Genomic DNA, 72,089 nt, shown 5'->3' on the forward strand with positions numbered 1-72,089 from the left:
TTTAATATTTTTTAAAGATTACATTTATTCAATATATATTCATTTATAATGTATTTATATATATATATACATTTCATCTATATTTTGTTATGATATCAAAAAAATAAAATATAATTATTCTTTATACTACTTTAGATTAAAGAAATATAATTTTAAATATATTATTAAATTTACTATATACCTTATTAATTTAATGTAATATTTTACAACATTTATGGATTTTTTATATTGTCATTTAATTTTTATTTAGAATTGTTTTTACAAATCCATAGTTGATAAAAATTTGATAGTAATATTTTTCTTACAAGTTTTATATTTCAATATAATATGACATGTATTGAAAAAAAATTAAGTTTTTACAAAATAGAGAAAAATTAATCTTTAATTTTTTCAAATTGTTTTTTTTTTTTTTTTTTTTTTTTTTAATTCATTTGCAAAAGCATTAGAAGTTATTGTTCTTTTTAATTAATGATGTTTATTGAAATCAATTACTAAGATTTAATTCTTATATCAAATAATATTTCTATTTACTTCATGGAATTATAAATAAAACAAGATAAGATAGAATATATAAATAATTAATAAAAAATCTTTATATTAAATTATTACTATTTTTTAAATAAAAAACTATTATATATTATATTGATATCCAACAAAGACTATTTATGAGATAAGTTTGCATTTAGATCTTTAGGCATAAAAATAAGCACCTTTGGCAAAAGTAGAATTTAATTATAGATTAAAAAGTGATAATTGAGAAGAAACTTTTAGAAAATTATAAGGATATTAGATATATTTGAATTGGATTTAACATAATTTTTTGAAGATTAATTGAAGTCAATATTAATTATTTTTAATAATTAAATTAGGATATATATTTTAAAGTATTAATTGAATTTTATATTATATCTTTAATTGGTTTTTTAAAAGTTAGTATCTATAGGTATATAAAGGGAGTTTTATAAATTTAAGCTTATTTTTTATTTAAATTTTAAAAAATTAGAATTAAAGTATAATAAGGTGCTAGTATTTGGTAGTTTGAGGATTAAAAACTATGTCAATTTTATGTAAAGACTTAGTCAATCTATTTTTTATACCACAAAGGAAGAATTTAAGAGTGCAAGTAAATAGAAAAAATTCTAAACTTTATTCAATGTCTAAATCACTATATTCAAGTAAAATCTTATATATATATATGGATATATATATATATATATATATATATATAAACTTTTAAAAATACTTACAAGACTTGACTTGATAAGAATGTCAATTCAAGGGAGCTTTTCTATCTAAATTCTTAAATCATAGTTGACACTAATAAGAATAAGTAAAATAAAATACTAATTGGATGAAAATCTATTATATTAAAATAGACTACATCAATTTGACATGATTTGGTACTCAATGCCACATCACATGAAAATTGTTATATAAATAAAGATTATCATACACAATAGATGAAGTGTAAGAAACTATTATTAAATATGTAATTAAAAAAAATAAGAATGTATAACAAATACATTATTAAGTATCTTTTTTAATAGATTACAAGTCTTACCAATTAGCAAGGACAACAACACACATATAGTTGGAGATAAATGCCACAATGATGTTGTTCTATGAAATATATACAACTAGGCCAATGTCATGGTAAATAAATCATAAAAATATGTGAAAAACATAGAAGAAAGAGTTATCAACCTTTATCAATAGATGAATCAAAAATAGTGTTGTCAAATATGCCACATGCCATCGACATTGGCATTGGTTATACATTAGCAACATCTTTTTTCTTACTGAATATACAACAATAAAGACCATCTAATAAAATTGCTAATTTAAAATGTATAGAAGCATTAAAAAGAAGAAAAAAAAAATAATTCTTTAAATGCTTCCATTACTTCTAAATATCCTTATTTCAAGTAATAAAATATCATTAGACTATACATCTTTGACACAAAGAATTAATGCTTTGCCATTACATCAAGCATCATAGGCACTTCACATTGCAAATACACATAGTTTCTTTTAGATAAATATAATTGTATTAGATATGTGTTGTAAAATTAAACTTAATTTGATAGTTAATTAAAAAAATTATTAAAATTCAAGTGAAATGAGATTTTTAAAATTATATTTCAAAGATCATTAAAGATTTTTAAAATTTTGAGTTATTTGTTGGTTGGATTAAAATACTTTTTTGTGATTTAATAATTGATATATTTAACATTTAAGTATATTTTTAGGATAATTGAATGGTAAAAAAAGAAGTTTTTAAAGCTAAAAAATTGATATCAAGGTTAAAAATAATAATAATATCCAACAACTAAGTAAATTAGGAAAATTTTTTTTCAATATTTTAGTTTGATTTTCTTAAAATTTATGTTTTTTTTGCTAATTAATAAATTGAAAGGTCTAATTTTTTGAATTAAGATCAATAATTATATTAAGAATTATTGAGGTTTTAAATTTACTACAAAGTTTATTTAAGATTTGATGAGAATTTTTTAGATATTTTTAAAGATTTGGTGAATATTTTATTAAGTTTTTTAGAATTTTATAAATATTTTATTAATATTTATTTAAATTAATTAAGATTTGGTTATAAATTTTTAAAGATTTATTTATTATTTCTTTAGGATGTCATTATAATTTCTTTACAAAATCTTTAATATTTCTTTGATAATTTTTAAAATTAATAAGGATTATTCAAGATTTGATTAGGATTTTAAAAAAATATTTAAGATTTATTTAAAATTGATTAGAATTTAATAATATTTTTTTAGGATTTTTTTATAATTTTTCTAAAGTTTTTAAAGAATAATTAATATAATTAGAGGCTTACTTAGATAATTTAAGATTGCCAATAAGGTGTTTTTAAACATGTTATGCATTATTTTTGAATTAAAAATCTAATTTCAAGGTAAGATCAAATCTTCTTACAACTAGATGTGTTATAATAGGGTATAGATAAGATAATTATATAGATAGTTAGAACCATGGAAGTTTCTAGAATTGAGATTAGGTTAGTGGACCAAGAAGGATCTACTATAGAACATTCTAGAAAGAGTTTAGGGTGGTTATTTAGATGGAACCTACCATAGAACATTCTTAAAAAAAAGCTTAAGATAGTTATCTAGGTAGGATCTATCACCTAAGAATATTCTAGAGGGTTTAGGGAGATAGAACAAGGCATAAATAATACTGGCTAGGGCCTTTTGGAATAGTTGATCAGCTATGGCTTTAAACCCTTTCTCTTAGTAAAGTTTGGTTTTGCATCTTTTTGTTCAGTTCTATTCTGTTTTGTTTCTATTACTCAATTTTTCTTTCATGTCCTATTCTAATTAGTTCTGTTCAATTTTGTTCTAGTCTCTTTTGTCTCATTTTGTGATGAAGTTTTATGTTGCTATGGAATAGAAGGATCTTGGATTTTTGAGATAATCTAGTCTTGTTTTATTGGTATCAAAGTCAATGTTAGACTGTTTACTCTTGGTAGTGTGTCAATAGTCATGATTTAGTCTAAGGTTAGTTGTTGTGGTCACACAAGGTATTATATTGAGGCTACCACGAGCTGCTCTTAAAAAATCAATTGGAAAGTGAAAAGATATTACAATAGTAGAATCAAGGAGAGATTTAATAGAAATCATAATATAGAAGATATGGCAGAGCAATCCCAAATAGAGGCTCAAGTACAACACCTCTTAAGCCAAATAGCTACTTTACAAGGGCAAATAAAAGCCTTGATGACAAGAGAGTCGACATCTGCTAGATTGAAATTGAGTAATTTTAGTACATACTCTGGAACTTCAAGACAAGAAGATGTATGTTAATAGCTCTTCAATATGCGACAATATCTCCAGCTATCCATGGAAAATATCACTAAAGGAATTATATATACAGCGAGCTATTTGAGAGATGCAGTAACCATTTGGTGGTGACTATTAAAGTCTTAATAAGCAGACTGTTAAAAATGTATATCTACTTTCATACATAGATGATCTTTTTGTCCAACTTCAAGATGTAACCATTTTTAGTAAATTGGATCTTTGGAGTGGCTATTAACAAACATCTATTACAAGAAAGGATGTAGAAAAGACAACATTTTGTATATGCTGCGGATATTTTGAATGGCTGGTTTTACCTTTTGGCTTCAACAATGCTCCAGCCTCTCTTGTGGGTGACACGAATAGATTGTTTTGAGATCTTTTGGACAAATATGTAGTTGTCTTCATTGATAATATTCTTGTATATAGTAAAATCTTTGAAGAGCATGAGCAATATCTATGAGAGGTAATATTGCAAGATAATTACTTCCATTACAAGAAATCAAAATATAAACTTTAGAAGTAAAAAGTCATCTTTTTGAGGCATATGGTGTCCTCCAAAGGCATACATATGGATCAAGATAAGGTAAAAGCATGAGAAGATTGGCCAACCCCCAAGGATGCTTCTAAAATTTGCTCATTTTTAGGCCTTGCTTGATACTATCGTTATTTTGTTTGACAATTTGTTCACATTGTTGCCTCATTGACAAACTTATTGGAAAAAAATACACTATTTGAATAGAAATTAGAGCAGCAAAATACCTTTAATAAGTTGAAGGAGGCACTCATTATTGCTCCAATATTACAACTATATGATCCTAATATCCATTGTATGCTTCACATTGATGCTTCCGACTTTGTTATTGGAGTAGTCCTTCAACAAGACTTTAATAAGGGCCTTCAATCTATGGCATATGAATCATGCAAGCTCTAAAGGATACATCTCAATTACTCTATACATGATTGAGAGAAATTAGTGATTATATATGCCACAAAGGTGTGATGATACTATGTATTGAAGAAGCATGTGATTGTTCAAACTGACCATCGATCCTTGTTACATAATTTGCATCTAAAAAATATGAAATCTCAATATCATAGTTGAAAAGAATAGTTGTAGTATTTTGATATCCACCTTGAGTATAAGCAAGGGCGACAACATATTGTGCCAGACAGTTTATTATGAAGACCAGACTTGAAGAAAAAATCAAAAGACAAGGCACAAGTCACTACCATTAGTAGTATCATTTCAGATCTAATCAAAGAAGTAGAATAGAAGGAAGCTAAGTAATGAGATATTTATTTTAAGATTGTTAGCAATCAATTGAAGGTGGATAATATACAATATCAAAATTATATTCTTAATAATGGCTTTTTCTATTTCAAGAAGCAAATTTATATACCAGACAGTACTAAATTCTGGGTGTACTTGTAGAAGCAAAACTTCCTAAATTTGGTTGTAAGATTTGCAACTAGGAATAGATTTGTAATTCTATCAAGTATAGCATCTATATTTTTTTCTTCCATTTTAAACAACTTAACAAATCCACAAGTCAAATTAGAAGAGGATAGTCTACAACCTTTATTATCAAATAAAAATTTCCACAAAGAAGGATAATCTGCTCTCTTTAAGGAAAAAAAAAATGATGTTAGAAAATTAAATAGTTTGTTTAAAGGTGAATAATCTACAACCTTAAAAATACAACAATAGAAGTGAGATAATCTACTCACTTCTAAAACAAGATAAGAACAAAAAATTAGCATTCTTGTCAAATTATCAAAGATATGAATCTTAAAAAATTAAAATGTCAATATACTCTTATGACACTCAAAAAAACTAAAAAATCACTCAAAGATGATATTGTATTAAACTAGAATAATTATTGCTAAAGACAAAAAGACTAGAAAGTCTTGAAACAAGACTAAGGACTAAAAAAGCATTGACAAGAGTGAAGAAGGCTTCACTCTTGCCTCCATATATACTCTTAAGTAAGAAATATATAGCAATATCCTATAGGACCTCCAAAACGTGTTGACTTTATAAGACATGTATCTTAATTTATAAGGTAAGTTTTTTATATATACTCCACATAATTAGCTTATTTTTGGTTGTGCCTTTATTATTGTATATAATTCAAATAAATAATTTTTCAAATCTTTTGCCATAAGATTATCAATTTTAAAAAGTTAAAAACATCAACTTATAGATGATAATGATAATTAGTAAAAAAAGGTGTTTTTTTTTAAAAGAATATACTATATTATTATAACCAAAATTTACTAATAATAAAAGAATTATCCAATCATCTTATTGGTAGTTAATGATACACCTCAAATACTACTCCAAAACTTGATTTATATGCTCTATTTATCCATTGGTTTGAAAAAGAAAAGAAAAAGTTAACTTTATATCTATCTTTAAAATCTTGAAAAGGATTTTTTTAAATCTTGATACAAATTGCTTCTTCCTATTTGATATAATATCCTTGAATAATCCATGATAGCAATAAATGTTGTTAAAATAATATTTAGTTATATCTTTATCAGTGATAAATTTTGTATATGGTATAAAATATGTGATCTAGATAAAACAATCTACTATCAAAAATATAGAACCATATAAAATTAAAACTAAAAGATATATAAATCATTAAATTAACTCATTACTTGTTTTAAAACAAAAGTATGTATTAAGAGTGTCAAATTACAATTATTAAGTGAAGGTGAATTTAGAAGATTTTAGATGAAGAAAAATTAGTATTAATATAGAAAATTAGTAATTATAGTAAATTTGATGATATGTATGGATAAAAATATATTTTTAATTCAATGGTGGTATAAATTTTATCAAAAATATATTTATTAAATAATTATAAAGACTTCTAATTTTAAAATCGGATTTAAATTTAGAAGGCCTTATGAACCATAAATCTTGATTAGATTAATGAAATCTCAATAGTAGAGATGTGGCTATCACTTTTAGGACTTCAAAAACTTATATAAAAGGATTGGAGAGCCAAACCCTCTCACTTCTCCTTCTTTTTGTTGATGGGTGAAGCTATGCCAATTTTTTCCTAGATTTTGTAAGTAGCATGGTTATTCCATTTTTTTTCTCTTAGTTTTAAGAATCAGGTTTTTTGATTTTGAATAGAAGTAATACTTGTTATACTTTTTTAGACATAATAACATTAGAACTTAGAATTTTTATGAGGAAAAAACCTCTAATTTAGAAAAAGATGATATACTACCTTTATAGTTTGGTAGTTCTATTTTGGAAGTTTCTATTTCAATACTCACAGGCTGTAAAGTAAAAAAAATTATTTTTCTAGAAATTTGATAAAGTGTAGTTTATAAAAAGCTAAGAATCAATCATATTGAAATTGGAATATGGTAGGAATGTTGATTCTTATGAAGAAGATCTGTTGCATCCAAATTCAAGCAACTAAATGAAAGTATAACTTTGGAAGAAAAAATCAAAAAGATTCAACTAGCCCAAAGATTCAAATTTTGAAAGAAAGTATTTTTTAGAGATAAAATTTTAATAAGCTTATATTTGCTAAAGGGCGATCAAAGACCAAGTCATGGTATTAAATTTGATAGAAGAAAGTCTATTGTCTTATAGAATTGAAACATCAACTTTGAAGGACAATATTAGAATCACATAATCAAATTTTCAGGAAATTTTTTTAAAATAGACGAATTTTCAAGTCTTCTTTCTAATAAGACTAGTTGGATTCAATTTGAAGCTTGCAATCAACTGTAATATATTAAATTGTGAAGATGAGTGTAGTAATAGGTTTAGAAGTACCAACTACCTTTGGTTCTTACTTGGATCATATTGTTAGTCTATTAGTTAATTATTATAGATAAATCATATAAATAGAAATTAATGATGAAATTAAATTTTATTAAATAAAAAATTGTGTAGATGAAATTGGATCAAATTGGATAAATTTTGATAAATGAAAATTTATTTTAAGTAGATAAATTTTTATTTATAGATAAAAAAAAAAAAAAACTTAGATGAATTTTTGAATTTTAATGATCATTAATATTAAAAAAGAATTAAAATAAAAATGATATAAATTTTTTCTTTGAATATGTGGTCTTTTGAAATATATTATTATCCCTCAAAATAGACTAGATTAATCTTAAATTTGAACCTAGAAGTCTCATAAGATTTAAAAGAATTATTCTTAATATCATAAATAAGAGGCTTAGAAGACAAACTCAATTGAATTTGTTTAAGAAAGGTTGAATCATCAGTCAATGTTGATTTCATTACTCAAAGAAGTAAATGCTTTGCCTTTAAAAAAATTGCTCTTTTTTGATGAAAAGTTATATTTTTTTAGATACGAAATAAAAATATTTTAATAAAATCTTTAAAAAATCTTATTATTTTTTAGATGAATAAGTGATCTTGAAATCAAATCTTGATAAAAACATGTACCAATAGACTTGGCAATAATTCAAAATATGTATTGATATGAAGTACTTGAAGTTCTTGTGATCTGTATACAAAGTGATTGGATTAGAAGTACCTTCTAGATAATGATGCTATTCTTAAAATAAATCTATGATTGTAAGAAGCTCTTTATCATAGATCTTATAGTTAATCTTTACTGCAAATAAATCTTAGAATAAAAAGATATAAGATAGAGCTTATTATTTGCTCTCATTTGTAACAACACTACATCCATAGCAAAGTTTGATGTGTATATTTCCATAAAAAAATACTTTAGAACACTCGATGCAAGATTGGTGTAGAAATAAATAATGACTTCAAGTCTTCAAAAGATGTTTTAGCTTCTTTATCTCACTTAAGTTTAACTTTATATATTAGATGCGTAAAAAAAAATTGTAACTTGAAAAAAAAAAAAAAAATGATAAAGATTTGATAATAATTAATAAATTTTAAAAAACAATATATGTCTCTAATTTTTTTTGGAATCTTCCAATTCATAATAGTTTGAATTTTCTTAAGATCTATCATAAGGCTATCATTTGAAATGATATATCCTAAGTCAACTTGAATAATACAAAATATATACTTATCTATCTTAGCACATAATCATGCATCTTTAAGTTTTTGTAGCACTTGACAAAGATGTAATTCATGCTCTTCTATATTTTTAGAATAGATTAAAATATTGTCTAAATAATAGACAACAAAATCATCAAAAAATTTACAAAAGACATCATTCATTAAATATTAAAATATAATTAATATATTTATGAGTTCAAAAAGTATGTCATTAAATTCAAAATGCTTATATTTGATTAAAAATAAAATCTTCTATTCATCTCCTTTTTTTATGCATACTAGGTTGTGTATTCTTCATAGATCTATTTTTTAACAAAGACTTTATCTATAAAATAAGTTGACGCTCTTAAATCTTACAAAGCAAAGTCTTTGTGATTTTTTTGTCCCAAAAAAACTTCTATTATAAAACAAGGTAAAGGATCTTAGGAAAGAAAATGATCTTTATTAGATATTACATAAGTTTTCAACTACACAATTCTTATTGTATTTGGAGAAACTTGTTTTCTGAAACATTATCCTCTTTAGCAACCATGCTCTTCATTTTGTAGTTACATTACTTCTTTAAAAAATGTTAAGCAATGTATTTAGGTTCTCCATAATAAAAGCAAAAATCTTCTTAATAATATCTAGTTTTTTTTTCCTCAATAAAAGCTTGAAATGTACCATGTTAATTTGCATAGATTTTAATCTTGATGAATAAGTTTCTATAAGCTTAGATGCTATTTCTATAGCTTGATTTATACCTCTCCAATCAAAAATAATTTTGGCATTTTTTAAAGAGTTAATTATTATATACAATAATTGAGCAATAAATTCCTATCATGAGCCTATTTTTGGCACCATCAATAATAAATCTTTGATGTTATTTTTTAATTCATATCAAAATTGATTGATAAGGATTTTATCATTTCAATCTATACTTAAGCAAGATTTTGAAATTTTATAGCATATATAGTCGTTAAATGTGATCTTCATTATAAAAATATAGATTTGAACTTTTCTATTCTTTTTTTATCACTTTCTCTAAAAGTGGCTATAAACACTTCTAAGAATGAATTCAAATTATAGAAAAGACATGAATCTTTTTTCATCAGAGGTGCAAATCAAAAGCAAGCATTCTCAGAAAGTAGAAAAAATATGAATCTACTTTGAATAAATCTATCAAGATATTAAAAAGGATACAACCTTAGATAGAACTTTACTTGTTGTAGAAATCTTCAAAATTTTGATCTTATTCCATCAAACTTCTTTGCCATACTTATCCTTGCATCTCTCATACTTGAAATGAGAAGAATTTTTGGATTTAGTTGTGAGCTTGATTTACTTATTTTTCTTAATTATGCAATTTTTTGGCATGGACTTTAAACTTTGTAATTGACATCTTCGATAAGTGTCAAAATACTACCTCCATGATTGACATTGGAGATACGTAACATATCCACCTTCAAAGTATTGATAAGCTTATATAGATCTATAATAGTTGCAAATCTATTTTCACTTCTACCAAGAATAGTATCTATAATTTTTCTTTCCATAGACAACTGAAACAAATCTAAATTCAAATTAAATATAGTAATCCACAACCTCTATTAAACATTTCTAAGAATGAATCCAAATTGATATTAGAGGTTGTAAAAGTTTCTACAAAGAGGGATAGTCTACTCTCTTTAACACAACAAATCAATATTAGAAAACTAAAAGTGAGTTTAAACGAGGATAGTCCACAACCTTTAAAATAAAAAAATAGAAGTGGAATGATCTACTCATTTTTAATACAAAATAAGGACAAAAAGTTAGCATTCTTGTCAAATTATCAAGGACTAAATCTCAAAAAATTGCAAAAATTAATACGCTCTTATACCACTCAAAAAGATTGGAGAATCATTTAAAGATAGTATAATATTAAACTAGAATGGCTATTGTCAAAGACAAGAAGACTAAAAAGTCTTGAAAATAAGAATAAAGACTAAAAAGGCATTGATAAGAGTGAAGAAGGCTTCACTCTTACCTCTATATATACTATCCAACTAGAAACTATGTAGTGACATCCTATAGAACTTCCAACACATATCCAATTTGCAAGACATGTATCTTAACTTATAAAACAAATTTCCAATATATATGCCATATAGTTAGTTTATACCATAAGCTATCCAAATAAATAACGTATGACTAACTTATTCGCCATGTTTCTAACCTATCAATCAACTATAAATATATATAAAGTCAAATACATATCTGATAATATCAAATCTACTTATATTTATCTTTTATCTACTACTTCTTATATAATTAAATATGCATATCTATGACAATGGAGATTATATAAGAAAGAAATCAATATAAATATTATAGAAGAAGTTTCACTAGAAGTAGAAGACTTGAGAAGGATTTCAATCCAAGGGAGCTTTACAAAAGACAACCTTAAAAAACTTGTATATAGAGACTACAAGGCTCTCTACAATCAGACTTAAACAATCGGCTTTTCTTAGATTGATTTCTTATTAAGTGATTACAAGTCACTTCCATATAATAGAGAAGGATAATAAGGTGAGATGGATCTTAATTAATGAATTTAATAGATGTAAAAAATTCTAATAAGAGTGCAAATTTTTACAATTCACTAACAAAAGAATGAACCTCATAAGTCAAAACAAACTTATGAAACTTACTAAAAAAATAAAGGCAATTACTAGAAAAGTAAGAAGGAAGTAGTATCATTTCTCAAAACAAAAAATAAATAAATAAATAAAACTAAAACTAAAAAGACATGGTATTAGATAGAAGAAAAAAAATTAAAATTAATATTACATAGTTGTTAGTGTAGATTTAATGTTATTGTAAAAATATTAGAAATGAAATTGCTAAAGTGCAAGTAAAATTCTCTAAGTAAAAATATAAAAAATAAAAATGAATTAAGACTTTTTAAAGGATTCCAAGTATCAATGAGGACATTGATTCTCCAAAGTGGAGAAGGATGTGAGGATCAATAGTGACTATCAATTTGCAAAAAAAACAAAAAAAATCATTAACTTTGGCTCTCTACCAAATCCATAAGGCAAGTTGAAGTAGAAGGGATCACAAATGAAATAGGGCTAGGATTCCACCCTTCCAAAATCCTATGTTCTAAAGGGCACCCCTCACTAACATTCAGGGCCTAGCAAAAGAGGTATGTTGGCGCAGGGATGTCACGAGGTGCAGGCCATTGAGAAAAAGTTGTGATGCAACTTGGAGGAGTGAACCCCAAGTGATTGTTGAGAATAACTTACACTTTTGTGTGGGGTGTTTTCAGGTGAAGGGAAAGGTTAGATATTGATGTATTTCAATTTCATTTCCGGTGCTTAGCCATCGTATGCAGCTGAGGTGCAGATACAAGTTAAATAACGATTGCAACATGATTCCATGCTGCTGTATTCTAATGTTTACGTGATAAACCCAATCATGGCAAACAATATGAAGATCAAACAACTTCTTTTAAACATGACGCTAATCAACATACTATTCACGCGCAACACTGCACAAGATTTTCTAATAAATGCTTGTTAGTATCCTATACAAATCGGAATTCCACGACGAATAATGGATACACAGTATGCAGTTGCTCAAGTTTACCAAATATCTGCATTGACTTCACCGACCTGAGTCTTGAGCCGGACCCTGGCTCAAAAGCGGCGTCGGAGTGGGCAGGCCAGGAGACACACATGTGAGCCCTGATTCTTCTTATCGATCAGTCCTATTTCTGAAGCCATTCCAGACGAAGGAGGCATCTTCACGCTCGGCGACGGACACTGTTGCTTCTGGGTACCCATAAAATTCTCGCTTTTCCACCAGATAGTGTTGACTACCTCTACCGCTCTGACTGACCGATCTTCAATTGTCATGAAAGTTGACGACCTCGCTGCCACAGACGCATGCATCGTCGAGAACCTATTTATCCGGTTCAACAAATAAAAAGGGGCTGGACTATTCGTCAGCAAATTTGTCGAAGTCTTGTGCGAATGTGTTTATTCCCTAACGATATGTTTAGTAGGCTGATGAAGCGGAAAGGAGATTGTTGCTTCAGCTAATTTTAGGTGAAATGTGCTTCTCATCTCTTCGTTTTCTTCGCTCCCTCTTTCCTTTCTTTCTCTCACCGACTTCGCGTTTTATAATAACTTTGTGCTCTTTCTATTTATAGTAAAGTGTTGAAAACACGGATAAATTGTGCATTTTATCCAAAGTATTTTTTTTAAAAAAATATCCCTATTCTTTCGAATTACATAATTTTTACATGAATGAAAAGAATATTAGAGAGTTTTACATTTTTGTAATGAATTGCTTACCTTCTACTTAAGGGATGGAGTTGCTGTTAAAACCACTTGATTTGATTATGTGGTACTAGATATTTAATCCTTTTTTGTAAATTATGACTACGAATTGTTTTCTTAATTTCATGTGTTAAAAAATTAAGTATTTGATGCAGAAAAATGCTTTGATACTTTAAAAACACATATCTTACTACAAAAGATACTCAATTGGTAAAATTTGAATTCATGACCGAAAAAGAAAAAAATACAAATAAAAATAATAATAATAATAATCAAGAAGAAGGTAAATAATGAAATTAAACTGGTTTGTAAAAGTCACACAAGACCTTTGGATAAAACAGATGGAAGTGTTTTCTTTCAAAATATTAGTAGAGGAAGATCAACATTTTTTGTAAAAAATTAAGTAAAAGAAAGGAACTTCAATCAATGTGACTGATATTTTCTTAAAGTGAGCTTTTTTTAAAAGGATACCATCACGATACAAAATTGAAAAAAGATCACAACTAATTATATAAAACTCATAAAATTTAACATGTTACTATTCTAGTCATTTTAATTTAATTTATCAAATAACAGAACATATATTATTTATCATAATTATAATATTTATGAATTAAGTATTAACACCTGGCAAGTTAAAGAATAGAACTTTGAATTTGAAGAAAAATTACAAATAGAATGATATTTTAAAATATAAAGTTAATTAAAGTTAAAAAGTTGGCTTTCTTGAATTTTCTTATATTTTACCAAAAAAATTGATACATTACAAAAAATTTAAGTAATATGTTTGAATTCTGTGTATATATGTATATATATATATATATATACACAAACATGTATACATATTCAGTACATTAGTATTTTGTGATCTCTTTGAATATTCGAATCTCTTAAAATGGTGTTTATCATGTTAACTCAATTTATTTTTTAGATAAATTTGTGACACTATTTTTAAAAACTGTTCAACCTCAAATATGTGATTAAATTTATAAGTTGATAATTTAGAGCATCCATAAAAGCAAAAGAAGTTTTTGATGTGAAAAAACAATCAATCTACAAATATTTCGTGCATTATCTGAAAAATCTAATTTGAATGTAAGAAAGTTAGAAAAAAAAAAAAAAAAAAAAAAAAAAACTATGTAAATAATAATGCCATATGTAATGTATCAGTGGCATTGGTATAATTGTGGTGGAAATGGTACATAAAATAATTGTATTACTGAGTATCAGTGTCTTAGCATAATCTTGGATGTGTGGTACTAAGAATTTTTTAAGTACTGAAATAATATTAACATTTAAACAAACTCGTTAATAAAACAGGAGAAACTCTATTACTACAATGATCTCATTGATTTATATATTTATTTCACAAGAATAACTAAAAACTTCAACCATGTTTTTATTTGAACTTCAGTACTACTAAAACTGTATTTCCTTCTTTGAAATAAAAGTAAAACACAAACAATTCCATACAATAGATTCAAGAAAAAAATTAACTATTACAAAGAGAAATACTTCAACATTTATCAGTTTTAAATAATATCCAATTAAAATATTGATTAGGAAACAAAGACATTTTTTCAAAATGAAAAAAAAAAAAATGTCTATATATATATATATATATATATATATATATAATTTTTGTGCTAAACCTTCACATAGAATACTGGTGTTACTGTTTGATAAACATAACGTGGTCATTTGGTCTACTCAAACATTAAAAGTGATTTAATTTTAGATCATGCTTATAACATAAAAAATTATTCAATCTAGCACATGTCATGACCTACATCAAATCTCTAATGTAATTAGTGTATAAACCTCACCATATTCAGATATAGGGAACCAAACTAACAAGAGTTGAACAATCATTCAATTCAAATGAATGCCTATTGTTTTTATATGTTTTATGCTTAATTGTGATTTTTTTATTTTTATTTTTTTTTTCCAATGCATGCTTTTGATTTTGAAACCAACCATTGGTCGGAATTAGGTTTGGTTTACATGTTGAAGTTGGGTTGAAGAGAATCTTCAGCTAAAACATTGATAAAAATTCCGTTTTTGCACAAAATTATGTGAAAACACCTGAAATCCTCTTGATTTCTATTTCATTACACAGAGATATATATATTTTTTTATTTTTTAACACACTTGCAGGGCAGATATGCTAAAATGATTAAGTTACTGGAAATGGGTCTGCTATCTTAAATAAATAATAAACCCTACATACAGACCTGCTCATCACACTTGAGCATTTGATTCCTTCCCTGCGGTTGCAGAAACCCTCCTGACCTTGAAAACTGCATCCAACCAACCCACATTAGAGCGCAGAACACTACAGAAATCACAAAAACGGACTTCGTGCGGCAGCAACAGCCCAACAACCAATTGCGTCTACTTCGATCCCCGTTGGTTCTGAATGCTTCTTCCCCCGCCTTCGCCAACTGCCAGTTTCGTAAACTGCGCCTGGAAGCTCGTAATATTTATCGAGGTTGTGAGCATTATGGCATGCTGTTAAGGTGGAATTGGTCTCGCACTTCTCTGAGGGTGTGAACGACGTTTTGGAAGCGGCTCGTGAGGTGGAGGAGGGACTGAAAATATCGTTCTTATTGTTTGGGGATTGACAGAGCACGCCAATTCGTTTGAGCGCGTCAATACTTTGTCGAGGAGGGAGAACTTTGCGGGAAAGGTCGGAGTAAGTTACATACGCAGCTTGTAAGAAGAGTATGCACCTTTTTTGCTCGTTGCAACACCTCACTGGCTGGGATTTCACTGTTGGTTCGTTGGCACGACGCGAACCTTCGGGGATTTGGCTGTAGATGAAGGTACTACAGGGGTGCGTTTCATATTCTAAGCGAAAAACAGGTTGCGTTGTAGTTTGTGCCGTTTCGAGAATCGTAGTTTTCAACAGGGAAAGGTGCATTTAGTTGAGGTAGTACTTTTTCAGCACCCTGTTTATTGGACTTGTATCTAGCTTCGAGGATGGTGGAGTGTTCTCAGTGCAATGTTTTTTTCAGAAGAGCCTGTAGCGGTACAAAATGTTTGCAAGTAAGAGCACTGTGAGCAGGTGAAATTGTTTCTAGTAAGTATTGGTCGCTTGTAAATCGGAACGAGCAGTTCGAGATAGGATACAAGTCGAAGATGTCTTCGAAGACGTTACAGTATTTTCGCAATCGGTCCGGCAGAGAGCCGTAAGCAGAGCGCAGACCACGTCGTCATTTGAACCTCTGTATCTCAGATCGAGGGTTACAAAATCTTCTTCAAAGTTCAGCACGGTAAGGAATAGGTGACTAGCATTTGCGAGTTCAGCCAAAACTTGCTGTTCGTGACATGAAGGAACTCCCAGCAGATATGAGCTGCAGTAGAGCTTTCCTCAAAGTCTCGCGCAATCGAATTTACAGAAAAGTAGAATACCTTGCTGGCTTGAAAGAAAACAAACTGCTGCAATCGATCGAGCTTCTTGGATCAGCCCCTCTTGCGATTTTGAAGGAGTGCTGAATATCCAAACGATCATCATGTCTCTCGAGGAGGAAAGAGACGAGCAGAAGTTGTCAAGCCACGAGAACGGAGTGCATCACACGGTCATTCTCGGCTGGAGCAACAAGATGGCCTCGCTGCTGCGACAGCTGGCCGTTGCCAACGAAAGTTTGGGCGGTGGGAAGATCACAGTCGTAGCTGCCAGGGAGCTAGAGCAAATGCAGCTGGCGCACAAGCTTCATAATACGGACATGTTGGGGACGACTGTGACTTACATCTGCGGCAGTTGCCTTAATACTCAAATTCTTCGCGAGGCGTCAATCGACACAGCCAGCGCTGTAATCGTGCTCGCTGAAAGCCAGGACGCGGAGGAGAGTGACCAGCTCGCGGTGATTATCGTCAGAAAAATCTTGAAAGTAGTGGATGCAGAAAGTTTCAAGGGCCACATTGTCGTAGAGGTGATGGACGTCGAGAATGAGCCCTGGATAAAGAAAGCTGGCGGGGATTTGGTGGAGACTGTGGTGCCCAAGGACGTGATCACTCGTCTAATGATCCAATGCGCTCGCCAGCCTGGCCTCGCACAGGTGTGGAAAGATATCCTAGGGTTTGACAAGGCGGAGTTTTACATCAAGCGGTGGCCGGAGCTTGACGGGATGCGGTTTATTGATACTCTCATCAGTTTCCCGGATGCCATCCCTTGCGGAATCAAAGTTGCTAGCCGGAGCAAGATAGTGCTGAACCCGGACGACGAATATATCCTCGCGGAAGGCGATGAGGTGCTCGTCATTGCCGATGACGACGAGTCATACGCTCCGTCCACTTCCCTCCCGGACGTCCATCTCCGCAATCCTCGCAAGTCCATGGAGTACCTAATCACAGCAAAGGCGGTTAAGAAGCTTCTCATCTGCGGATGGCAGCGCGACATGGAAGACATTGTTCTAATTCTGGATCAGACACTCGGAACAGGCTCTGAGGTTTGGATCTTAAGCGAGGTGCCGGAGTTGGAGCGGGAGAGGCGCCTGAAGGAACATGGCGTCACGGTCGAAACTCTTGTCAATGTGAAATTGAACCACTGCACAGGAAAAGCTACTGACAAGAAGGACCTCGATGAGCTCCCTCTCGAAACATTCGATTCCATTCTCCTTGTAGCAGACGGAGATACGTCCTTCTTCGACGGGGAACAAGGTCCTTTATCGACGTTGATAATGATCAAAAGCATCCAGGCAAAGAGGCTGCCTTACTGGGAAGCCAGGGCAGTGCAAATACGGCCAGCAGGGAATGACAAGAGCAGCTGGATCGACGAGCTCCAGCAGTGCTCCGCACAATCGATTATCGTTAGCGACGTGCTGAACGCGGAAACGAAAAAAGCCATCGACCAGACGGACGTGGAGTACGACATCGAAATCTCGGATGAGATGGTAAGTATGGCGCTGGCCATGGTGGCAGAAGACAGACGCATCAGCGGCGTGCTCGACGAGCTCTTTGCCGAGGAAGGCAATGAAATGTTCATTAGGCCCGCAGAGCTCTACCTGAACGAGGATGCGGAGGAGCTCACCTTCTATGACATCATGGTTCGAGCTCGGCTGCGCAAGGAGATTGTCATCGGCTATCATCGGAAATTCGAGGAGGAGCCCGTGATCAATCCTGCCAACAAGGCGGCCCGGAAGCAATGGCACTGGGATGATAGCTTCATTGTCCTGATCGAGCGCTACTGATTCGAAATCATTCCAAGTTCGATTAGAATTCCTCCTCGCCTGCCACGAAAGCTTCCCCACTTCTCAAAACATCTTACCAGTGACTCTACTGTACCTCTTCCGCATTTTGGTTGGATTACTTCAGAGAGCATTGAGAGAACCGAGATCTCACCTCTGTGAGATAAAAAAAACAATTGAACAGCCGCTGTAGACATTTCCAATTTTGTAGTCTGTGAGAACATGCACCTTGTTATTGTTGAGACTCTGCTTACAGAATCATTTTCAATCTTGCGTGTTGTGTGTTAGAATTGTAAATAGATGGAAGTATATGTTATGAAGCATCTTAGCGTAAGGATACGTTTCCCACATGTGAGGGCCTCGGTATTCTGAGTCCGAATGTGTCTACTGCTCGTAGTAATCTAGTACGATACACGCTTGGCCTCACCGTGGGATACTCGGTTTTCGTGCCATCATCCGTGGCTTAAGCTGGGATCGTCAACCTTGACATAAGTGACATAAATGAAATGCTGCTCACATGAGAACAGCATTTTTTTTGTAAAATCTCGTTAAACCTCTCTGTTCTCCACATCACGCATATGAATTGATTCCGTTGGACTTGTCTCGATACACGAACAAGAATCATACAAGTGATTCACTATGACTTGTGTTCCTACACTCTTCATATAATCGTTTTGTTTTTTTCCTTCGGCTTACTGTTCTCATCTCACTCACTACCCTTCATCTATGACTATTTTTGTTGGTGCCTCTTGTCACACCCTTTCAATGTTGTCTCTTCGACATAGTCACAATCTTCCTGTCTTCGGTTCTGTTTTCCCTTCGGATCCAATCGCACCTCCTGATCGCGAAAGTAAGACAGGCCATTCTCGCGTTGCGGTAAACAAAATTTTGGAACCGAAAACTCAGTCTTAGCAGAGGTGCACCATTCAGCCTAACGGTTTCGCGACATTGCAGTAATAAATTCAGTGCACGATGAGCACGTCTGTAGCCATGGCCATGGGCAGAGTGCTCTGCTTTTCGGAGGTGAAGAATGAAAGCACATCAACAAGAGGGAACAAGTCACACGATTCTCCATTTTCCTGAAGACTAGGTCGATTGTTTCATATCGCAGCCCTGTGAACCCGAAACCATCACCATGAATTTGCTCACACTGTCAAGTATGACCTCGACATGCTGCTGCCCCGATTTTGTTCGGTGCAATGTCGCCAGCAGCCCTTCGATTTCATCCATCGCAAATCCTTTCTATGGACGACCTCATTTAGGCACCATGAGCATGCGAACCTCATCCAGCAACAAAAACAAATTGCTCAAATCACTGGTATCTGCGAGCACCACTCTAAGCTTCAGCCCTTTTCTCGGTGGCCAGTCCAGTTTGCATCTGGCTCCTCGTCACAGGAATGAGGCTCTTGTGAAGCTCACACCTGCTTCGAGAATCGTTGCGCAAGCTTCAGGGAGAGGCGCGGCCGGTGCCAATCCTCCTGAGAATACACCCAATCTCAAGGTCGATGAAGAAAAGGCCGCCAAACAAAATGCAGCAGATGCAAGCAAATTAAACATTGGGATGAAGTTTGCCGTATGGTGGAGTCTCAATGTAGTATTCAATATTTACAACAAGAAGGTGTTGAATGTGTATCCCTTCCCTTGGTTGACGTCCACTCTTTCCCTGGCAGCTGGTTCCGGGATTATGCTCATCTCATGGGCTTTGAAGATCTTGAAGGCGCCTGAAGTGGACTTCGAGTTCTGGAGGAGCCTCGCACCGGTAAAACTCAATCTCTCAATCACGCTATCTCGTGTGGAGTGTTTGTAACACCCTCCTTAATTATTCTGTTTGCAGCAGATCAGTCTGTTGGAATGGCAAAATCCAATAACTACTGGGCTGGTGTGTGTAATGCAGGTAGCGCTAGCTCATACGATTGGGCATGTAGCAGCGACAATAAGTATGTCGAAGGTGGCGGTATCCTTCACCCATATCATCAAAAGCTCGGAGCCTGCATTCAGTGTGATCATCCAGAGAATAGTATTTGGGGATAAGTTTCCGTATCAAGTGTATCTCTCGCTGCTGCCAATCATAGGGGGTTGCGCCTTGGCAGCGGCGACAGAGCTGAACTTCAACATGACAGGTTTCCCCTCAGCCAAGACCCTGTACTGTTTCCGTGCCTTCATGCGGAGCTGGTGCTGCTCATTGAGAATCATATCCTTAGCTTGCAAGTTCCTGAAGTACCTGCCTGGAATGAATAATGTCTGTTCGTGCTGGTGGACAGGATTTACGGGGGCCATGATTTCGAACATTTTTTTTGTATTTCGCAATATTTTCTCGAAGAAGGGGATGTCCAAGAGTAAGAAAATGGGAGGGATGAACTACTACGCTTGCCTCAGCATGATGAGCCTGGTATTCTTGACACCCTTCGCAATCGCCGTTGAGGGCCCAAGAGCTTGGACGGCTGGCTGGCAGGCTGCCACACTCGCCCACGGCGACCAAGTATTCTGGTGAAGCCCCCCTCCAGGAACACCTTGCAGAACACCTTTGTGTCTTTACTTCTGAGGGTTGCAGGATATCGCGGTGTTGCTGCGGGTTTACATGAGCGAATATTACGAATGACGGTATTTAAGCAAGTTGATAAGAAAATGGTTGTGCGATGCAGGTGGGTAGTGGCACAGAGTGTGTTCTACCACTTATACAACCAAGTGTCATACATGTCATTGGACAAAATCTCCCCACTCACATTCAGCGTTGGCAACACGATGAAGCGCGTAACCGTTATTGTGTCCTCAATCATCATGTTCAACACAAAGGTCTCGCCCATCAACGCCGTTGGTGCTGCAATCGCAGTTTTTGGAACCTTTTTATACTCCCAGGTAGACTTAAGGGATCCAAAATCAGGTCAAAATGCATGGAACTATTTCTACAAGATTCACCAAATTTCTACTCTAGAAATGTACCCAGCAGCTATAATGATCCTTAAGCCCAAATCTCCTTCATTCATCCACATTGTCCTTGTCAATGCTCTGTAGTGAGGTATGGGGAGATTTTAACAATGAATTGCTTGTTTCGTGGTGTGCAGTGCGCGCAATAAGCTCCACTTACAAACAACTCCGATGGTGAAGAATTGTTCTGATAACAAGGACTCAATTCTTAGAAGAGAGTTGGCATCACTGGGACGGTGTTTTGGACCCACTGTTGGGATTCTATAGGGAATTTCTAGCCAGCGGTAGCATCGTCATACAGACATGATCTACAACGTCCTTCATCACGTTATAGGAACTGTCGATGCACGTAGACCAGGATCTGCGTGTTTGTTACTTGCTCCCATCGTTTCATTCAGAATTTTTGAGGCACTCTCTGAGGTGGGATTTTATTTTTTTTTATTTTTTATTTATTATTTTTATCTGCAAGCTCTATTTCTGTTTGGAATTTTGTGCGCAGGTTGTTTACACTTCACAAGAATGTATCATTCTATCACTCTATAACAGACCCAAAAAGAAAAGGTTTAACAGGATTTCTAAGTTTAACAGGATTTCGAACCATGTAAAAAAATCTTTCATTCTAAAGCCAAGAAAATTTTGAACACTCGATTCCAAAGAATATTGTTTTTGCTGCATAATGACGTTTTATCAAGTTAATAATAATAATAATAATAATGTGTGATTCAAATTGAGTTTAGTTTAGTTTAGTTTATTTTGAATGGCAATATAATTTTGTATTTAAAACTATATATTATGCCATATGGAAAAAATATTTTAAAAATGCTTCAAATCCTAAAATATTTGTCACATGTTCATATATTTTTTACTATATGTGAATTTATCATAGCTTATTTTGTTTAAAATTAGATAATTTTCTTAATTTAGTTATTGTGAATGAGATTAAGTGCTTAAAATTAAATATACAGTCCTTGTGATCATTAAAACTCAATAAAAAAAAAATACATATTTTTAAAATGAGAGGAAGACAAAGGAGAAAAATCACAAATTTACGATGGTAAAGATAAATTAATAAATTTAGTTTAAATATTTTATTAAAAAAATATTTTTTACATTTTTCAGTTATTCACAATATACTTAAAATACCAAAATAAAAGACAATGAAAAGAATCTTAAATGATACAACTTCAAACTCTATTACAAGATTAAACTTGATGTTATTAAAGAGGTTCTTTTTGATGTGTATGATTAATACAACCATTTTCTAAGATATTTTTAATGACATTTACAAAAAATGGTTTAAATTAAAAATCATTCCAAATAATTATTTTAAATTATTATAACCAATGAAATAGCTAAAACATTTCAGCTACATATAAAAACCAAAAAATATTACATATTAAAAATAAATAAATAAAGTATTACAGTTTAGTTTTAATAATATCTAAAATTATAGAATGAAAATCTCAACATTGAAATTCTAATAAATCAAACATAAATTCTATTATTGACATCATTTTTAAAACATATAAAGTATTTTTTTAGGATATTAAATTTTAAAATATTTTAAATATTCATATTTTCTTATAATATTAACTTGTAAATATATATATATATATATACACATACATAACACCACCAAACTAATAGAGATAATACAAACATAAAATAATAGTTAACAACATTATACTTTAATATATTATAGAAAATAATAATAATAATAATAATAATAAACCAATAAAAATATTTATATGAGTAAATATTTGATAATATAAAACTTTTAAAATTTTAAATATTATATTATTTTACAAGGTATAATATATCCTTCTTATAAGCTTTATTCCAAGGCATAATAGTCAATTAATTAAGTAGCATAAGGAATATTCTTAATATTTTTTATTTTTAATTTTTTTGTACATAAAAGACTTTATTTTTTAAATATGTTAGTGTAGACTTAAAAATACAAAAATAATCTAAAATTCCAACATCCTAATCATAAGATAGATTTTGAAGAATACTTATAAGCATCACTAACAACTCTTACTTAGTATCTATCTTTTTTATCATAGATTTTCAATTCTACCACTAGGATTCCAAAATTCCATCTTATGGTTTTTTCTATTCTTTCTCTAAAGAGATTTTTTTTCACCTAAAATCTATTCTTACCTCTTAATACAACATTAATATTATTTGATTGGTGTTTTAGTTTTAAATCTTAGTTTTAGTTTTAGTTTCAGCTTTTTTTTAATTTTTAATTTTTTTTCAAACAATAGAAACCTTTGCCAATGATTCCATGTAGTTTTAAAGGATCTAATACAATTATTTCTAAATCTTAAAACCGTTTTTCAAGTTCTTCTAAAGAATGCATGCGGTCTATAAATTATACAATTGCAATATACTTTTGCACAAGAATTGTTTTGGCCTTCAATACATCTACATTAATTAATCTCTCTAGCACCTATTTTAAGAAAAAAATCCAAAGTAACAAGTATAGCCTACATGAAAGTTCTCACCTAGTTTTGCCTTTATTTGGTGTAGATGCACTTCTTGTCTCTATTCTCACAATAATATCATTATTCAAAAATACACTTCCTTGTTAGATTCTATCTTGTCATTGTTTGCATTGTGGCTAGCTTGTCTCTAAGTCCACCATTAGAAAGACATACTCTATACAAAGTCATTGTATTTATTCTAATTATATTTGGTCCTAAACCACTAAATTTAATAACCTTTTCTTCTTCTTTTTCTTCTTATTCTTTTATTTTTGTCCTCTTTTTCTAATAAGCCTATTCCTAATCCCTAGCTAATGCTAAGAATATTTAACATTTGAATCCACTAATCAACATAGTTATAATTATGCCTAAATTTAAAACTCATTGAACTTGTTGTCAAATGTTGTAAAACTCATTGAACTTGTTGTCAAATGTTGTAAAACTCATTGAACTTGTTGTCAAATGTTGTAAAACTCATTGAACTATCATAAATCTTGGTGTTGTGCTATTCTCTTCCACTTTAACTCTGACTTTGTTGCACCAATGTTCCCAAATTTTGACTATTTATTTATTTATTTCTTTATTTATTTAACCAAACCGGTGTGAAGGGCCGGAGGGGGGGCTATTTCCGAACTATAGACACAGGAACAGGTGAGGCCTCTTGACATCGACGACCGTTCCACCCACTTCCGTCCCTATTCCGGATGAAACCGTCTTCGGAACCGTTCTCCTTGTTTAAATCCCCCCCCCCCCCCCCTGTTTCCTTTGAAAACCAAACGTTTACTGCAGCTCCATCGTGAGCTACACACAGCGTGGATCTCTCTGTCTTGAGCGAGCGACTGTTGTTGTTGTTGTTGTTGTAATATTATGTGTGTTTGTGTTTAAGTTGCTCCGCGAATTCCATGACAAAATGGCGTTGAGGGATGAAGTCGTCCGTTGCATGGGGAACCGGCTCACCTGTGTCGCGCTTGCAGAGAAGTGCGCTTGAAAGGGTGCGCAGAGTGTGGAGCCAGTTGTTTCGCTGTTCCGGTTCAGAGGTGTTTGAGAAGCCGGTGACTGTTCGGGCTCTCCGAAGGGATTGAGCTTTGACGTCAAGAAGAGTTCAGTGCTGGTCCATATTCTGGTGTCTGGAGAGTAATCCGAGAATTTTTCCCTGTTGAACTGCGAGGATCTGACCAAGCACCATGAGCTTGCCTTGGTCAAGGCCATGGTGAGTGTGTGTATCTTGGTCGTTCTGTCTCCGAGGCTTTTTTTTGTTTTTGCAACCGAAGCAACGTTGCAGACTCTTGTGAGGCGTGCGCAACTCTGGCAGTGTGGAAAGGCAGTACGGAGTACTTGTTGAAAAATTGTGGACACATCAATAGCCTATGGAATAATCTTCCATCCTACTGTCCTTCAGTCATTTGCGAACTATCGCTGAGTCTTATTGTTTGAGGTCCTCATGGAATCTGCATCATTAGTGACACCAACAGACTGTCCTTGGACTTGCATTATCATTCTGCTTTTTATGGTAAACCTCCTAAACCCCCTTCTTCATGTGTTGATTGGCGCTAGCGTCTGTACTTCATGAATGTGCTTTACATTGGTTTGCTTTATTTTTCACGTGCTTCTGGTGAAGTTGTTTGGAATTTAGTATCATAGCTTTTTTTTGTTTTATTTTCCAGGCATAGCCAGACACGATTTTGGCCAACGTGACGACGAACGGGATGTACTTGGCATTTCCTGACCAAGCTCTAGAGGAGGCTAATTGCAACTTTACTGAAATTTCTGGAATTCCTGTTATTGATGAACGTCACAGATGTCCTGGAATATTATCCAAGAAGGATGGTTGAAAGCGTCTGATGTATGTTTCATTTTAAGACGGTTTTCTTTGCCTTTTATTCCTCAATGCAGACATAGCTATTGTATGGAGACTTATCTGTTACATCACTTAAAAAATGAGGTCATCGTTCGAATCGGAAGTCATTTGATGTTGTGAACCTGATGTAGATGTTCCCGTATTCAAGCTGAAAAACGAGATCTACCGTATTCCGATGGTCAACGACCAAGAGCAGCAGGCTGTCAGTAAATGCGGCCCTCGTTTGAATTTCTGAGAGGTGATTTCAATACTTCACTAATAGCAAGACTATTGAATGGGATCTCATACTGGAACTTTTCTGTAGCCAATCCTTTTTCTAAGTGTTCCATATTGTGCACTCTCTCAGGTGTTGTGACAAGAACCGACACTTTTTTCCGAATTAGAAGTGGTCGTTTGAGTGATCTCGGAGCGATTGTTGAATAGTTTGTCGGTATTGAGTCGGAAACTTCGAGCGGTTAATACTGTGCTAGACCACCCACCAGCAAAGGTATTTGAGATCAAGTATACTGAGTGTTTGACAACTGAGTTCGCCGAATTTCCCGAGCGTATGTCCAGTATTTACAACCGCCTCAAGGGCTTTCTTCTTTATTCATGTCGAGTTTGACTTTCAGGTCTAGGAGTCTTGTGGCCTAATTCAGAGCTTTTAAAAAAAGATTAGCTCTTTGATTTAGTTTTTCAATAGTCTCTATACTGATGGAGAATACCGCACGAATGCTCGTCATGAGTTCTGTTTTCAATTGATTGCAATCGGTTCTCGGATCAAACCTGTGTTATCAATGACCAACTTTGATTGTCGTACATTTACAACTATTTCAATGCGCCCTGTGCTACACAACCGCCATCCTGATTCCTTCGTCCTCGGTAGTCATCACGCTGCAGGTTAAGGCTAGCTAACCCTGAGGCTGTAGCTCGCCTTCAAATCCAGTGACATGACTCTAACAACTCTAAAAAATCAAATTAACTTTTTTTATCACATCACCAGTTGATAACAGAGTGAGGCAAACTGCCTCACTCACGTCCTTGACTGGATCGGCTATACACCATTAGTTCTCAATTAGCAAGCAGCAACCCAATCAGGGGTGCATGGTGAAGACGTTGATACCTACATTGCTTAAATTGAGAAGAAAATTGCTAAGCTTGAAGTTGGCTGTGTGAATTTAGGTATGTGTAGATTGACATTTCGTGCCACAGTATTGGAACAGTAAGGCAGTTTCTTGTGGAGCACCTTGAGAATTACATGACTTGTAGTTTCCCATGCTCGCCCTGGATGACTCCAGCATATTCCAAGTCAACCTTCTGAAGATAAGGCAAGCATGTAAAGGAAACAACAGTGGATCTGGAAATAACAGCTTGGATCCATTATTTGAATAACTAGTTTATTTGTTCCCTGGTTTAACAACGTTATTGTATAAGAATATCTGTCAAACCTCCAGCTGAGGCTCCTCTTTCCAATCCAGACATGAGCACGAGTCTTATTAGAACCATAGGGAGCTCAACTTCCTTCACATTCGTGCTCCTGCTGATTGAATGTTATCTCTCACACTCCTTTAAAGGAATGTGTAATTGGTACAAAAGAAGAAACGCATTCAATAACAAGTATGCGTTTTCTAGGGACAAATAATTATATTATGAACATCAAAGAAGTGAACAGACCACAGGACATACAGGCCCACCATCGTCCTTAAGACTTTCAAGTTATCAAGAACCAACTAAGATTATGTCCCTAAAAAAGCTGCACACCACAACACAGGGTGGCAATGTAAAGTTATTATTGAGATTTTATAATTAAAATATTAAAATAAACTAATTAAAAAAAACACATACACACACACACACACAGGCACGAACGCACGCACACAGTCCACGGCCTTAGAGTTGTCTCAAATGTCTAATTTCCTCACCGCATGAACATGATATTGCATGCACGTCCCTAAACCCTAAATCTTGGCTTCATGTTGATTCGAAAACTGCACAACCTTGCAGAGGGAGAATTTCAAAAGAGAGTACACAGAAGCTCACGATGGAATTCCAAGTGGTTCCATGACACAATCAAACCATTCAATAATGCAGATTTTACATCAAATTGTCTAACTAGATGATGACATTCTTGCAATTGATTCTTGCATCAGCCACTGGCCAGGAACATTAAAGCCCCTCCGGAACCCTAAACTCGAATGGTCGCAAATTCCTGTCAATCAAATTCTAACCCACCACCCGTCAAAATGAGCGACTAGGTTTCGGGGAGAAACACGGCGATTGGGGAAATGCAAAAAACGAAAGACGATTACACTCCACGTACGTACAACAAAGTGCAGCAAATAGCCAATACGACGAAGCTCGAAACCCAATCACTTGACGGCCGGCGGTGATCCAGGAAGCGGTGGAGCTCCCAGAAGCCCTGCTTGCTGGCTCTCCATGTCCACCATTTGCTGCTCCCGGTCCATCTCAATGATCAGCGGCACCACCAAAATCAAAAACGTCGTCCCAGCGATCCACGCAGCTTTACCTGTGCTCCACAGCAGCTTCTGGCTAAACCGCGCAGTGTTGCTGGCTGCTCTGCGCGCCTTGTCCGTGAGACTCGTCCCAGTGACACTCCCAAAATTCATTCCTCTTCCCCACCCCTTTCCCCCGCTCGCTCCAGCCCCCGCCTTCTGAGGTGCAGCGCTTGGGGCCACCATCGCCAAACTCTACCTTGTTCTCCCTCAATAGCCAACCGCTAGGCGCAACCCGTGGCTCGCTGGAACCCTGGCAACCTCGCAAACCTAACTCACCTCGCAATCGACCTCGCAGCCGAAGGAAGGAAGAGATCTCGGAATCAGAGACGAGCATGCCCAGCTCGCGAGCATGCGACCTCGCAGATCGCTCCACTCGTCTTGCCCTAGAGAAGCGACACCTGCTGCTGCGAAGAACCACTGTTCACTGTTCACCTAAGTCGGGAACGACCGTTCTCACCGTTCCCTTCATGCACTCCCTTCTTCATATTATTATTCATATTACCATTACATATATAGGGAATGTTAAATCGACACCGGTTTTTCTAAGTCGACCCACTTGTTTTAACTTAAAACATTGTAGGATTACTTGATTGTGTTTTGTATACCTGTGGAATTTTTAAAAAATTAGTTGAAATTTAAAATGTTTGTCTTTTGAAATATACATCATGTGTAAAATCCATGGCTGAGGCTTTGGGGTTCATGGTTGGTTACCAAAGTAAGAAACATAAATTGTTTTGAAAGTTGAATATCATATTTCTAAAATAATGGGAAGAAGAACAATGTATTGGCACTTGAAACAAAGATGGGGGGTCGGGACATGAAATAAGGGCTAGAAATAGGAATGGAGGAAGAGGGTCAAATGATGGTTTTGATATGTGGGTTGATTTATTTGAAGCCAGGGTCAATTTAACATTTTGCTATATGTATGTATATGTATATATTCATACATGTAGAAAAACATATATAATCCCTATATATATATATATATATATATTCCCTATATATATATATATATATATTCCTCTAAACATATCTTATAAATTATGATGTTTTGACTTGATTTTTCAAGTGATTTGATCTTTGTATTTGTTTTTTAGAATGATTTGAAAAAAATATCAACATTTCAACTACTTTAGTTTTAAAAATGTCACATTGTTGTGTGTTTTTCTCCAAATGTGATAATATCATTTGAAATTAACTTAATAACTATATATCTGTATTTATAAGTGATATCAAAAACAAACAATGTGAGTTTCAAATTTTTTTAAAGAATAATATATATATATATAGATATAGATATATAACGCATTATAAATATTAAAAGTGTCATATATTTCTTCTTAAGAAACATCCATAATACTAATAAAGTAAATAGAATCTCAAAGTGGCATTTAGAAGTTATGATTATTTGATTAAGAAAAATATATGCAACTATAATTTCAGTTCAAGAAAGTTTAGAATGTTTTAAATAATATGATTTAAAGATATTAGTAGAAAAGTATAAATTAATAAAGACAACATGGATTAGAAATAAAAACATAGTTGGATTTCTTAAAGAATATATAATACTAGTAAACAAATTATATATATATATATATATATATATATACAACTAGTTAAAACTATTGTTTTATAATTTCTTATAAGTTTTTAAATAATAATTTACAACTATTATTGATTTTTGTTCTTAAATTAAGCTAATTTGAAAAGAGATATAACTTTTTAAATCCTATAATTATTCAATGTTTTTGATAGTAATATGCTAGAATAATTAAAATAAAAATTATAAGTATATATTTTGATATAGATATATAGAAAGAGAGAGAGAGGATTGTTGAATCAATCCAAGCATTTACTAATTTAACCCACCCATCATCATTGATTTTCAACCAATGCAGGTCCAGCAATAGAGAATTTGTTGATGATGGTTAGGATGTGTAGATTGATTTAATAAATGCCTTGGTCAATTTAACAATTTTTTATATGTATACTTATGTCTAAGAAATTATGATTAAAAAATAGAAAACTTTAAAAATTTATATAAAAGAGGTAGTATATTTAATGTACTTTTAGAAATTATTAACTTATAATAGTAAGTTATATAAGAAAATAGGAAGAAAAATACAAATTATTTTAACTAGATAGATATATTGATTATTAGATACATAAAGTATCATCTAATATACTAAAAAATATATTTAAAAGTTTACTACTTGTAGCTTCTACCTGTTTGTGAATTAATTTGGTGGTTTGGATTACTAAAGAAATACCTTAATTTTTAAACCATAATAAATAAATAAATAACACAAGAAAAAAGTGGTAGAATGATGACATTACTAAATGTAATTAGGTTGCACAATGAGGTAGTGTCCTAAAAAGATCAAAGACATATATAGAATCATGCATCTAACTCTTAATGAAAATTACAAAATGAGAAAGAAAAATTAAGTATTCAACACTAATTATTAAAATAAAAATAAAAAGAAATAAGAAACTCAACATTGTTGATTTTATATTAATATAGTACGTTTGTGACATGCACAGAATTAATGACACAACAATTTTCATGATTAATAGTAATGTTAGTGCAGATTATGACATACAGTGTTAAAATTATTTACGATGTCATATACAATAAAATTTTAAAATGAAGGACTAAAGAAAATCATAAACACTAATAATTAAGTGACTTTTTAACAAGTGTGCATGCAATAGAATAATTGTTTTTCAAAAAGACATAATTAAATCAACAAATAATCTTTGTAAGGCTTGAAACTGTGATAATGTTGGTTTGTATGTATTGTTCCATGATATAGAGTAGAGCATTAGTTCACGTGCCATAAATTTCCATGAAATAATGAAACGTTCTCCTTTTTGACGACAAGGAATTCCAGGTTACTTTTATTTTTCTTGTCGTTCTTCAAAAGGAGTTCTGATTTTAAGCAAAAGCAGACTAGTCAAACCATGTTGGGCCAAACAAAGAATGAAGAATATATTGAAACAGCACATCCTCTTTTCAAGCAGTCACATGCATGGCATGTTGCTTAATGAAAGTAAAGAGCCAACGCGACATCATTGAAAGCAGAGACATAGTTCATCAAATCTTAATTATCTAATGATGTTGTACACCATTATGCAAATGTGATACAAACTGGAAATCTTGTGTACTGACCCCATCAAAATTGTGTGTTCTGCATGTGCCGTTATAGAACAGCACATTGTTAATTTGAGTTGCTTACTTCAAATTCTTGAACTATATTTGAGTGAGACTCAAGCAAGGCATAGAATGTTCAAGGTTTCCTCGGATTTCCCCAAAGGTCACCAAGCGAGGACCCTCGAAACTGATGCATGTTAACACGGGGCCTTCATTCCTTCTTCAGAACAAATGAGCACACTTTACAAAGCAGAGTGCTCTGAAGATGTGTTGCCATCCGAAGAGCTTCAAAGGTGTTGATGCTGTACAGGATCTCCAACTGGAAAACTTTTTTTGAATGCGACGCCAAAGTGTGAAGGACAAACCCTACTAATGGGCTTTCTAACCCACTGCCCTAATCAGAGCCCCGCTACTATCTACGACACACTCTGTTGAGGTGCTAATATATTCCACTGCATGTAAAAGGGGTCGATATATTCATCCAGGCGTAAAATAATGCTAGATGAAAATCCCGTCTTCTATTTTGACTTGAAGGTGACCAAAAATATCCAAGTAGCTTAAGAGCCCCCACAGGTCGAGTTTTTGCATGTGAGCACACTCTGCACCTACGGTGTGTACAGAAGATTACAAAATTCACAATCAGCCAGAAGTCATTATTATCGAATGCTGGCGAATGAATCTCAAGAAATTGAGTTGGTTGGCATTTTACAAGCTTGCTGGTGAAACATGGGAAAATTTGTTGCAGTGCTCCATCTCCAAGCAGTACTGTACACCTTCAAAGAACAAAACAGAGAAGAATAGTTAAGAAACCGTCACTAAAGTGATGCTTTGATTCTGTCTAATTGCACACAAGTGAAAGGCAGATCAATCCCCTGCATAGTCGCTCCATTTTCCATTCATTAAAAAATAATTTCAACATTCCGATTATTTCCGGGAATTCGGTCGTGCAGTAGGTGTGCTGATCTTATGTCCAAGACTTAGACAGCAGACTGCAAGTGATGCATGTGTACAAGTTCCCTATCCATTTGAATTTTTTAACATAGCACCAAGTTCCATTTCCGTGGTTACACATAGATATCAGGGACACTCCATCCAGCCTTTTCGAGTGACAGAGAATAACTCCACTTCCCTGGTCAAGGCAAACAGAACTGCCTGGATGCATCCACATATCTTTATGAATGTGAAGCAATTACATATTTTCAACGTTAGCCTCAGGAAACCCTCAGATTAGGTTTTATCGTTCAGACACAGCTTATGCAGGCACTTTCGCATGCAAGGAGAAGAAAAAGGGCTTGACAAAGAGATCACAATTCTCACGAAGTTTTTGCATGCAGCATATCAAAAAATAGAACGAAAAACATAGCACTGTAAACAATTCAGAAAACAAACCGACTTGAGGGCACACAAAACTGTTCCTCACCTTCTCATCAAGCTGCTGGTTCCAACGTTGCGATGGAGGTTCTGAGACAATCATGTCGTTTATATCGTCCTCCCGCCAACCGCCCTGCCGAAGAACCAGAGATATCTCGTCCAGATATCCATTTAACCACCTCAACGATTGCGCCTCGTTCTTTTCCTCCATGCGATCCCTTTCTGGATGCTTCTTCACTGGACTTGAACTACGCTTCGATGAATCGGAAACAATCTTTTCAGGGGAAAAGAAACTTTCACCATGCACAGCAAATTGTTTGTGCACCTTTTCCGCGAGATCGCTCCAGAACTCAATATGTCGAGAAGTTCGAGCATCCCGTTGGACCATGGAGACGTTTATCAAGATCTCTGAAGGAAGAGATTTCTCCACAATGTGAGGATACTTCGTAATATCATCAGAGCTCTCGAAATCTTGTGATAGGTCTGATTCTTGTGATCGTCGATCAAAACTTCTTGAAAAGCTGAGCTGCCGGCTTGCGCTACGGCTGGAATTCAAACACTCTAATCCCCCGCTGTGAAGCTTTCCCATACGCGGACTCACCAAGAGCTCAATATTTTTAGCAAGAACATCCAAACTCCGACCCCATGTTTCTCCTTCGCCGCTGGAGCTCCCAGACCCTGATGCTTCCGACACATCTGTCCCAAATGAGGAATTCGAGCTACGGTGCACAGATTCACTATCTGATTGATGCAGCTCCCTACTAACACGATCTAAAGTTCCACCTTCAATGTTTTTCTCGTTTCTGAAACTACCCATGTCATACATCAAATCACCGAACTCGAATTTGTGTAGCAGGAAACCTTCACGGTCGAAAAAGTCTGCAACATCGTACCCGCAGAAGACGACGTTCTTCTGGTACGCGAAAAAGACAGGATTGCCGGCAAGACCAGGCGAAGAGGGGATATAACAATGACCATATATGGGAACAAGGATTGGAGATCTGCGTAAAGCAGTACGAGCAACTCTGACGGCTAGTTTGGTATCCGTCGGCCTTGGACCCCATGCTTTCCACCAGAAACTGGAATTAGCGACTTCACGTAAAAGCCCAACGATGGGCAGGTTGATGCGCATGCTGAGATGATCACGACTACCAGCTCGCCAGTTGGGAAAGCCTGCTCCGACAGGAAGAGCCTCATGGAGGATCCCTTTCAAGTCTGGAGGGAATGTGATTCCAAATGTTGCTTCAATTTTATCAAACTCTTCATCAGAGAGACCTTCGGATATGGGGACTTTGCAACTCTTCAATTTGTCTACAACGTTGCGGGCATACGCAGAGAAGGAGAAAAAGACCCGGCGAGTGCCTGGCGGAGTAACAGGCCCTGCACTCGCGCGGGCGGACAAGCGCTTGAGACCTGCAAGATGAGCTTGAAGATGCTTTGTGGGAGTTCCGACCTTCGATAAATTCCTTGAAACTTGTTCCACAGCATCCAACATTGTACTTGGAGAATCTAGGCCGAAGCCACAGAATTCCTCGCACAAGTATTGACGGATATATCGACCTAAAACGTCTCGTTATTATTACTAGGCTTGCAACATCGTCACATCGGACAGTCCACGAAAACTGAGCTGTAAAACTTGAAGACCATCCTGGACAAACTTCAAAGCAAAACTTTAGTCCATTTCCTGGTTTGGTATGCAGTCACGACACATCCCTATCCGGAGCTCCTCCTCAAATGTTCTAGTACCTGCTTCTACTGAGAATGTGCTCCGTTGTTTCCCGAGGCATAGACGAGCAAAGTCTTCCGAACAAAGACGGATTGGATTTCGATACTCAGGAGGCTAATAACTCAAGAGCACCCCCGATCCAACGTCAAAAACACGCCAAAAAATGTGGAAATTGCCAAGAAAAAGAACGTCGAACAACGCTGAAAAGCAGAGCGGTGTTCACATGTGGACAACATTAACCATCAGAGCAGCTGAAGCTCTTCTTTGCTAGGCCTTCAGAACAATTCCAACCCGCCTGTATATTCAACAGAAGCAGCAGCCATCGAGCATTAAACTTCCAGACAGCTAAATCTCGGCCACACTGCTGCTACAGTAACCATTAACGACTACGCGCAACCAAAACTCTTCACAGCAAAAACTCTCCAGCCGCATCCGTTGTTGCGATCCGATACAAAACAGAAAAACGACACCGTAGAAGAAAAATAAAAATGATAATCTCCACCAGCAATCATTCAACTCTGAAACTCCACTTTAACAATCATGAGAGCACGAAGCTCCACATTGTTCTAATTATAGCGATTCCTGGTTACTCGTTCCTCTCCTCTCTACCGATCCAATTCCGCAACCCCGCACAAATCGACTAATTACTCAAGAGCACCACCACCACACCTCCACTCAACAAATAGTCCACACAGAGCCTTCACTTCACAACCACGACGTAGAAAATCAACAGACAAGTAAGTAGTAAGAAGACAGAATTAGACAACTATTCATACATAAATAAATAATTAAACAGATAATAAAAATCAGAAGAATAAGAATGGTAGTAATGTCAATGGTAATGAAGACGATCTTTGTTTAATTTAAAATTGAATGCAAATGAAACGCCCGGTAAACAACTCCCCAGGAGACCTTGATCCCGACGCTTTTTCCGCAAATCTACAGAAACCTGGCGACGGAAGCTGTTCACTGAGACCGTTCCGCATCCAACTGGTCACACGCTGCTGCTGCAACGAAGAGGAGGAGCCACAACGAGGTATGGAAAAAAAAAACAAAAAACAAAAAAAAAACAAAACAAAACTATGACGAGTCCACACGAGCGAGGACGAAGAGAAGGACGAGGACAAGACGAAGAGGAGAGGTGAGGAGGAGGCCCTACCACGAAGTTGCCCTACACCCGCGCGGCACGGTGGGGTACGTCATTGTCTACGGCTGCCCCGCCACGCTAGCCACGATCACCTCACAGGGAACGCAGGGGGAGCTTCTCGAGCGCGACGAACGGCTTTTATGGTGACGTTAGCCGCGCTACCCTGGAGCGGCAAGGGTGAAAAGGGTGTGGAGACGAGCGGAGTAAGGGCCCGCTTCCCAATGCAAGGAAACGGATCTACGTAAGGTGTCATTAATGCAATGCTATGGGGAAATGACCCATTAACACTACTACTGGGTCTCTCTCTTACTATCTTGCTTTGGGGGTCCCCTATGAAGCGAGACCTTGGGAGACGTTAAAGTAGGTGAGCAAGCAAAAGCTTCATCAATGGCCACTAGCCCTTCTCATGTCTAGCACACACCCCCCCCCCTTTTTTTTTTGTAAGGACACCCCATATCATCACACAAACCGAAGCTCCCCATCCCTTTTTAACTTGCTTATTTACTGTTCCAATCCCTCTGGGTCTCTGCTATGACTTGTCCCTGTAAAGAAATTCCGGAAGGCATTGAGATAGTAACAATAATAATAATAACAAGGAAGAAGAAGGGAAGAATAAAAGGGTCTACAAGAAAAAGAAAAAGAAAACATGTGTACACTTAGATTGATGTTAATGTTTCCACATTCTTTTACATGCCTACCACTTTTTTGCTTTTTGTGTCTCTATTTTGGGCTGATACTTTATGGTATCACAATTTGATTTTAAGTAAGGAAGATGTGACAAGTGTGGGCTTTTTTTCTCTTCCATTTCTGCTCTATTTTTATTTTTGAATTTGATTGAAAAGTGATTTTAGGTATTTGTAGTAGTGAAATTACATCCATCACATTTCAAGGTTTGAACCTTTTTTACTTGATTGAATTCCAGAATGCATTCACGTGGTTGGAATGGAAACTGTGACCTAACTTGATGAGCAATGTTTTCCCACACCAATGGTAGTGGTTTCTCAATTACCACCATGAAAGTAATAATGATAATAATAATAATAATAATAATGATGATGATGATAATAATAATAATAATAATGATGATGATGATAATAATAATAATAATAATGATGTGTGTGTGTTGGGTATGTGTGCAAGGAAATAATATAGGCTCACAAACCTTCTTTTTTTTTCTTTTTTTTTTGTTTTACTTGTGATTTGTGTTCTTTCCAATATTCTGTCATTATTATTATTAATATTATTTTATTATTCATTGTGCATATGGTGGTAGTGGGAATACAAACAAATTTGTTCTACTGGAAGTAAATTAATTTAAATACCAGCATGTGGCAGATGATGACAAGTATGAGTTTCAATGCATGGTGATTCTAGATATATGATACATACACTTGTCTGTTGTGAGTATTCTCACCATCATGAGTGAGCTAACATATGGCCTATAGCTCTACCCACACAAGTGGAAAAAAAAACCCAAACTCCCATCTACAAATGAAAAATGTACATACATTTGCAAACATATATATATATATATATATATAGTTTATCATATATTTGTTTGTTTGTATGCACTCACATCTCTGGAGAAAAACTGGAAGCAGCTTCTGAATTGGGCTTTTTGACCTAATCTATGTCCAGCAAGGACAATTCACTCCCAGGAACAGAAAGGAGATCAAGCAAGTTCCACCATGTAATCCATCCTTCCACTACCACTGTAGTGAAACCTACCTGGGACAGACAAAAGGGCAGATCCACAGCAAGTGTGGTCCCTGATGAGTGTGGGCTGGGCTCACACACACACAAATTCTGCCAGTGTGCACGGAGCCATAAAGCAAAACAGATTGATCATCTAAAGCCCCATAATGTGCTTCCCCCCATCACGCATTCTATCATGGGGTTCAATCAGGACAAGGCCTGCCTGGTACAACAATGGAAGGAAGCATCATAAAACATCACCTTGAAACCCAGCCAGTACAAAATCTGCACAAAAACACACACAAAAAAAGAAACAAAACAAAACAAAACAAAAATCTAAATAACTAAGCCTTTTTTTATATGTGCTGAGATCTAGGGTTTAGCAGTTACGTGGAGAGTGCAACTTCAGTAGCCAAAAGCATTGCAGGATAGACCTCTTTTGGTTGCTACTGTTGTTATTGCCTCTCCAGGGTAGAAGAAGTAAATTGGTATTACATATTTGCACATGGTATTGAACCAAAGTAGTTATTTTTACCATTGAAAAACCTGTGCTGGAAAACCTCCAATTGCTCATTGTTTTGTTACTGAAAACCCAGTTTTCAAGAGTTACTGGTGATGATAATGAAATAATGTTCTGAAGGGACTTTGAAGTGGAGCAGCAGGAGAAGCCACAACAAATGGGTTTTGCAGGAAAAATAGTTTGGTGGCTTATCCCATCCCTCTCTCTCTCATTGTGACAAAAAGAGCAGTAGAGGCACTTTCTTTTTACTCACCTCCTTTTAAACGTGGCTGGTGTGCCAAGTGCATTATTGGAAGAGCTGTCCTCTTTTCCCTTCTTCCTCCTAACCTACAACAACCTTTATACAATTTTTTTTTTTTTTTTTTTTTTTTTTCTTCTAATGTTTATTCCTTGTAATTCACTACTGAATTTGTACCCATACCCCCATGAAGCCCCACAAGAAAAAAAATGCCACAAATGCTCTGAAATTCCATATATGTTGTTGTGATGCACAAGACTTATTAAACGAGAGAGAGAAAATCCCTTATATATGAGACAACTTGTGGCTACATCTGTGATACATGATTCTCTAATCACTAGACAAAATTTGAACAAATTTCAATGCACCATGTAATAAGAAAGAAAGAAAGATAGAAAGCAAGAGAGAGAGATTCTTTGCATTGCTCCAAGGATCCCACTTCATGATCCCATAGTAGTAACAAAAAAAAAATCATTTTTCTTCATGTGGGCACAACAGACTAGTCCATGTCAAAACTCAATAGTGCCAAAATGAAACACACACAAGGCCCAGCAGGCTACAGCAGCAATGTCTCATTCAGGGAGTAAATGTCCCCATGTGAATAATTCACCCTCATTCATGGAACCTCTCAAAATCAATTTGTGCCCTTTGTTTTTTTGTTTTTGTTTTTCTTGCTGCTGTCCAATAGCAAATTATCTATTCATCCTCAGTTGAGTGAGGCTTCTGTAACAAGGACCCTTATTTACATGCACAAGCAAATATACACACACATATAAGGAAGATGCATTCCACTAGACTACCAAATATAAAAACAATTATCCTGCTGCAGCCAAAAAGCGTCTGGCAAATATCAGGGTCTAGATGTTGGAGTTAGGAGAATAAGGGCATTCCTGCAGCAGCCTTGAAGGAAGAGAGCTTTGGTTGCTCCCAAGGGAAGCCCTGCAGTTGACACACTTCCAGCTTCATCACAAATGTGGGTCAGCCATAATTTGGACTGTGGAAGCATAAAAGCCTATGATTCCAACTAAAAAAATCCCTTAATCAGTCTGGACCTGTGGTTGACCCACTGCCACACTTACAGTTATTTATTTATTTTTATATAACTTTCTACACCCTGTGTGTGTGATGTGCATCTTAACCACTCTAATGTTGTTGGCAGTGCAAATCTTTAGCATTTAGAAATCATTAAGAAAGCTTTCTTTCTACCCCTCGTGATCTAGATTCATATTTGGATTTTCTTAAATTATGATTAGCATTAAAATACCTTAAACCACTAACCTAGTGATTTTGACCAATTTGTGAAAGTTTTTTTTTTTTTTTTTTTTTTTTTTTTTTTTTTAATTTATTTTTAGTGGAGGATTAAGGTTTTAAAGTGTTGCAAAAGAAGGAGAAGAAAAAAGAATTGCCTCAATGGTTTAATTGAAAAAAATGGACAAAAGAGTTTTTGCATTAGATCCCTGAACCAAGGTGTAGACTTCAGCAAAATAATGAATAATCAGAGCAAAAGTTGGGATCATAAGGCTGCCATATTTGCAACTGCATAGATAAGTTTCCAAGCACAATTTGGGCATAACAAGCACATGCATGTGGGACAGAAGTCAATGCAGCAACAACAACAACCAAAAACCACAGGGAGGGAGGCAAAAACCTTGTCACTAATTACACACATTCCACTTGTCATCTTCCTTAGAATGGCAAGAACTTGAGCTCCTATATCCACATGTGGCTACTTTAAAACCACATAAATTGATTGAAAATGGTCAAGATAAATTTGGGGTCAATGAAGGCCTCCTCTATGGTAGAAAGTGTATCAAACCATATAATAGTTGTGGAGGCTTTCATATGAGTAGAGTCCATATCTTCCCTCCTTCTACCATTTTCTTTTAGATTAGAGCTCTACAGAATGTGCCTTTGGCTTACAATACTTGTAGGAAGTATCACCTCTCACATATCCATGATTGGTGAAGTAAATTGTGCATGCAACATTGTAAAATGGGTGTCTAATGGTGGAAATTGAAGGAAGTTAGAATGAAAGAGGAAGAAAAAGTAGCCTTTGATTGGTTTGATTGGCAAGATGTATGATCCAAATAGTCATGTTGGAATAAAAAATTAAAATTAGTTGTAACTTGATTCTCCAACATCCACTTAGTTAAATATTATATGCCTTAACAACATTGTTTAGCATCCATATATATCGTCCATTGCTTTCTTTATGTAAAATTTGCACCTCTCTAATGTAATTGTAATTCACATGGTTGCTTTTGTAATTTAAGCTATAACAATCTATTGTGTACAGAATTCCTTTGTATGCTTATCCACTTCTTTTTCAATGGCATAGCATGCATAGAAAGCAACCTTTTTTAAGCCTTGTAGCTCATGTTGCCAAATCTGCTCTGTTTGCTCCACCACATGTCATATAGTAGTTTTTTCTTCTTCTGCATACTTTTGTTTTTGGCTCTCTTATTTTTCTTCTCTCTAACAATCTTTCTCTGCTTGTAAGGCCTAATGTCAAAGTCTCACTAAATTTGCCAATTTTTCATATTCATGTGAGGTAAGTATGATATATTTTGCAAAATCCATAATTGAATCATGGTATTGCTTATTGGACTAAGCAATGCAAAGCAATCTTAAGAACCGCATTGGATTCCTAATTCTCTTCCTCAATTTCATTTCTCTTACCATGTGCTTCATCCAATCCATCTATTGAATCCATGGCATTGCTTCCTTGTACCTGCTTCAAAGTATCACCAACTTGAAGATAAGCATTTGTAGAAGTATTTCTGTAGATTCTAAATGATTTCATGTGCTTCTTCATGGCATTTTTTTTTGAACATTTGATGGAGTTAGTGCCTTCTACAATTCAAGAGTAATATGTTGTACCAACATATCCTTTATTGTAAGCCTATTCAAATAACATAATATCTAGTAGTCTTTGTAGTAATAAAAGAATTACTCAAATAATTTAAAAATTGATATATCAAAAGATTGCAAGTAATGGGAGGTGTGGAATGGCAAACTTACAACATCCAAGCCAATATTGTGAGCAAATCATGCAAGTTGGAGTGCAACGTGGCTGTTGTATCTATTGAGCACCAATAAGTGGAGTTCTCATATAAAAATTTCATCTTTTCAACATATGTATTCCACAAAATAAGTAATCTATGCTGAAAAAAAATATGACACCATCCAAGCCAGAGATTGCATAGACACGATTGCCCTTGATTTGCACTTCATTATATAATTTGTGTGCAACAAATTTCTACAAAAAATGTAAAAAGAAGATATGACCTTACTGGAGGCTTTTAAGTCAATAAGACAAGACAACTATTCTTGTTAATTGGCTACCATAGACTATATGCAATACATAATAAATTTTGCAATTACCATCTTATTACCATTTTTTTCTAAATATTCTACTCCTTGTATACATACATGTTTAATTTTATTGTTTCTAATTTTTTTAAAAAATAATTTTAATTTTAATTTTAATTAATTTTTTCTTCTATTAGAGGTAGCTTATCAAATCAATGATAAGCTACCTTTTGCAAGTTTGCTTGGGACGTGATGGTAGCAGCATAACTTTATACTTTGGACCAAAAGCTTATTCATGAACTTGAAATCAAATTCTATCACAAGTTACATACTTCTCTCTCTCTCTCTCTCTCTCTCTCTCTATATATATATATATATATACGTACTATGCATGAGCATGGCCTCATAGACAACCATTAAAAAATGAATTTATTGAAGTACTAAGAAGAAAGACTAAACTGAAAAAGAAAAGAAAAACTGAATTGATTGCAAAATTGAAAAATGAAACTAAGAACTAAGGTAGAAGTGAAGAAGAAAAAATGTATGAATAAAAATTGAAATGAAAAACTTGTAAGCAAAAGAAAGAAATTTAAAATAAATAAGAAATAAAATAAAATTCTAAAAAAGTATGTAGAAATTAAAAGATAAATAAAAAAAAATAAAATTAAAATTAAACATATATATACATATATATATATATATATGAAAATTTAATAAAAAAATTCAATACAAAGTAATAAAAAATGAATGAAGATAAACTTGAAGGATAAGCAAAACAAAGTAAGAGGTGATAAATTACTTGCTTGAGTTCTTGTCTCATTATAATTCAAAATGAAATGAAGTGGATAATGGTATAAGTTAAACAAAGTTTCTAAGTTGTAGTATAATATTGTCATATTTTTTTCATAGAGGGCATCAGCTCTAGCAAATTTCAATGCACTAGATATTAAAGACATACAAAATTATTCTAATATTTACCTATATGATTAAGTAGAAGTAGATAAAAGTATATTTATTTCATAATATTTTCTAAAAAAGCTTCCTAAAAGCTTCATAGATGCTACTTTGACTTTACATTTGTTTAAATTTGATTGATAAATTAGACACTTGGTCAACAAATTTATCACATGTTGATAGTTTGTAGAACAAGTTAACCATGTAATATACATATAGAAAACTTGCCTTAAAAGTTAAGTTAAGTTGTCATAATGTAATACAACTATATAATGAAACTATAATCAAAATTGAATTTCTAATTAATATCTAATTATCTTGGTTTAATCATAATTCAAGGTATCTAAACATAGCTTTTATAAAAGCCTCTTAGGTTATTTTCTTATCTTAATAATTAGTAGATTGAAGGTTAATTAGTAATTTTATCTTCTAACTAAAGGGATTCTTTTATCACCTTAAAAAGACCATAAATTAATAAAATCAGATTAGAAGAGATAAATAATTAGTATAGTTGATACTAGAGTCAAGTTGAGGGTATAGTTGGACTAAAAAATCCTTAGGATAGGTTAGATTGATATCCAAGGGTCGACCATTTGTGAGACAAGATCAAAATCAGACCTCTAGCAACTAAAATGATTGCCTAGGGCAAAATAGAGATTCATTTGAATATCAGAGATTAAGGTTTGAGAGCTAGGTTAAAGCTTGTTTCAAAAACATAAGATTGGTTTTGATAGGATTTGGGGAGATTTGACAATTGTTGTTGGAATTCAAGGTTTATATTGGCAATTTGGGATTTATGCAATAAAATTAGGGCTGGCACTCTTAGCTAGTTAGTAAAATTGGTATTACATCTATAGTTCAAATTTTGAAAGTAATTGGATAATTAGGTGTTCTAAATATATGTAAATTTTTTTAATAATCCAACATTGCAATTGAGGGATATCTAGGTTTTGGTACAAGAACATATCAAAAGTTGGCAATTTGAGGTTGAGTAGGATTTTTGTGATATCTAGAAATCTACTTGTTGAATCAAGGTGAAATTTGGCATGGTATTGAAGGACTTAAAGATCAAGGTGCACACCAATTTTGAGTTGAAGTTAACGATTTTAGAATCAGAAATCTCTATTGGAACTTTTGCTTCACCTTTCAAGTTGGCAGCAGAGCGACATCAATGCAATTTTGGGAGATTTTCTCACAATTTGTAAGTTGGATTGGGCTGAAAATTCTTGAGCATATAAAAGACTTATATTGACAATTGCATGAAAAATTTCACATCAAGTGGATAGTCAGATTAGAAGTTACAGCTTATCAAAGCTCACTGATTAGAGTTGAGGCTTACAAGAAAAATCTAAATTGCTTAAATATGAAAGTAATAAGGTAATTGACGTTTATGTGTGATTGAGGCTACTAAGAAGAGTTTTTTTTAGTAATTTTGAATTAAAATTTGGATTATATTCTTCTCATATTGGTGAAATCTATTAGGATTTCTTGAATGTTTGTGAAACATAACCTCACCTTCCACAATTAGGTGCCTGGTGCATTCCCAAGCAAGACAACACATAATATGACAATATGTCTTGTAAAGTCAACATGTTTTTGAGATCCTATAGGACATTGCCACATAGCTCCCACTTAAGATTATATATAGAGGCAAGTGTAAAGCCTTCTTTACTCTTGTCAATGCCTTTGTAGGCCTTAGTTTATTTCAAGGCTTTCTAATCTTCTTATCTTTAGCAATAGCTATTCTAAATTAACACTATATCATCTTTGAATGATTTTCTAATCTTTTTGAGTGATACAAGAATGTATTGACATTTTAATTTTTTGAGATTTATGTCCTTGATATTAGATATGGATATAGTAAGTTCCAAATGACAATAAGTAAGCTTTGAGCTTTAGAGCAGAAGGTGAGAAATTATTCCATGCATCATATATCTTCATAAGGTAGTCTACTAGTTGTACTTCCTCTTCAACTATTAATACATACTTTGCACCACAAGCTTGACTTCTTATACATCTATAGCACTAATCATGCAAACTAAAAGGCAAGACATTGTATTTTTTTTCTATGATTGAAATTATATTGTCAATGTTATTGAGAGCCTATTGAAGGTTTTCATTGATCTAATTACCATTATTGGGAGTCCTTCTCTAGTCTGATTTTGACAACTACCTTGCCCATTCCAAACTTCTATTGTTTCATCTTGTCCTAGTCAAATTATATATAAAAAAAATGAACTTCAACAATAGAAAATCTTATGAAAATTCATAGTTGATGACAAAGAAACAAGAAGTTGCAAAAAGTCCATACTATTCTTTTATAATTAGTTATGGAGTTTTTCATATGGCTACTTACTTGAGCTATTGATTGCTAGATTTGTTGTTGTAAAGTATGTGCATGTAGCAAGGACGAATGATTTGCTTTAGAGTAGAATCTACATTGTTAAATATTTATCTTCTAGCATATGGTGGCCAATTTATACCCTACTCCATCTCAAATTTAGTATAGTTCATTTGAGCATGCAATTGATATTGACCATTGTCAAAGCTATTCTTGGATAATTTATCACCATACCATAGTTGTCCTCTTCTTCACTAGCTCCAATGTCAAAGAGTCTTTTGTGGCTAGCAAAAACTATGATACACTCCATACTAAATCCTACACACAATCTACCTAATCAAGGCCATCTTTCACATTCTGAGATTTTGATGAAACCTTGCAAGCATAAAAATTCTACTTTCATGCTTTAATTAGATTTAATGCACTTATATGAATTGTCATGAGTTCATGACAATGTGAGCAATCTACATTGGTAAAACTTGGCTACACATAATCTACCTCAATCAGTTGATTAGGTTGTAGACTTGAACGTTGCACCTTTGGCTATAGATTTCTGTCACCAAATCTTCACAAAAATTCTATCTCTGTGCCATAGTTAATTTCTTTTTCATACCTCAGCATATTCACAATGACTTGCATGGGCACATTAACAAGCAACAGACAATAACATTTACAAAATCACATGAGTGCCTGCACACTTCTTGCAAAATTCAAATTGTGTGCATTGAAGCTTAAAACAGTGTGGCTGCTACCTTAAAATTGCTCCTGGCTTCCTTGTGAGCCATAGATTTTATTTATTTATTTATTTTTTAAAATCCATTACCAAGTTAATTAGCCATACTCCCTCCTCCTTAATATTACATTTATAATTTGGAGTGAATTGTAATTGTGCCAAAGGCCATAAGGAATTTATATGGGAATGTGTAAAAAAAAGAAAACCAATGAAACCATGGGAGATGCAACTGCCAACCACTTGAGATCATATTCACAAATACCACCCTCTCAACATGCCATGTGCCTAATCCAATGCTGCACCCTTCCTTCTGTGATTTTTGTGCAACAGCATAACATTCCCCAATTATGGAGCCCAGCCATGCAGTTTTTTCCGAGTACTAGTTGTTGGTTCAGGGGTGTGTCACATTTTAAGGTATTTCTATATTAGATTAGCAAAAAAAAAATTATTGGACAATCCTAAACTTCAAACAAATCTTTGAACATATGTTGAGTTGGTATGAGACACATTAGGGCCCATTCTTTTGAAAACAATATTTTCTTTGCACTTGATATTGAAGGAAGTTGTAGTGAGATAGGTATCTAGCTAGTACTTAATATTGGATGAACAAAAAATGTCAATGGTTCTTCCTACAAGAATACTTGAATAAATCCTAAACACTTGATTTTTTCTATTTAGTTATATATGATTTTTTGTATTTTAATTATAATGTCCCTTCCATCCAATATATCAAGGACTCTCAAAAAAAAAAAAAAAAAAAAAAAAAAAGAAAAAGTAATAACCATGATGTGGTGAAAACATTTCTATCCTCAAAAGGTTTGTATCACTGGTTTCCTCCCATAACCTTTAAAAAATGTCTACTTACATGAAAAACCACAAATTGTAAACAATTGAAAAGTGGTTGACCTTCTAAAGTTTCAAAAAAACATAAAATAACAAATCTATTTAAAACATTGGATTGAAAAAACAAACACAAAATTTGTCATTGTTGTCAGGGTTGGAACAGCACCAAACACAGCAAAGATTTGCTCCAGCAGATAGTGGTTCTCTAATCACCAATTGCTGCAGTCTGAGCCTCTCTTGCTACCACAGACAGACAGAAAAACAAGACTTTGGTTGAGGTAGTCTCTCACTCTCTCTGGCTGGCCGTGTTTGTATTTGTGTGCAAGTTTGTCTCCATTTGGAGTTGGTGGGGTACTTGGGTTCTAGAAGCTTCTTCTAGGGTTTTGAGCCCACCACAGTCCCCAGCCCTCAAGCAACAACTGCAAAGGAAGGAAGGAAGAAAGGAACGGAAGGGAAGGGAAGGTAAGGATGAGCCGCAAGTAAGTACAGCTTCAAAGTACAAAGAAAAGCTGCAGATCTAGGGAAGGGAGAGTTTTGGTGTATTTGTGGGAATTGTAGGCTGGGATCTAATGAATGCCAAACCCCAGTTTTGTGGGGGTTTGTTTAAGTATATTTATATATTTAAGCATGATTTTTTTTTTTTTTTTTTCACCATGAAGAATGAGAATGAGAGAGAAGCAGTGTGTTGTCCCCTGACAGCACATCATGTGAAGCCTAGATTGTTATTTCTCCCACATGAAACAAGCATGTATTGATGGATCATTGTGGTAATGTCTCTCTCATTGCCCATTTAACATCTTTTTGTACTCACATGTCTTTGTAGATCCCACCCCCCCCCCCCCCCCACACAGGCCCTTTGTTTGTTTTTATTACAGACATGCCTTGGGTTCCTTGATAAGATGATGTTTTAGATTGTGTTCACAGTGGGTATGAGTTGATTAACACACTCAAGTTGAAAAATACTCCATGACTTGTACACAAGGGACCCCAATCTGCTCAATAAAGAATATATATATATATATATATATATGATATGTTGTACATGTGCTACAGACTCTTAAACAAACCATGATGTTGGGTTTCCATTGTGGTTCATGCAAAATGATTTTTTGTGGACAACAGAAGATAATGCTGTAAAGGTAGGGGACACTGTGGGTCAACACCATGGCCTGTCTGCAAAAAGCTGGCTATCATATATATTTGCTGCTGGACTCAGCAACAAGAGAGAAATATATGTATTCACACAAACATGCACTTACACTCATATAGATGGATGGATGGATGGAAGAAAGAAGGAAATAACACATACATCAACACATCCATCCATGTGTGGAGCGACGAATGCTACTGCAATTTGCATGTCCCATCTCTCTATCTATCTGCCTGACTCGCCTCCCTGACTGCCCTGATTCCACTATGGAATCGTTGACCTTGTTGGCTGGCTGGCTGGCTGGGTAATGTTGTTTTCAGCCCTGGTCTGTCTGTGTGTTGTTGGTATTTGTCACTTGTGGAAGCTTTTGCTTTTTGCTTTTTAATTTAATTTTTTTTCCCTCCAGGGTCTGGAAGAGTAAGTTAGATGTGGAGGAGGCAAAGGGTGTGTGACCATATCATACATGGGTTTCTTTCTTTGATTAATTAACACTATCACAGTTGTTGTTGTCCCTATAGCTATGTCACCCAATTCCCCTTTTTACATGTGTGGGGTTGAGTGGATGTGGTCTACAATTGAGTCAACCTTGGAATTCCTCTGTTTCAGTAGACACAGTCTCTGGGAGTGTGAGAGTGTGTATGTACATATGTATATACATTTATACCTATATATGTATATACACATGTGGCCTCTCATGTTGTGAAATTTTGATTGTGGGTGGTTGCTTTTAGTAGACAAAGGGTGATTCCATCAGTACTGGGAAAGAAGGCTATTGAAACAAAGAAGTAATCCAAAAGTCAAAATAAAAAGAATAAAAAAAATGAGTTTTTGTTGCTACTGTGACACAAATGTATGTATGTATCAGTGTTTTCAAGGCATTTGCATGTAGGTAATGGACCTCATTTTTTAAAATTATTTATTATTTTATTTCCATTTTGTTTGTGTGTGTGTGGAAATGACATCTCATGAACATGGCTTCCACCTTGTTGCTCAATTTTTTCATTGCTCATATTGGACTTTTTATTTTATTTTATTAAAAAATGATATTATTTAAAGGATAAAGAAAGAAAAAAAATTCTCAATTGCAGTTAATCTACAACTGAGTAAGTAAACAAGAATATTAAAATATTTTTTTAAATAAGTAAATAAATTTTTGATCAATCTTCACTTTGTTGTATGGAAATTTTTCTTTATCCAATGTGCAGAAAAGTGACTAGAAGTCCTGATGCTCTATTTAAAATAAATATGAATAGAATCTGTATGTATGGATGTATGGATATACTTAAATACATATATACATTGAAATGTTTGTAAGAATGTTCCAATAGTGTTCCAATAATGAGACAAAATTGAATTCAAAAATACATTTCATTCTAAACTATGTCTTAAAAATGGTCACAAAGTGCTCTAACTCATGTATAAATTTATTCAGAATATAAATGAAATGTAACTAAGAGTTTGAAAGGATAATGTAACAAAATATATTGAATAATAATTTGAAATTTTATTTTAACAAAAATAAATACATGCATACATACAAAAAATACATAGGTTAATATCCACGTGATACATACTGTTACACATATATAAACACACACACACAAACAATGGTGCAATTTGAGGCCCTTTATAAAACAATTAACAGAAGAAGAAAAACCATTTAAAAACCATTCAGTACAATACAATCAATCCACTGCTTTAAGTGCTTCCAGACCCATTGGCAAATCCTCTTATGATGTTTTATGTTAATATAAAAGAAAATATCAATTAATCTATTGCTAATGTAAAGTGCAGGTGAATACTTTATTTATTTATTTATTTATTTTTAGGGTGTTTGAATGTACAAGTCACAATATACATGATACATTTGAAACATTGGCGTGACAGAGAAAATACGAAAACCATGTTCCTAGAGTCAGGAGCATATTATACTAATACAGGTACTTTACTACACTTCAAAATACTTTATTCGCCTTTCATACTTACACGAATACATTAAAGAAAAAAAAGACAAATACGAAACTGTGCCTTAAAGGACGATCCCAATGTTTGAAGAGCACCTGCACTCTACGAACAGTCCTACAGTATACGCACTGGCGCGTTACTATACACATTAATATATACGATCACGTATATATACGCCGCGCCGTCAATCTGCGTCAACTCAGCGGCATTTTGCGGTAATCGGCGGCATCACTCCTGACTGCAGAGGCTGGTGTGATTCTTCATTCTCATTTTGCAACGATCCAACGCACACTCGGTGCACATTTGCAGAGCTGGGTTAGAAGACGGCCATTTATCGCTACCGAGGCCTGTGTTTTTCCGCCTAGTTTTAGTTGTTTTTTTCATGTTTTTTGAGAAACTGGGGATGATGGTGTACGTGAAGGGAACAATGCTTGGAACATGTGGACTTCGCAGGCGGGGTCTCCTCCTGTGTTCAATCTGGCTGCTACTGGTTTGCGTGTCGTGCCTTGGTTGCGGTGCACATGGACTTGGCAGGTAATCCTTTTATTCAGTGATTAGAGGGAGATTTGTGGGTGATTTACGTCAGTTTTGCGAGTGCCTCGCAGATTTTTTTTTTTTTTTTTTTTTTTTTTGTTTTTTTGTTTTTCGTCGATTGATGTCGAGGGTGCAGCACATCTTGGTTTTTATCTGAGACGTTGGATTAGTACTGCTATGTGTTTTTAATCTCGAGTTGAATTTTTGTTCCTTATAATGAAATGGCTCCTATGCTGGAGTTGAGATATTGTGCTTCATTTGTATCAGATGCTCAAATTTCAAGGTTTAGGGTTTAGATGGATGCGCATGAACTTGTGATTGAGAAGAGTGAGGAGGCCAATTTTTATTGTATGGTATTGGCCACAGTTCAGATGTGCCAGTTTTAAGAGTGGGAGAGGAGAAAAAAGGAGAGAGCCTTTCGTTTTATGATGGGAGCAGCCGTGAATATGAAGTTCGGGGCTTGCAAGATCGCAAGTGGTACGAAATCAAGATATCTTACCCTGCCTCTGTATGTTCCTTCTCTCCGCTTACTAGGTGTATTTTATGATCAGATACGTTGCAGTCTTAATAATATTTCCCGTCTGCTGCATTTTCACAGTATCACTGATATGCAACAATAGCAGTAAAAAAGTCTCATTGTTGTTATCTGGAACCTTCCTAGTGATCATTCGTAATTTTTTTTCTTTTTCATAGTAATGTGAATGATGCGCAACGGAAGGACTTATATACATGCAGCGCCCAATTACCCCTGATGGTTGCGTTATGATCTTTGTTACAGATTCCTGCAAGCTTTGAAATATCGCTGGTTCACAAGAGCTCACCGGACATGCCCAGATCAGGGCGGAGACTGCTCAATACTGAGAAGATGATGTTCTATGTTACCAAGGATTTTCCTCAGCAGGTGGAATGCTCTGCTGTGAACCACTCTTTATTTGCCTATTTAGGATGTGTGACCGATTTGATGTTTGCATCTTTCCCTTTCTCCTTGCACCCACCTGTGGCTTCTGCAGTGATATTTTCGTATCAATGCGCGTCCATTCTAATTGAGTTTATGACTGACGTGCTTGATCAATAGGCAGCAACAGCCGAGTATTGGAAAAGAGTGATAGTGGTTGTACATCCCGCTGCCGTCTTATCCAAGCAGCATACATCTAATCAACCGTTCATCCTCTACAACATAAGTAAGTCCTCAACCAGTCTGTTTAGGCAGTTCTGTGATCGTCATGTTTTGATCGAATTGGTCATGAGATTTTGCCACAGTGCTGATCAGTGTCCTTGTAACCAGGCTTTTCAATTATTAACTGTCATAAGTATAGCCCTAATCAGTTTTACTCATGCTCTAAGTATAGTGATAGCAAGAATCAATGAATGGAGTCATGATAATGCGTCGCGGTTATTAATACTTCCCACTGGCGTGTCCTAGTTTCAAGCCTTTGATTAACAGGGTATGAAGAGCTAATTGCTGATCTCTACTCTTGGTTCTGTGTTGATTCTTTTACCTTCCTGCCTATCTCTTGTAAAGCAGTGACTACTGCGTTCACTTCTATGATATCATTCTGTTCCCTGCAACTATTTGCAGTTGTGTCTATTTTACTTCAAATATTTTTTTCAGAGATTTGGAGAGAGGTAATGACAGCTCTTGTTTCGACGTACAGTGTGCGAGGAAGTCATCATGGGTATACCGAAGCAGGCGTGGTGGGTTGGATTCTTAGCTGTTCTCGTTGTTTGTTTTGCTTATTCCGTCTCTACAATGTTGCCAGCGACTCTAATTCCTATCAAGTCAAGATTCAAGGCTCCAAAGGAAGCCCAGTAGTTATTTGAGAGTGGTAGACGTACAATGTATTTGTATTGCCATTCAGAGTTTCTTCTTCTGTTATGACTTCCAATCTGAAAACATTCCATAGGTAGAATTGAACTCTTCATATTCTTGACATGATTCTCATTATGAGATTGGGAGATAATAATAATAATAATAATTAGTAGTAGTATTGTGTGTGTGTATGTTAGTTTCAGAGTTGTTCAAACAGGCTATCTTTGCAGATGGTCTGCTTGCAATCCACCATGCATTCCGTCCATCTCTGTTTTAAGTTATGCCGCTGAAATATGTGCCCATGGCCAGCAAGTTAGTGGGGTCGCCTGGTTTGCAACAATGTGGCAGCCAGTGTGCCTGTTTGAGACCATTCGAGACATTACAAATTTCTAGAATTTGTGTGTAAAATCCAAGTCAAATTTCTCTGTGGGACCTGAGACTACGCTGTAAGCATTCAGCATCAATGGGGTGAGATAGTTCTTCCTAAAGAATCTTCGGCTCTTGATGATATCATACTTGGTTTTATTTCCGTTGACGAAGATAAAAGTTGAGGGTTTTGAAACTGAAAGAACATGCAAAGCTAGGTTAGATTTTTTTTCGTTGTCCCCCTATTTATTTCTGTATGTCGGTGCATTCCTAGACTTGAGAAGCTATCATCAGTACCATGGATACACCTAGGTGAACAAATGCCGTGCGTTGGTGAAGAGCTTTTGTTTAGTGTAGTTTAGAGTTCATTTATTTAATGTTAATTATATTTATGTTTAAAACTATTTTTGTTAAATTAATTTGAGTCTTGAATGAATGGCTCACTGGTTAAATTCTTGTTATTAAGATGTAGATTGGTAGTTTATTCGACTTTACTAAATGCATTTACAAATCAACATGGAATGTGATTTTTATTTTTATTTATATAAACTCACAAAGTTTTAATTTTTTAGTATTTTAAAGTTTATTATTATCAAAAAAATATAATATCTTTAGATACTAAAAATATTTAAATTTTTGATCTCATAATTTAAGTATCTAGAACATTTAAAATATTTTGAATTTTTAAAATTTTTGATGCTGAATATGTCCTATACTGAATAAAATATTTGAACTTATTTTTATGATTCTTTGTGGAAGTTGAATGCTTCTTAGGGATGAAGAAGAAGGGGCTATGATGTGTGTAGAATTTGAAGCTCCACAAATTTGAGAAGGTTGAGATTCCATATTTGTAATAGTATAAATGGTTAGGATAACTAGTTTATGAGGTAGTTACTAAGGTTGTGTTAAATAAGGTATTAGGGGAGCACTTCTTTCTCCAATGATCAATGAAACAAGGGTATCTGTTGGTATTGTATTTCTACCTTCTAGCAAGTAATATACTTCGATACATGCTTACCAATTCCATTAGATCACTAATTAATTTTATCTTTTCGATAAATCAGATATCTGCCGATGATTCTACCTTATACCTTAATGGATTAGAAATTAATATGAATACAACTATGAGTATTTTCACATTGTTCTATAAAAGCAATGGAGCTAAGATCAATTGTCACAAGTCATATGAAATCTAGGAATGCCACCAACCATGTCTATGGCAATGGACAAAGAACTCCCAACATGATTTATCTATCTATAAGAAATACTATATAATATCCATATTTTTTAATCGGCTACATGACACTTGAAGAAACCATCATAAATAAAGTTATTTAGAGCCTCACTACTAGTCTCACAACATGGAGTGTATAAATCTTTTGTTGGTAGAGCAAATCATGATGGCAAATTAAACATTCTTAGCCATAATCTAGTTCTTATATTTATGTTTGGTAACTATGAACTCAACATTTAAAACAATAGGTGGATTCATCAAAAACTTCATTTAGAAGGCTCATATTGACAAAACTCAAATGATCTACATTCTTATTCAAATCACAGTCTCAAGAAGTAACCTTATAGGTATGACTATCTATAAAAAAAAGATTGAAATAAGTTGTTCTAAGTCTTACTTTGGAGATCTTGTAACAATCCTTGTTTGGTAATTCATTAATTTGACAAACTTTAGATATTATGTTTAGTATCAAATCAACATTTACATATTCTACTTAGGCAAAAAGAGGCATTTTTCATTTATCAACTATGTGGTCAATGGCATACAATTTCTTTCATCAAGACAACCACTAGATTGCAAACAACCAAAACATAAAGGTCGGCACTGATTCAAGCTATCACCTAGAAATAGCTCCGTACAATCCTTCTTTAAATCAGTGAATGGATTACTCTAATAACATCTAATATAGCCATAACTTACTACCAATAGCAAATAGATTCCACTTAACTTTGTAGAATCTTCTAAGTACTCTATTTAGAAGAAATTAAACTAATAGAGACGAACCTACAAGTGCTTCTAATGTGTACTTCCTATCATGTTCAAATAATCCATAAGACTAGGGCTAAAGGAAGAATTCTCTTCTACAATTCAAATACATATTAGAAAGACAACATGCTATGGTTATATAAAACAACCTCCATCAGCATACTTACATGAAATCCTTGAGATTAACATTAGAAACGACAAGACTACTTGGAAGGATGTAATTTCTTTCAATATACAATAAAATGTGATTATAAACTTAGCTTGAGGAAAACAATCCATATAATATGAGGTCTCCAAAAGTTAGGAAGTCAAAGATACTCACCAAAATAAAATAAAAAATTATTAATTCAAAGATATTTGCTGTCTTGGCTCTCTTAAAAGTTCACAATCATGCATTGGCTTTATCTAGTAAGGCGGTTATTTGGAAAATAGAAGGTAAAAGCCTCATAGGATGCAAAGTGCAAACTATGTATTTCAACAATGATGGAAACGTACAAACATGCATTATATAGCTGTATAAAAGTTGCCATTGCATATCAATGTATTATGGCCCTCCAAGCAAAGTTCAACCTACAGAATACACATGCATGTAAGCCAGTAATTACATGTATAAATAAGTAGAAGTAAGTAAAATTAGATAAAAGTAAGTTAATTCTATAGTATTTATTATGGAAGCTTATTAGAAGCTTTATAGATGTTGCTTTGACTTTATAGGTGTCTTTAATTGACTTTTTGGATTAGAAACGTGGTCAACAAGTTGGCCATGTGCTACACATGTTATTAGCTTGAAGACCAAGCTAATTATGTGGCCCATATGTAAAAAAAACTTGCCTTGTAAGTCAAGGCATGTGTCCTACAAAGTCAACACATATTGAAGGTCCTATAGAACGTCGCCACGTAGCCTCTAATTAGATAGTATATATAGAGACAAGAGTGAAGCCTTTTTCACTCTTTTCAACTCCTTTCTTGCTTCTAGTCTAGTTTCAAAGGTCTCTAGTTTTCTTGGTTTTTGACAATAATCATTCCAGTTTCTTTTTTAATATACATATCAAGTTATTTCTATTTTGTCATCTTTCTTTGAGAGAAGTCTCACTTGTTTATTTATTTTTATCATGTTCTTGTCCTTGACACATTGACAAGAGTGTATTTATAATATTAGAGCTTTTTCTAAGCTTGATTAAGAGTGGATTATCCCTTTCTCTTCATAAGACACAAGCATATTACAAGTTGCGGATTACCTTCTTCTAAACTGATATTGTCTTTAGTATTTTCTTTGTTCTCAAGTCCTCTCTTCTATTTGTCTTGAGCGATATTAGACATCTTCTCTTTTTTAAGTGTTATCATGGTAGAACTTGTTGAAATGAAGAGTGCAATGGCACAAATGCAAGAGCAATTGAGGGAGATAATGTTTGCAATGCATCAAGTCAATTTACCACACAAGGAGCAAGAAGATTGGTAGGAAGTGAAGATATAAAAATGATTGGAGTTGCTTCAACATCAGCACCAAATCATGTCCCTTCTTCCATGGTGGAATGTCCTTCCAATGTTAGAGAACCAAGAATTATCCTACCCGAGAAGTTTGATGGCACCAGATCTAAGTTTCGAGGATTTATCAATCAAGTGCAACTTGTGATTGAACTTCAACACCAAAGTTATTCAATTCCAAGATCACAAGTTAGATTCATTAGTACGCTTCTTTCAGATTCAGCACTATCGTGGTTTTCATCTTTTCTTGAATGACGAGATCTAATATTGGATAATCTAGAGGCTTTTCTGGCAGAGTTTCGATCCATGTATGGAGAACATGATGCAATTTGTATTGCAACCAATAAGATCCGTACTTTGTAACAAGGTAATCGATCAATAACGTTATATGCTTCACAATTTTGACAACTTGCAACTGATGTCAAGTAGGATGATGCTACACTTATTAGCCAATTTCTCTACGGATTATAATATTAGGTAAAAAAATTAATGCTCAACTTACCTGATCTTCAAACATTGAGTCAAGAAATTGACTTTGTTGTGAAGTGCGACAATCGCCTTTTTGAATTTTAATCTGAGAACGGTATAAGTGGACATCAACGTTACTATAATTCAATGGCAATACCAACACTTCTTCAACACATACATTCGGAAGTAGAGGATATGCAAATTGATGCAGCACATTTCAAACCTCTTAATAGGCAAGAAAAGACTTGTCGTCGTCAAGAAGGATTGTGCTTATATTGTGGAAAACCTAAGTACAATGCTCAACATTGTCCAAAGAAGTGACACAACCATAAAATGAGGAGTATGGCGATCAAAAAAAATAACATGTCAGAAAAAAAATTTATCCAGTTATAATAGGGACTGTGCAGCTGGAACCTTGTACAACACCTAGTGAAGGTCCTATCCTCTCCTGAGAACCCTCTCTATGTTTTACGATAAATGTTATTCTAGGACCTAAACATCTCGAAGCCTCTGCTTTGCTAGATTCAAGAGCCTCAGCATGTTTCTTAGATAAAAAATTTGCTAAAAGACATAGTATATTTTTAGTAAAGAAAACTAAATATGTTCATGTAGAAGTCATCGATAGTCATCTGTTGTCTTCAAGAGATATTATTCATAAAATCCTCCCTATAGAACTACCAACTAATAGTCATAGTAGCTTTATAATATTTAATATTATTAGATCTCTTTCTAATCTAGTCATTTTAAGTTTATCATGGTTAAAAAAATATAATCCTAAAATAGATTGGACTTCTCATAGTCTTGACTTTTTTGAAAGTATAAATAAGAGCATAGTTAATCAAGTTGAAAGTCATAAGTCTAGTATAATTAAACCTATATTTGTAGGTGCAAGTGCTTTCTTGCATGCTACAAAAGAAGGATCACCTTGTATCATTTATGCCACACCTATTTCTACTAGTGGAAAGACTTTAAGTGGCATTCCAAGCCAATATCAAGATTTTTAAGATGTATTTGAAAAAAAGAATGCGGATACTCTTCTAAAACATTGATCATGTGACTGCTCAATTGACCTTTAAGAAATAGCACAATCGCCATTTGGACCAATCTACAATTTATCTCAAAATGAGTTGGCTGAACTCAAGGAGTATATTAAAGAGAATTTGGCTAAGAACTTCATACGCCATTCCAAATCTCCAGCAGGAGCTCCAATTTTATTTGTGAAGAAAAAAGATGGATCATTGTAGATGTGTATTGATTATCAAAGACTCAACAAAATCATTATAAAAAATAGGTATCTCCTACCTTTGATATCTAGACTTCTTGATCAATTGAATCAAATTAAGATCTATATAAAAATAGATCTATGAGGAGCATACAATCTTGTATGCATCAAAAAAGGAGAAGAATAGAAGTCTGCGTTTTGAACAAGGTATGGACATTTCGAATACAACGTCATGCCTTTTGGACTTATAAATGCATCAACAACATTCCAATATCTAATAAATGATGTCTTTCGAGAGTTTTTAGATGATTTTGTTGTGTGTTACCTAGACGACATCTTAATCTATTCTAAAAACCCAAAACTACATGAACTTCATATTTGTCATGTATTACAAAAACTAAGAGATACATGACTCTATGCCAAGATAGAAAAGTGTGTATTTCACACTACTCAAGTCGACTTCTTAGGATATATCATTTCAAATGATGGACTTATGATGGATCCTAAGAAAGTTCAAACTATTATGGATTGGAAGATGCCAAAAACGGTAAGAGATGTCCAATGCTTTTTGAGATTTGTCAACTACTATCAGATCTTCATCAAAGGTTTCTCTCAAGTTGCAGCTCCACTTATATGTTTGACTTATAAAGACAAACTTCAATGGAATCAAGAAGTAGAAGTAGCATTTGAAGCATTGAAGACAGCCTTTGTTTCTGCACCAATCTTGTATCGCGTCAATTTTTTAAGCCATTTTTTCTGGAAACAGACGCATTAGATTTTGCTTTTGGTGCCGTATTGTTACAAATGGGAAGAGATGATAAACTACATCCAATAGCTTTTCATTCCAAAAAATTTGAGCAACCGAGATCAACTACGAGATCTACGACAAAGAACTTTTTGCAATCATGGATTCGTTTCAAGAATGGCATCATTATCTAGAATGTACTTCTAGTCCAATTATAGTGTATACAAATCACTAGGACCTTGAATATTTATGTCAACACATGTTTTGAATTGTCGCCAAGCCTGTTGGAGTATGTCTTTGTCAAGATTCGAATTCAAGTTCACTTATCGAATAGAAAAATAACAAGATTTCTCAAATGCACTCTCTACACGATCTTACCTTGCACCAAAGGAAGGAGATGTTGCTTTCGATTGACAACGAACAATTCTTTTGAAGCCAAAGCAACTTCATCTTCGAGTAATGAAATCAACACTAATTATTGATTCAACTTTCATTAAGCAAGTTCAGTCAAGTATGTCTTCTGATCCTCTTATTCGTGATATTAAGAAAAATCCTTCAAAGTCTCATGATACTTCCAAGTTTGAATTCAAGAACAATCTACTATATTTCGAGAGACACCTAAATGTTCCAGAAGGTGAAGCTTGATTACGTATTCTTCAAGCTCATCATGACTTTCTAGCAATAGGACATTTTGGATACAATAAAACTTTAGAACTAATATTCAGGGACTTTTGGTGGCCCCAAATGTGAAAAGCAGTTAAAGATATTGTATAATTTTATGATGTTTTCTTGAGATCAAAAACTCCTCACCATCAACCTTATGGACTTGTTCGGCCATTATCCATTCTAGAACAACCATGGTTTTCTGTTTCTATCGATTTCATCATGGATCTTCCAATCTCAGATTCTTATGACTTTATATTTGTAATAATAGATCATTTTACCAAGATGGCACATTTTGTACCATATACAAAATCTATCACAAGTGAAGAAATAGCTAAGCTCTTTCTTGAAAATATCTATAACTATCATAAATTATCTAAAGATATTATATCAAATAGGAGAACTCAATTTGTATCAAAATTTTGGCAGACTCTTTTCAAGATTCTAAAAGTGGATACAAAACTATCTTCGACATTCCATCTTCAAACTGATCGACAAACGAAGCGTGTTAATCAAGTTTTGGAAGAGTATTTAAGATGTACCATTAACTACCAACAAGATGATTAGACAACTCTTTTGTCATTGATAGAGTTTTCTTACAATAACATGATACATTCTTCTATAAAACAAACACCTTTTTTTGCCAATTATGGTTATCATCCATGACTTGATACTTTTGACTTTTCAAAAGTTGATAATCTTTTTGCGAAAGATTTGGCAATTCATTTGTCAGAGCTACATGCAACAATAAAGGTGCAGTTAAAAGAAACTCAAGAACAATAATAGATCAATGCAGATGTCTATCAAAAAGAATAACCACCATTCCACATGGGTGATAAGGTATGATTACTTCATCGTAATATCAAGACCACTTATCTTTGTGATAAGTTGGACTATCGAAGGCTTGGACCATTTTCTATTTCTGCACAAATCAATCCAGCTACATATTGTTTACATCTACCAGAGTCAATAAAAATCCATCTAGTATTCCATATATCTCTTCTTGCATCATACAAGATAGTGGACATACCTAGAAGAAAACAAGCTCTACCTCCTCCTATAGAAGTGGACAATAATGAAGAGTTTGAATCTTCTATCTAATGCCTCTTATCTTTTTAATTGCAAATTATTAAATAATCTTGTCCATTGGCGCAAATATGATATTAGTGAATGCATATGAGAGGCAGTATAGAATCGTGCAAATGCAGCAAAAGTGGTAGAGGCTTTTTATTGACGACATCCATCAAAATTAAGATGAAAACCTTCCTTGTAAAAGAAACAAAATCTAGGCAAGATAACATTCTACTTTCAATCCTTGTTTGTAGCTTCTTTGTAGTTGTGACGCTTACGAAATAGAAAACCAACAACCAACAGATTCGACTCAAGAGCCTTCATTTGCTGATCTGTTGAATGAGACATTATGATTGTCACAACCTTCAAGACGACGCAATCGAGATGAAGTTCTTTAAGAACGACATGTTCTTCTTCGAATAGATGGCAAGATACAATGCATTTGGTATCACAACCTTGGAAGAGACTGCCAATGTTTGGTGATTTTACTAGAGGTAGGAACAACTCTTGATGTTATTCTAAATATTTTATTCGAAGGAAGTTATGAAGGCTTCAACAACAATCAAATAATTGGGTGGTCTTCCTATCCTCGTATGGGACACTACCGATAGTTGAGAGGCCCTATCAATCATCTTCGAAGAGAACAAAGATCAGAGTATGTGGCAAATACAATTTGTTGCATCATAAATTTCTTCAACTTATAATGATTGCTCCTCGTGGAATTCGTCCCTAGAAGGGGAGGTAATGTCATGGACTTATGCATGTAAGCTAGTAATTACATGTATAAATAAGTAGAAGTAAGTAAAATTAGATAAAAGTAAGTTAATTCTATAGTATTTACTATAAAAGCTTACTAGAAGCTTTATAGACGCTGCTTTGATTTTATAGGTGTCTTTAATTGACTTTTTGGATTAGAAATATGGTCAACAAGTTGGCCATGTGCTATACATGTTATTAGCTTGAAGACGAAGCTAACTATGTGGCCCTCACATAGAAAAATTTGCCTTGTAAGTCAAGGCATGTGTCCTACAAAGTCAACACATATTGAAGGTCCTATAGAACGTCGCCACATAGCCTCTAATTAGATAGTATATATAGAGACAAGAGTGAAGTCTTCTTCACTCTTGTCAACTCCTTTCTTGCTTCTAGTCTAATTTCAAGGGTCTCTAGTTTTCTTGGTTTTTGGCAATAGCCATTCCAGTTTCTTTTTTAATATACATATCAAGTTATTTCTATTTTGTCATCTTTCTTTGAGAGAAGCCTCACTTGTTTATTTATTTTTATCATGTTCTTGTCCTTGATAATAACACCTAACATGACATATGATATGGCATTAAAACTCAACCCGGCAATCTTAATTTAATATCAACCATGACCTAGGATGTATGTTTTTGGATAGTGGTTAATAATAATATACCTTAGAATCTCCTTTACACTAATTTAAAATGGAACATATGGATCTAGAAGTGTAGGGAAGAATGTTTTGGTGGTGGTGTTATTAAATAAGTTGTGTACCCTTTTATTTAACTTTTATTATTTATTAATACTAATATATTATAATTAGATATTTTTAAAATATAGATATATTGTAATAAAGGAAAAAAACTAATAATTAATAATAATGTTATTTTAAAAAACTTAATGATATTTTTTAAAAAATAAAATTATATACTTCATATATAAATATATTAAAAAATAAAATAAATAAAAATATATATAGATCTTTAATTTTTAAAATTATATGTATATATATATATATATATATATATATATATGTATATATATGTATTTTTTTAAAAAAACTTTTATATTATGTTAATATTGCTAACTTATCTAGATGATTAGTGTTAATTATATTCACTAATTAGGCATTAGATCTAAATTAATAGGATCTAATTAGTAGATGAACTTGAATGTGTGGAGTTTAGACAATAGATAAAACTAGATTAGTAAGGTTTAGATAATAGACAAATCCAAATGGACAAGATTTTGATAAGAATCAACAAAGATTTGAAATTATTCAACCTATCCAAGGACCAAACACTTAAAGTATAACATATTAGATTAGAATAACATAGTAAACTAACTAGCTAAGTAAAATAGCTAGTTTCTGAAATTAATTAGAAGTAATGTAAATTTACATCAAATCTTAATAGAAGCAATTTTCTTATCTTTGATATATTACAAACCTTATTAAAATTTCATACTCTATCTTCATTGATTAATGTTAGATTCAATTTAATATTTTCTCTCTAAATTTTTTATATTAAGCTAAATTTATTTTTTTATAATTTGGCTTATAATTGTAGTTGATATAAAATATTATTATTTATGGTTCTATTTAATATATTTACTCAATAGAAGTTAATTATGTTGAAATTGATTAAAATTAGTATTATTTTAAATCAAACGTATTTGAATACTTTTTGAAGTTGATTACTAATCATGATCAAATTATTTAAAGAATTTTTTGTTAATTTCTAAACTACCAAACTTTAGATCAACTAAAGCCTATTGTATCAAAGACTAAACCAATGATAGACAAGTTAAATATTTGAACTTTGGATTAATGGATATTTATAGTGTCAAAGTCCATATTAAAGACATTTTTGATAGAAGTACAAGGGCTAGACTAAAATACATATATTATGCCAAAGTAAAAAATAAAAGCATATCAAAGTCATAAATTATAAGAAAATTCTAAAGAAGCAATGCATTCTAATGATAATCAAAGTTAGAAAGTAGATAAATTAAAGATAAAAACTACAATGGTTATTACCAAATACATAGAGACTAAAGATTTTTAAATTAAGACAAGAACACATGAAAGGTATTGATAAGAATGAAAAAGATCATATTCTTGCCTCTATATATACAATCTAACTACAAAGTTCCATGAAAGTGTTCTATAGATCATCTAACACATATTCAATTTGCAAGATGTGTATTAAACTTGCAAGACAAATTTTCCACATGCTCCACATGGCCAAATTGTATTAAAAGTAGCTAATCTATGCAACATGTGAGTTAAACTTACAAGATAAATTTTCCACATACTCCACATGGCCAAATTATACTAAAAGTAGCTAATCCATGCAATATGTGGCCATTTTATAAAATAAGAGGTCAATATGTGCAATACATGACTAACTTGTTGGCTAAGTTTTAAATCTATCAATCACTTACAAATGCGCATAAAGTCAAATTGGTATCTATAAAGCTTCAAGAATATTTTCCATAAAATATTAAATTTACTTTTTTTTACTTCTATCTAATGCCTCTTATCTTCTTAATTGCAAATTCTAATGTTGGTGTCTGTGATAGAGCTCTTAAGGAGGTTATTCAAATTCTAAGTGAGTAAATACATGTTTTTTTGTCTTTTGTCTTTTGTCTTTTTTTTGTGTTATTTATAAAATAAAAAAATGTATTTAATTTATTTTTATTGTTGGTGGTTATTTTGGATGAAATGGACCTTTGACCAACTTAAAAATTAAGATTAATAATAAATTAAATAATATGATTTATTTAAATTATATTTAAATTATAATAAAGAATATTTTAATTATTTTTAAAATTATTAATATATATTATATTAATAATTAAAAATTATAGTCACATTTTATATAGATACTTATTAAATAATTTGTTTTAATAAATATATAAAAAATAGATTCCAAAGTTTTAATTATATATGTAAGATACAAAGATCATTCATGCTTTTTTATGATTTTTTAACATAAATATTATAAATTTAATATAATTCTATTTCATATAATATAATATTTATTACCATTATTATTTTATTTTATTTTAAACATCTATAGTAAGCAAACATAACTGTGTTATGCATGTGCTATGAAAAGTTTATAAATTATTTGATAGTAGTGTGTATGTATGTATATATATATATATATATATATATGGGTAAAGAATTGCTAAAGTAACATCTCCATATTTTGAACACAACACTCAATGCATTATTTGTGGACATTTGAAGAATTTGTGTAGAATAAGTGATAACATGGATGTGAGTGTGGTACATCTACTATGGATTGTTGGTGTGGCAGTGCCTATGAGGGATTTTGAAGTTGCAAGTTAGCAGCAGGGGAGAGCAGAAGAAGAGTAGGAGTGGAAGGGGAGAAGAGTGACATGGAAGAGTAGAAGAAGAGTAGGAGTTGACCCACATGGAATGTCACATCAACAATATGGAGGTATTGCTTTAGTAACTCCCATGTATGTATATATGTATATAATCATTGCTTAAAAAATAACACAATATTTAATATTTATTTTTTTTAATCTTGAATTTTTATAAATTTTATAAAAAAATTATATCAATATAAAAAAAAAAGTCATCCAATTTACAATTTGAACAATAATATTTTATATCAATTTAATTTTTATGACCAAACAATAAATTGATTAGGATCTAGGATTACAAAATGAAGTGCTTAAGCAACATAAAATTCATTTAACATATTGTCATGAAGTAATTATTTTTGAAGTAACATTTTATTAAATTTAGACAGTGCAACTATTGAAACAATAACAAATGGATAAATCCTATCTATGAGTTAGATCATAAAATCACTCATTTTAGTAGTGTACAATTTAGTGCTCCAAAAGTTCACTAAAAAGAATGAAAAAAACTCTCCTAGGATACAAAACATTATCAAATATATTATATTTACTTCAAAATAAAGTCAATGAAGCTATCTGGAGAGAAATTTAAGAGTCAGGGCAGTCTAGAACCAATAAAGTCCACAATTTTGAATATGAACTAGGAATTGGAACAAGCATCAAGTTAAAACCATCAATAAAAATAATGACAATAGCCAAATTAAATATGAAACAAGGATTAGAGATTAATTTATATTTTAGATTAGAATTCGATCCAAGATCGGAATCAAAACAAAGAGCAACAGCAGCAACAAAATAAAATCCACATTATCTACACACGTATTATAAACACCACCTCTTCCCCCTTCTCAAATCCTGTACCTAAATCATTGGTTTCAGATGAAGTTAAGACTTTGTAATCAAACAAACAAGTAAACAAAGAAAGAAAGGTGCATGATTCGACTATTATACCCATGTGCTGTATCAACTCACAACAGGCGGAGAAAAAAGTGTATTGGGGGATCATGCCCCTGAACCGCGCACTTGGTGACTGGGCAAAGGGGGGGGGGCTCAATTGCCAAGTGGCGACCCTCCATGAGAGACACTGTGTAGCCACGTGGGGATCATGGGTATTCCACACGTGGCAGCGCCATGTGGCAGGGGCAAAAAGCCTTTCCAAGCACTCCAAGGGAGCCCAAATTTCCCCTTCTGGCCCTCGCGATCCAGGCACCACGACACCCATTCCTTACCCATTCCTCACCCTCATCATCGCGCTACTGTTGCTCACCATTCCATAATTTCTATGCTTTTGTAGGCAGGAATACCTTAGACTTCGAGCAATCCGCAAGGAACCTGAGGTCCTCCTCCTCCATTCTCTTCTGCTGCTGCTGCTGCTGCTGTCACGTCTTTGTATACGTTTTTGCTTCTGTTGTGTGTTGAGCTCTTCTGTGAATTTCAGGTGTTGTGATTGTGCTTTCAGAAGCAGTTTAGAGTCCTCCCTGATTGGAATCGAGCGTTAGTGCTGATGGTGAAGATGTGCATTGCAGATAAGGAGTGAGCAATTTGGAGTGAAGCAGGGGATTCAGGACGTGTAATCAACATTTTATTTTATTTTATTTTATTTTTTTACAGTGTGTGGTTGAGCAGGGATTGTTTTATTGGTTGGAAACATGGCGGCAACTTTGGGATGCAACACAGCACACGTCCTGTATAATGCACCAGTTGCTGGGAACAGGACTGTAGGAGAGCCATCTACTTCTTCAATCTTCAGGTTGCCCTTGCGTCGGCGAAGGGGAGATGGCGGGAGCAAGAAGCTGTCGTTGAAGCTTTCTGGAAGACGAGTAGTGAACGTCGGTCCGTTGCTGGCGCGTGCTTCATTGCCCAGTGAAGGGGACAAGATTGTAGAACTCGCATCTGAGAAGGCTGTTGAGTCTGGTCAGCAGTTTGAGCAGGACGCTAAGAAGCTTTCTAACGGGCACAGCCCTGCAGAGTTGGATGCGCAGGTGGATGACGCCTCCGATGCTGCCTCATTGGACAACAATGTTCGGGAGAAAGCTGTCGACGTTGCGTCTGACATGGCAGTGGACTCATCCGAAGATGTCGATGCTCTTGCAAAAAAAGACGCTGAACCTTTCGCTGCGGAATATGGTCGGAGTATTGAGGAGGCTGCGGAAGGGTTGGAAACTAAAGCTGCAGAAATCAGCGAGAGAGAAGCCAAGAAAGAGTCGGGGACCACTTTGGAATCTAGAGCTGACTCTGCTCCTTTCTTCAAAGACCAGGTGTGAAGTTATGCTCTGATTTTGAACCTTAAAATGTCCTGCTGCAGACTCCATCGTCTGAAGTTGGGATGTGTATGTTCCTAGTTTTCTTCACCGATTTTTTTGAATTTTACGAGAACATGGATGTTCGTAATCATCAGGTGATCAAGGAGAAGGTGTTGGACGTGGCGTCCTCCTCTGCGATAGATGAAGGGCCCGAAGTCCAAGAGACGGCCCAGAGGGATGCGTCAGACATGACCAACAAGGTTGGTGGAGATTTGAGGCGCAACAAGGTGACAATCGTAGGAATGGCCGACGCAGCTTCAAAGCTGGAGGGTGATAGGTCTGGCAGTGATAGGTCTGGGGTGACAAAAGAGGCGAAGGAGAAAACAAATGAGGTTCGCCAAAACATTGGTGGCCAGCTGGAAGGATTGTCAAGGACCATCTCTAAAAACCTGAAGGAAGGGATAGATTCGAGTCGGCCAACCATCGAGGAACTGTCCAGGAAAGCAGAGGAAGGTGTGAAGGCAGGGCGAGAGAATTTAGATTACGCGGCTGAGGGTGCGTCGGAGCTAAGTGGGGATGCGCGGGAGGCTTTAGATGGTGCGAAGGGAGTTCTTGACAAGAGACTCAAGGTGATCAACTTAGCTGCTGAAGAAGCACGCGAGACAGGGTCTATGGTTGCGGAGCTTGCGGCCAAGGGGTGGGATGCATTGACGAAGACAACCGAGAGGATTGTAGATAATTTCCAGAAAAACATCGGTGATGCCAAAGAAACGGCACAGGAGAAAACTCGTGAGGCTCAACAGAAGGCTCAAGAAACCGCAGAACAGGCTCAGAGGACGTTCGGTGAAGTGAAGGAGAATGTGGAAGCCAAGTCTGCCGAGCTCACGGAAACTGCTCAAGAGAAAGCGAAGCTGGCAAGACAGAAGGCAGAAGAATCCGTAAGCAACGCCCAGAGTAAATTTGATGAAGACAAGGGAGATGTGCAAACGAGGGCAACCGAGTTCAAGGACACGGCTCAGGAGAAGGCGAGTGAGGCAAGACAGAGGGCCGAAGAAACTGCCGACAAGGCTCAGGACAAAGCCAGCGAAGTCAAAGACAACGTGCAATCCAAGACGGGCGAGCTAAAAGTTGCAGCTCAGGAGAAATCTGAGGAGGCAGCACGAAGAGCCGAAGACACTACAGAGAGCGCGAAATCCAAGGCAGGTGAGCTGAAGGACACTGCCCAGGAGAAAGCCGGAGAGGCAAAACAAAGCGCCAAGGAAACGGCAGACCGAGCCCGGGACCAGTTCGACGAGACCAAGGACACGGTGCAATCCAAGACGGACGAGTTGAAGAACACGGCTCAGGAGAAGGCTTCGGAATCCAAGGCGAAACTAGAAGACACTGCAGTGGAGGCGAAAACCAAGACGGAGGAGCTGTCCGCATCGGCCAAGCAGAGAGCAGGCAATGCGCAACAGGACGTCGAGTCCAAAGCCGGACAAGCAAAGGACGCAGGCTCCTCGGTGGTGGATTCAGGGGAGAAGTCCATCTCCAATGTGGCGAACAAAATGAATGGCAACGGCAACCACGAATCATCAACAACAGCCACGGGAACTGCAGTTGGGAGTACTCCGGGCTGGGATTCTGTGCAGAAGACGGGCTCCACGAACGGCAACAATAGTGAATCTAAATCTCACGTCGAGTCCGCTGTTGGCAAAACTCCGGGCTCAGAAGCTTCTGCTCGATACGAGGACTCGGGCAAAGTAAACGACGAGTGGAAAGGGAAGTCGAATTGAAACCCTAAACCATGTGAATCTGTACACTAAGTGTGCGCTTAGCGATCTTCTTCTTCTTCGAAAAGTTTAGTCCCCTCGTTTGAGCGCCCCAGTTTCTAGAGGTTTTGGTATCAGAGAGATGAGTTGCTTGATGTAAGATTTTGGTGAAACTTTCGTGAATATAGTTTAAGCATTCTGTAATCGTGTATGGTGTGTGGACGATGTGTGTAGCATCTGGGGACAAAATTGTGTGTGGGTTGTTTACAATAGTTTGTGAAACCCTAAATTCTGATCTCAACCCTCCTCACTTGACAACCACTTCCAGTTTTTAAATGTCGTGTGTGTAGAAATATCCATCATTAATGTATAAAATCTACAACCAAAATCGAAATTTTGAAAAGAAAACTAGAGACAAATCATAGGAATGTAAGTAATTGATGTCAGTGGAGTGAGTAGGAACAAAAAAATGTGCTAAAAAAAAAATATATATATATATATATATATATATGTGTGTGCAGGTAATATTTATTAAAAATAGAATTAATATTTTATATAGGATACAATAGTTGTCATGTACACTATTTGTAACAAAACACAATTTTTACTAAGTTAAAAACATTTTTTTTGAAAAAAACTATTGCAGCAAGATAATTATACATGAATATCATATGTTCAAAATATAAAAATTATACCAACCATGATGGATTGCATATTGACACAACACTCTAATACCAAATATTTAATGTATACTCTTTTTCCTTATTCTATTTGTTTTTTGGCATAAATTTTTTTGTAAATTTTAATGCAGATTGAAGTCATTGACCACAATACCACTTATATCATATGTATCATTCTGTGATCCATCGTGGTTATTATAAAATAAAAAACATTGGTTGGAATGGAACAAAACTTTATCCACTACAATATGTGTATATTATGCTTTTAATATCAAAATTGGATACAAAATCTCAGACATTAAAAACAACTTTTTAGAATTCCAATATGGTCTTCAATTTTCACCTGCATAGTTGTGTGAGTATTGTTGAATATTGCATTTTGAAATCTTGTAAATTGGGAATGCTTATATGGTCCAACACTATTAGAAGAAATAATAAAGCATTATCCAGTAGAAAACATTTGTTGTTCTGTAAGAATTTTCAAGATTTAATCTTCAGTTTTTTTTGTTTACAAACATATGGTTATCATGTGCTGGTGTTGGAAAATCAACACATCCTTAAAATAAATTTTCCAACTTGATCACACATGATAATAGCAGTGATAGCTTAAATGTGCTTTTGCAATGATAATTCTTACAATGTTGGATTGAAATATTGGCCAATATATGTTCTACCCATAATTTAAACTATCCAAGAAAAGCCACTTATGTTTTTAATTTCACTTGCAATTTTGCATTGCTCTTTTATGATTGGCCATCTCATAAGTTGTTTTTTCTAATAATAAAATAGAAAGCATAATACAATTTTTTATTTTTTATCTTTTATTGTTCTTACACCAATTCTAAACACAACTGCAATGCAATATCAAGAGACAATATTTCTATGCCATTTAAATCTACATAATACTACAACCAATTGAATTTATTTTAGAGATGATTTAAGATTTTTATGGTTGCTTGATTAAATTGAATTCTTCTTAATATTTTCTAAAAGCTTATGAGAATTTTGAGGAGATATGAGTAAGCATTGTTGAAATTGTTCTTCAGACCATAAATATAACATTGATAATGGAAATGTAAGTTTTAGTAAACTTCTTCTTAATACAACATACTTAACTTCCAATATGAATAGATATAAATAATTAATATGTAGTCATTTTTGAAATTCAAAGAAGAATTGAAGATACTGATGTATTCTTATCAATCTTAAAATTCATCAAGACTTTTACTTCAACACAATAAGAATATTTTGATAGCAAACTTGGAATGCATCCCACACTAAATTTGCTATCAAAATATCAAAATATTCTTATTGTGTTGAAGTAAAAGTCTTCTTTCTTGGACATGCATAATTTGTAATATCAAGTTTTATGTTTCACTATAAAGTGAAGAATATTAATAACTAAGAATGTAGACTTATATAGACTATATAAAAAATAAACTCTACAATAGGTTAATTTCAACTATGTAATGTACAATCAAGCAATGTACACACAACCAACCACTTATAGAATGTATTTTTTAATATAAATAAGGTCTAAATTTAAAGTCTAAGGTGTATTGGAAAGTATTAATTTAGACTTTAAATTCTCATTATTAATAATTTACAAAGGCTTTTGTCCAATAAAGACACATTATAAATATTTTATAATATATGAATAATTACTATAAAGACTTCATTTCTTTTTAATTTGTCATTTGTTATAGTGAGCATTCTTGTTGTTGAGTCAGAGCATGAATATTAAATAAATAAATAAATAAATAAATAAATAAAAAGATCAAGAAAAACAAATAAACACATCTATAGTCAATTTTGTTACAATGTTGTTTTTCCACCACCACACCAAAGAATAATATTTATCTAGCAAAGAAATTCATTATTGCTACTATATAAGATATTTATTTAACAAGAATATACATCAATATTTCCAAGTTGACAAAATTAATATAAGAAATCAATTATTTTATTTTATTTTATTTTATAATAACTATATTTAAAATTAATCAATAACCATCAAAGAATTGTCACTTCAAGTTCCACAAATGTGATGACAAGATGTTTACCTAATAAAGTAGCATCTAGCTCTATAAGAAGATATTAGCACCAACTATAGTTTTACAAGATAATACTTGTATAAATTGCAATAATTATGCATTTGAATTTATATTCTTTTATGTCCTAAAAAACATAAATTAAATATACTCAATAAAAAAAACCTTGTTTTAAATATAATTATGTCAATCCTATTCCATCTCTATCTCTTTTTATTTTCTTTTATTTCTACTTACACCCCTAATAACACCTTCTACTTGACCTATTATCACGGACATACATATTTACTCCAATAATTAGTTATATGATTAAGTAGAAGTAGGTAAAAGTAGATTAATTTCATAATATTTTTTAGAAAAGTTTTTTGGAAGCTGTATAGATGCTACTTTGACTTTACACGTGTTTGTAGTTAATTCGTAGGCTAAAAACTTGGTTAACAAGTTAACCATGTGACACACGTGTTAGTAGCTTGTAGAACAAGTTAACTATGTGGCTCACATATAAATAACTTGTCTTGTAAGTTAAGTCATGTGTCTAGCAAAGTCAACACACATTTAAGGTCCTATAGAATATCACCATGTAGCTCTTAGTTAAAAGAATATATATGGAGGTAAGAGTGAAGCCTTCTTCACTATTGTCAATGCATTTTTAGTCCTTAGAATTGAAATGGACTCCACATAGTCTTACCAACTTGTTAAATTTTCCAAATCACTTCCATTCCAAGTAGCAGACACATCTTTCAATGAATTCAACTATGGAGCTCTTTTATTATGGGACATTCTGTACATTCCCCTAATTCCAGAGTCAGTAGGCATTTCTGACTCGTGGGAATGAATGTCCAGGTCGCAGGATTCATCCATCCACAATATCATTCATCAATGAAGATGATTATCATTCATCCTCGCAATGTCCGTCTGCATCGTCGAGGCCCCGAAAACCCGAACACGGTGTTGAGCGAGGAGGGAGTTTCTCACAATTGCAATTGCAAGGTTACGATGTAATGGAGTGAGTGAGTGAGTGAAGCAGGGAGTTATGGCCCTTTCTTCGGCGGTCATTGTGTCGTTGCGAATTTCTCCTTCTGTGTGCTGCTCTGCAGCGGAACCCAACAATCATGCAGCCATTTCCAGCGACTGTTCTGTGAAGCTGGCGCAGCCGCAGCCTGTGTCGCGAGTGCAGCATTTGTCGCTACTAAATCGAGAGAACTCATCTTGTTCTGCGCCGATCATGTCAATGCTTCACCCCGGGATGGAGTTTGTCAATGTTATGTACTTCAAGGGTAGCTACAACGCACAGGTTCGCGCTTCTGAGTCCCTGGGTAGTGATCTGTTAGGGGAACTTGCGAGGTTGCGATGATCCGTGGGCGATGGGATTCTCGGTGTGTTGCCAACGTTAGAGGACAAAGTGTTTGTTTTTTAGTTTTGTTTTTAGCGAACGGACATTTTTATTTTTTTATTTGTTATAGATTTTGGTGCGTTGTTGGTTCAGATTTTCGTCGGAGAAGATGAGTCAGCCGATTCAGTGGTGAGGAGATTCAGAAGAGCTGTCTCGGCAGCCGGAGTGATTCCTGAATGTAGGCG

At 34.1% G+C, this 72,089-nt stretch overlaps 7 protein-coding genes and 1 long non-coding RNA gene across 10 annotated transcripts in view; 6 read left to right on the forward strand and 2 right to left on the reverse strand.

Moving 5' to 3' along the window:
- The first annotated feature begins 15,530 nt into the window (after window positions 1-15,530).
- LOC112276910 (putative ion channel CASTOR) lies at window positions 15,531-18,910 on the forward strand. The gene has a single exon (XM_024508725.3). It carries the CDS (start codon window positions 16,694-16,696, stop codon window positions 18,368-18,370), a length of 1,677 nt encoding a protein of 558 aa, XP_024364493.1. The 5' UTR covers window positions 15,531-16,693; the 3' UTR covers window positions 18,371-18,910.
- Window positions 18,911-19,056: 146 nt separating this feature from the next.
- Window positions 19,057-21,950, forward strand: LOC112276911 (glucose-6-phosphate/phosphate translocator 1, chloroplastic). Its single transcript, XM_024508726.3, has 5 exons — window positions 19,057-20,126; window positions 20,262-20,487; window positions 20,629-20,854; window positions 21,010-21,223; window positions 21,430-21,950. Exons 1-5 carry the CDS (start codon window positions 19,503-19,505, stop codon window positions 21,439-21,441), a joined length of 1,302 nt encoding a protein of 433 aa, XP_024364494.1. The 5' UTR covers window positions 19,057-19,502; the 3' UTR covers window positions 21,442-21,950.
- A 2,598-nt stretch (window positions 21,951-24,548) lies between these two features.
- Window positions 24,549-27,389, forward strand: LOC112276423 (uncharacterized). 2 transcript variants are annotated; one of them, XR_016500545.1, is made up of 4 exons: window positions 24,549-25,291; window positions 25,446-25,624; window positions 25,771-25,877; window positions 26,801-27,389. It is a non-coding gene; the product is annotated as an uncharacterized LOC112276423 (long non-coding RNA). The 2 variants fall into 2 exon arrangements; XR_002968004.3 differs by lacking the exon at window positions 26,801-27,389 and adding an exon at window positions 25,986-26,403.
- A 265-nt stretch (window positions 27,390-27,654) lies between these two features.
- LOC112276421 (mitochondrial import receptor subunit TOM9-2) lies at window positions 27,655-28,531 on the reverse strand. The gene has a single exon (XM_024507714.3). It carries the CDS (start codon window positions 28,315-28,317, stop codon window positions 27,988-27,990), a length of 330 nt encoding a protein of 109 aa, XP_024363482.1. The 5' UTR covers window positions 28,318-28,531; the 3' UTR covers window positions 27,655-27,987.
- A 2,678-nt stretch (window positions 28,532-31,209) lies between these two features.
- LOC112276931 (uncharacterized) lies at window positions 31,210-35,442 on the reverse strand. Of its 2 annotated transcripts, none has more exons than XM_024508750.3 (2): window positions 32,709-35,442; window positions 31,210-32,053 (listed from the first exon to the last, which is right to left on the reverse strand). In XM_024508750.3, exons 1-2 carry the CDS (start codon window positions 34,152-34,154, stop codon window positions 31,994-31,996), a joined length of 1,506 nt encoding a protein of 501 aa, XP_024364518.1. In that variant the 5' UTR covers window positions 34,155-35,442; the 3' UTR covers window positions 31,210-31,993. The 2 variants fall into 2 exon arrangements, with proteins under 2 accessions (XP_024364518.1, XP_024364516.1); XM_024508748.3 differs by having other exon boundaries at window positions 31,210-32,061; window positions 32,709-35,379.
- A 14,101-nt stretch (window positions 35,443-49,543) lies between these two features.
- Window positions 49,544-51,802, forward strand: LOC112276477 (uncharacterized). The gene is made up of 5 exons (XM_024507841.2): window positions 49,544-49,817; window positions 50,184-50,325; window positions 50,596-50,718; window positions 50,893-50,998; window positions 51,473-51,802. The coding sequence occupies exons 1-5, from the start codon at window positions 49,666-49,668 to the stop codon at window positions 51,628-51,630; spliced, it is 681 nt and encodes a 226-aa protein (XP_024363609.1). The 5' UTR covers window positions 49,544-49,665; the 3' UTR covers window positions 51,631-51,802.
- A 13,179-nt stretch (window positions 51,803-64,981) lies between these two features.
- Window positions 64,982-67,984, forward strand: LOC112276828 (uncharacterized). The gene is made up of 3 exons (XM_024508569.2): window positions 64,982-65,123; window positions 65,313-66,044; window positions 66,185-67,984. Exons 2-3 carry the CDS (start codon window positions 65,436-65,438, stop codon window positions 67,802-67,804), a joined length of 2,229 nt encoding a protein of 742 aa, XP_024364337.1. The 5' UTR covers window positions 64,982-65,123; window positions 65,313-65,435; the 3' UTR covers window positions 67,805-67,984.
- Window positions 67,985-71,484: 3,500 nt separating this feature from the next.
- The window catches only part of LOC112276899 (uncharacterized), a 1,710-nt gene continuing 1,105 nt past the window's right edge, over window positions 71,485-72,089 (forward strand). The window contains exons 1-2 of the mRNA XM_024508705.3: window positions 71,485-71,805; window positions 71,998-72,089. The exon at window positions 71,998-72,089 is cut by the window's right edge and continues 72 nt beyond it. Of these exons, the coding sequence (XP_024364473.1) occupies window positions 71,545-71,805; window positions 71,998-72,089 (353 nt within the window). The 5' untranslated portion in view covers window positions 71,485-71,544. The remainder of the gene's footprint in view (window positions 71,806-71,997) is intronic.

This window comes from Physcomitrium patens, chromosome 24 (genome assembly GCF_059467195.1).
Source record: "Physcomitrium patens ecotype Gransden chromosome 24, ASM5946719v1, whole genome shotgun sequence".
Classification (NCBI taxonomy): domain Eukaryota; kingdom Viridiplantae; phylum Streptophyta; class Bryopsida; order Funariales; family Funariaceae; genus Physcomitrium; species Physcomitrium patens.

Bases quoted from the DNA above. Each gene is read 5' to 3' on its own strand.
- LOC112276910 (XM_024508725.3), top strand. From the start codon at position 16,694: ATGTCTCTCGAGGAGGAAAGAGACGAGCAGAAGTTGTCAAGCCACGAG.
- LOC112276911 (XM_024508726.3), top strand. From the start codon at position 19,503: ATGAATTTGCTCACACTGTCAAGTATGACCTCGACATGCTGCTGCCCC. The intron at 20,127-20,261 runs GTAAAACTCAAT...TGTGTAATGCAG, and splicing joins TCTGGAGGAGCCTCGCACCG to GTAGCGCTAGCTCATACGAT. The intron at 20,855-21,009 runs GTGAAGCCCCCC...TGTGCGATGCAG, and splicing joins CACGGCGACCAAGTATTCTG to GTGGGTAGTGGCACAGAGTG.
- LOC112276421 (XM_024507714.3), bottom strand. From the start codon at position 28,317: ATGGTGGCCCCAAGCGCTGCACCTCAGAAGGCGGGGGCTGGAGCGAGC.
- LOC112276931 (XM_024508748.3), bottom strand. From the start codon at position 34,154: ATGTTGGATGCTGTGGAACAAGTTTCAAGGAATTTATCGAAGGTCGGA. The intron at 32,062-32,708 runs GTGAGGAACAGT...TGTTCTTTGAAG, and splicing joins ACCAGCAGCTTGATGAGAAG to GTGTACAGTACTGCTTGGAG.
- LOC112276477 (XM_024507841.2), top strand. From the start codon at position 49,666: ATGTTTTTTGAGAAACTGGGGATGATGGTGTACGTGAAGGGAACAATG. The intron at 49,818-50,183 runs GTAATCCTTTTA...TATTGGCCACAG, and splicing joins GGTGCACATGGACTTGGCAG to TTCAGATGTGCCAGTTTTAA. The intron at 50,999-51,472 runs GTAAGTCCTCAA...TTCGACGTACAG, and splicing joins GTTCATCCTCTACAACATAA to TGTGCGAGGAAGTCATCATG.
- LOC112276828 (XM_024508569.2), top strand. From the start codon at position 65,436: ATGGCGGCAACTTTGGGATGCAACACAGCACACGTCCTGTATAATGCA. The intron at 66,045-66,184 runs GTGTGAAGTTAT...CGTAATCATCAG, and splicing joins CTCCTTTCTTCAAAGACCAG to GTGATCAAGGAGAAGGTGTT.